The sequence below is a fragment of the Lissotriton helveticus genome, chromosome 10, assembly GCF_964261635.1.
Source record: "Lissotriton helveticus chromosome 10, aLisHel1.1, whole genome shotgun sequence".
Taxonomy (NCBI): domain Eukaryota; kingdom Metazoa; phylum Chordata; class Amphibia; order Caudata; family Salamandridae; genus Lissotriton; species Lissotriton helveticus.
Window position 1 is genome coordinate 446,960,193 of NC_136071.1, and position 72,089 is coordinate 447,032,281.

Sequence of the window (72,089 nt, forward strand, 5' to 3'; positions counted from 1 at the left end):
TCCCCGAAGCAATGAGGCTAGTTCGTAGGCGAGAGAGTCCCATTCGCCTATGATGTCCCCATTGATTGAGCTGGCTTGCCAGCCTACCCACGTTTGTTTCCAAGAATCAAATTTATTTATTGACATCGGCCCCCATTTCATTCTTTTAAGAAGTTTATGCTGTTCTTCCCCTTTGGATGCCCCAATGCAACGCAGAGAGTGGCGAATGTCTGCTGTGATGGTTAACTGGACAGTTAAGACGGCATGGTTGCTTTCCGTCCGTGGGTGCACACTATAGTTTGACATGAGTTTTTTTATTTTCTCACTTAAAAAAATAGAATCTATTGTGGCTTGATTATTATAAGTGGGTGCAAAAAAGGCCCCAGGGTTATGTTTCGTGAATAGAGAGTGCGCTGTTGCCAGCTGGCATGGTGGTCTGGTGGGCCACCTGCCAAACTCTAAATGAGTACCATACTCTACTACAACGATCTTGGGTGTACCAACATGTATAGAGAACTTTGCATCATGAAAACGTTAATACTGATGTAAGAATGCATCTCATGTCAAAGCCAGTAGGCCTTCCGTACTGATAATGATACCCCCTTGTACTATAATATTGTGTCAATGCCTATGTGTAGGAGTACTTGGATTTATTGTTATGGCTTCCTTGGGTGCCAACTGTTCAGCATGCGTCACCAAAGGTATTTCCATCTACCTGACTGTATATATTTGTAAATGATGCATAGTATGTAATAGTGTGTTTGCAATAAAGTAATATTTATGAGATAAAGCACTGATTGGACAATGACTTATTGAGTGTGGTTGTCACGTACTAGCAAACTGGGGGTACTAGTCCACACCACCTCCCGAATAGGCCTTGCACTCCTCTGCTTCATTAGCCGGACAGAGTCAAGTGCTACAATCGGGTACTTGGTTCCCAGAGAATGTTGCAGACTTATTTCTTGTGAAGGACTAACATCCTTTTCAAGTCGTAACTCTCTTCCTTAGAAGGATGAAGTTAGAAAGCAGGTGTAACAATCGCAGATAAAGATTTTAAAAGTCCGGACTGGACAGACATCATCTGAGAGACTGCCTTTCAGACGGTAAGCAAGGAAGATATCTCCTCTTCCTTAATCCTTGGGAGAACTAGGATACGAGGGATGAAGGCTTGTAATGATTCTGAATGGGACAGGATGAAATAAGATGGAAAATACAGTCATGAATGACCTCGATCTCTTAGATAAAGGAGGCCAAAGTTTCACAAGGATCTTAGGAGGGGGAATAGTCATTTTGATACAAGGCAAACTGGTGAGATTCGAGACTGCCCTTGTGGAGTTGGAGGCTTAAAATTGAAATTAAAATGGTAGCAAGAAGATGCAATATCCAATGCCTGAGTTGTTGACATTTATTTTGCACTTTCATAGGCAGGCGTATGTATGTGTGTGCGCGCACACGGATGTATATACATGTTTGGGTTTTGCTGAAGGAAGAATTGTTTATTTTGTACATGTAGTGATGGAGGGGTTGCAGCCCTGTTTCTCTTCCTCTGACCTCAATCAGATATGCCTAAACTACCTCCATCCTGTCCTAGAATCCCTTCCTGCTTATCCGATCCTTTTTGATATTTTCTTTAGCACTATATACACACACACCACGTGCTGTAGTACGAGGAGCAAAGACAAAGTAGAAAACTAAACAAATCACTTAGAGTTTGACGGAGTGGGAGAATCATCATAACCCTGCTGCACTTTCACCTTTCCAAACTTGCCATTCCTCTGCCCTGTTCAGAGTTGGCTTAAGGGCCATGTTTACACCAGTGGAGCCAATGCTGCCCCTGGTTGTGTAAACCTCTGATCTGGTGGCCCATCTGCCAAGGGGCTGCCATGTCACAATGAATGTTGTCCTCCCCTATTGAGGGTAGGACTCCCATCATTAATTTACAGAGAAATGATGGCTCCATGTCTGAGCATACCCTGCCAACTCAGGGCGAACAAAGCGATACAAAAGGGGATGATGGACGGAACGCTTGAGCAAATCAAACACTCACCCCCAGTTTGTTGTTTTGCAATCTTATAAGTACTAAATAGATAATGGAAACTGTATTTGGGAAAAGGCACCTCCAGTTTCTCAAGAAGACTTTGTTGGTATGAAGATTTGCCGTTCAGGAAAAAACAACAAGGGTTTGGCTAAAGCGCAGTGAGGCCGCACCGCAATATAAATAAACAAAATAAGTTGCCAACACTTCACAGTTATTTACACATTAGTTCAAGGCACAATGAACAAAACAATTGCCCTTGTACAACTACTTTTTCAGTTCGATTTTAATCATCATCTTTATAGAATTTGTTGGTCCAATACCTTGCAGGACCGACTCAAGTGGTGGCAGATCTGGGCGCATGCAGTGGAACTTCTCATGAGCATTCACTGTGAAGCTCAACATGGTCAAGAGCACAAAGGTCGGTCCCTTGAGTGGTCACTGAAGCGGCATTGGTGAGGCCTGCTCTTTGACCCAGGGCACCCTGATACCTTACACAGTACTGACCTGTGCAGTTACTAGGGCACACTTAACATGACAAACAACCACAGAATAGCAGAATTGCCTTCTTTCTTTAGAGGATTACCTGGTGTCGGAAGTGGCAGATCCGACTCTGACCAGGAAGATGGGGGTAATCCATAAAAAAGGGGATATGCTGTCCTCAACACTGACACCCCTGGTAACCAGTCTGACGACGACAAAGAAGTGCTGGAAGCTGGAAAGAACTCGGCTCCCCCGAGACCTACGCTGGCTAATATCATGCAGACGATCATGGCCTCGAGGGAAGTACTGGAGGTGAAAATTGATGCAATAGGTACAGACTTAACTCTCTTAAAAGAGGATCACCGGAAACTTAAGGAACAGGTCGCAACCAATGAGAAAGTACTGGATGAGCTACCAGAGGCGGTGACTACACTGCAGAAAACGGAAATGGAGACTAAAGTAATGGTGCTTGAAGTGCGAGCTAAAGATAGTGAGGGAAGCTTCCGCAGAAATAATATAAGAATTATCGGAGTGCCGGTGAAGACAGAGGGCACGAATATGGTGAGCTTCTTGGAGGATTGGCTCAGAATAAAAGTGGCCCCTGAGGGACTGTCACCCTTCTATGCTCTGGAAAGCGCCCATAGGGTCCCAGCAAGACCGCCTAGACCTGGAGCCCCCCCCAGACCGATAGTGGCCCGCCTTCTGCATTTCAGGGACAGAGACTATATACTGCAACAAGCCCTCCAAAAACACCATCTGCAGATTGATAATAGTATAATACTGATCTTTCTGGACTCTACAAGAGAAGTCCAACGCAACAGAGCATCCTTCTTAGCTGTTCAAAAGAAGCTTCGCCAACTTCAACTGCCATTTGCCACATGCTATTCCCAGCACGACTTTGAGTGGTCGATCAAGGGGGGGACCCGATTTTCTCCACTCCTTAGGAGGCATGGGAATGGTTGGACACTCGACGACCACAAGAGCATTGCCACTTGTTTCCAGCGCCACTCAACAGAGTCCTCATAGCAGCAAAGCTGGGTCCAGAGCTCCGTCAGTCAAGATTGACAAAAACAACTGCAGGCAGTTGCGAAACATAGCCAGAAGGCAACCAGCCCCATCTCGAGTAAAAGTGGAACGGGCGCTGAAAGGTCAGTGCACGAAACAAATTACAGACCCGGAAGGGAGGTATATTGTAGTAGTTGGGAGACTAGATGGCAGGGATATAGTGCTAGGGAGCCTATATACCCCTAACTCGGACCAGCCAGCCTTTTTTTCACTGCTCTCTGGGAAACTGCCTCCACTGTTAACGGAGTCTGTACTATTAGGAGGAGACTTCAATTGTATATGAGATGTTGATTTGGATTTTTTTTGTTTTATATTGCGCTAAGTAGACCCGGAGGTATCAGAGCGCTTTACATGAGCACCAGTTACATTACATACGGGTGCACATTCATTTTTATTAGGCACAGGGAGATTAAGTGATTTGCCCAGAATCACAGAATGCTGAGCGTCCCTGCAGAGACTTGAACCTGGTTCCCCAGCTTCGAGGTCGACCGCCCTAGCTGTGTGGTCACATTCTCTCCTGGATAGTTATCATCCTCCACTGCCTATAGCATCCATACATAAAGTGGCGGAGTCCAGGCGCAATTGGCAACGGCAATGGGGGTAGTGGACTCCTGGAGAGCCCAACATCCTAGAGTAAAGGATTACCCCTTTTTCTCTGCATTGCATGACCTTCATGTATGACTAGATGCCATACTAAGTTCCCCTGAAGTGCACGAGGGGGTGCAAAGCAGTGAATATCTTACCAGAGTAATTTCCAGTACTGGTAAGGATGCAGGGGTCTCGCGCGAGGCCTAAAATACCCACCTGGCGTCTACGGCCTGACGCCCTAGATGACCAGGGTTTGCGTGAAATGGTAGGCACTGCAATTGACCAATTCCTCCAAGATAATACTGACAGCAACAAATTCACTCATAGAATGGGAGACTTTTAAACAATCGTCAGGTAGCGTTGTATTTCAGAGATGGTAGGAACGCTCCTGGTGCTGCAGCGGGATATACAGGTGGAGGATCAACGCCTACGAGAACCAGAACAGGAACGCCCCGAGAGTGCTGGCAAGCAGGGGGATTTCTTAGAAGCTAGGGAAGCAGTGGCAGTTCAGGTGGAACGCCTTTGTTGCTTTGAATACAAAAAATACATAACCTGAGCACACTCCGAGAGAGATAAATCTGGAGCCCTTCTGACTTGGTTGGCTAACCCAGCCAGGAGAGGTACGGTATTTTTAGAGCATCAAGGACAATATGGAGATATTCGTTATGATCAGCAAGGTATCAATGATTTCCTTGAATATTATACCGAACTCCACAAGAGTAGACTGATTGCAGACAAAGAATTGTTAGATAGGTTCATAGGGGTTGTGGAGCTGCCAGTGCTGGAGGAGGGATTAGCGGATACCCTAAGATGGGATATAGAAATTGGAGAAGTAAGAGGGGCTATTAAAAACATGGCAAGGAACAAGACACCAGGAACGGATGGTTTACCAATTGAATTTTATTTAGTTTATATTGAATTATTAGCCCCCAGGCTCGTAAAGCCATACAACGATGCAAAGCGAGTGGGTCACCTGCCAGTGTCAACCCGACAAGCGATCACTATCCCATTGCTCAAACCGGGTAAACCGCCCTGGGATAGGATGGCGTACCGCCCATTATCCATGCCTAACCTCTACTACAAGATCCTAAGTCGCATCCTAGCCACTCGTCTTCTCCCTTACATGACAAAACTAATACACGAAGACCAATCGAGGTTCATTCCCACCAGAAACACAGCCTCCAACATTTGGAGCCTTTTGCAGGTATTAGAAGCAGTTTCCTATAGGAAAGATGTAGCAGCAGTCTTTGTGGTGGACATAGAAAAGGCATTTAATAGCCTCGAGTGGCCTTATTTGTTCCACGTGATGCAGAGTTTTGGATTGGGAGACAAATTTGTAGGCTGGACAGCGCTCCTATATAAAAATTCAACTGCTAGAGTTAGAACAGGGGGGCCTAATATATGACACCTGCAGTGTAGGTCGAGGGACAAGACAGAGGTGTCCGCTCCCTCTCTCTTGTTCACCTTGGCCGACGAATCGCTTGCGGCTAGAGCCAGAACGGGGCAAGACTATAGGGGCCTCAATGTCTATGGGCATATACACCACATTGTGCTCAATGCGGACGACTTACTGATGTTCCTGGCAGACTCAGGGGAAGCACTTAGCAGGGCTAAAGAACTACTATACGATTTGGGCAGAGTAGCAGGGCTCAAGGTAATTTGGATGAAGTCTTGCCTTTTCCCAATGAAGAAGAATAGAATTGGTCCACAAAAGACAGAAGGAGTGATATGGGAAGACAGGTGCCTGACAAAAATACCACACTCAAGGGGACCTGTTGGACGGTAATGTAGGAAGAGCCATTAGAGGAGCCAAAAGCAACTTTGATTGCTGGAGTTCGTTACCATTGTCAGTAGCTGGTCAGGTAGCCTTACTTAAAATGGTGACTCTCCCGAGATAGTTTAAATTTTTTTTTTTATTGTTTTGCAGCAAGAAAAAAACACATAACAAGCATGTCAGTATCAAGCAGCATTGGGTGGAAGAGAGCAGCCGATCAACACGGGAGAAGAAAACAGGGAGTTAGAGAAGGAGGCGGTGGAAGGGAACAGCAGATCAGCACGGGAGAAGAGACGGGGAGGCAGAGAAGGAAGTGGGGTGGAAGAGAACAGCAGATCAGCACGAGAGAAGAGAACAGGTAGTTAAAGAAGGAGGTGGGTGGATGAGAGCAGCAGATCAGCAAAGGAGAAGAGAACAGGGAGTTAAAGAAGGAGGCGGAGTGAAGAGAGGAACAGATCAGCACAGCAGAAGAGAACAGGGAGTTAAAAAGGAGGCGAGTCTTTAACTCTCCTCTAGATCGTCCGGAGGGGGGAGGTCTACATAGCCTCGCATCTTTGCATTCTTACAGCTCACAGTGCTGTAAATCTATATACATGTATACTAATTCAAAACAGAATGTCTGTGGTAGCAGTCAATGGTAACCCCACCACAGGGTGATTAAAACAAAATAGTAGCATAGCTGCCGCTGCGTGTTACTCATCTGAATGGCGTAGTCTTATCATACACCCAACACAGCATAAGTGTTCATATTGGATATAGGCGCAATAAAAGAACCATGACTGATGCATCTACAGCTAGTCATCCTCAATACATCGATTGCCAAGTAGCAATTACGTCTGGTAGGGCGCCAGTACCCTGTTCGACAGGATCATTGTCTATGTGGCTTCGATGTGTGTAGCTCAGTCTACATCTGACATAACCTCTCTACCAGGCAATCTGTCTCTCGGAGACCTTCTGCGCGCTCCTTGGGGGCTTCCGTAGTTGCAGGTATTTCATGACATCTTTGGGGTCATTGAAGACCCATGGAGACCCCTCATCAGTGATCTTAAGCCGGGCAGGGTACAGCATAGCTCCACCGAGCCACTGCGACCTCTGTGCACCGCACTCAGTACTGCCTCGCGACGACGCCTTGGTATCCCCGACGACGCCACTACACGCCGAAATCGACGCTGCTGCTTGCACCGTGGTTCGAGGGCACCGCTCATAAGGTAACACGACGCACTGCCCTCATCCCGCACTGCAGCCTTGGGCTACCGACGCCGGTGCAATCGACTCTGGTTTGTCAGCTGACAACAGCGATTCAGCAAGGACGACACCGCTGCTTGCACCGTGACCTGCCAGCACCGTGATGAGCACCGCCTTCAGCTCGCACTGTGACCCTGGTCTCACCAATGACGCCATCTTACGCCGCCACAGAGCCGCTGCTCGCACCGCGACACGGGGTCACCTCACGTCACACCACTGCACTTCGCACCGCAGCACACGATGCCCGGCGACGCCAGTGATCCTGACTCCAGCAGAGACGAGATCGATCTGTAATGCATGTGACTTCGAGGGCCCAGACGGCTCCTGCAACGACATCCGGAATCGACGCCTGCGGATGCCTTGTTTTCGGAAGCTCAACGAGAGGTGGCCGGCGCCCTGCATCTCTAATAGGTACTGTTTGCGGGTCTTCCTGACACAGTACCTGGCCCTCTACGTCGCGGCCAGCCAGAACTGTTTGGATTTGTTCGCTCACGATGCCATGATAGCCCGGAGCGACGGCATCACGCTCCGACCTCGTTGCCAGATTCTTCTCCTGATGCGATGCAGTCCGACAGCTCCAGCGGCGACACCCTCGTTCTGCGGAGTTGCGACGGCAGCAGCAGCGACGGCAACACGCTTCCTCTTCGTTGCGGCACGCTTCTCTCCAATGCGGTGCAGTGCGACAGTTCCAGCAGCGACACCCTCCTCCGGAGTTGCGATGGCAGGCACAGCGACGGCAACACGCTTCTTCTCGTTGAGTTGCTCTTCCAGCTCCTTGCGACACGCAGTTCCTCAGAAGGCCTAAAACGGCAGCTGTCACAATGTCAATGGCTGCACTTAATGTAACCACTAACCTCAAAAAGATGTCATCAGGAACGATGGAATGCCGTAAATCCCCCCTTCTTCTCCAGGATGCACTCACACACAGAGTGAAGGTAACACTACTATGCGTCCATGCACCCCAGGGAAAAGGGAAGTGGATAAAATAATAAACTGCTGCCAAAAGAGATGTCTCCTTCTTTCCTGTTTCTGATGTAGCTAGTAGGCCCTCACAGAAGCTCTAGGAGTCGTCTACCACAGGGTAACTGCAGGTAAGGGGGAGAAAAGAAGCCGTAGGTTAGGAAGGTATGGGAACACGTTTATCATCATCAAGTGTTAATAGTCTCGCACTACTTACAAACATTACATAGCAGTAATCCTAATAAGTCATGAGTGAGGGCCAGGTCAGGAGTGAGAGTCAGGATTGAGTGAGGGTCAGGAGTGAGTGAGGGTCAGGAATGAGTGAGGGTCAGGAATGAGTGAGGGTCAGGAGTGAGTGAGGGTCAGGATTGAGTGAGGGTCGGGATTGAGTGAGGGTCGGGATTGAGTGAGGGTCAGGAGTGAGTGAGGGTCAGGAGTGAGTGAGAGTCAGGATTGAGTGAGGGTCAGGAGTGAGTGAGGGCCAGGTAAGGAGTGAGAGTCAGGATTGAGTGAGGGTCATGAGTGTGTGAGAGTCAGGATTGAGTGAGGATCAGGAGTGAGTGAGGGTCAGGAATGAGTGAGGGTCAGGAGTGAGTGAGGGTCAGGAGTGAGTGAGAGTCAGGATTGAGTGAGGGTCAGGAGTGAGTGAGGGTCAGGAGTGAGTGAGGGTCAGGAGTGAGTGAGAGTCAGGATTGAGTGAGGGTCAGGATTGAGTGAGGGTCGGGATTGAGTGAGGGTCAGGAGTGAGTGAGGGCCAGGTCAGGAGTGAGAGTCAGGATTGAGTGAGGGTCAGGAGTGAGTGAGGGCCAGGAGTGAGTGAGGGCCAGGTCAGGAGTGAGAGTCAGGATTGAGTGAGGGTCTGGATTGAGTGAGGGCCAGGTCTGTAGTGAGAGTCAGGATTGAGTGAGGGTCAGGATTGAGTGAGGGTCAGGAGTGAGTGAGGGCCAGGAGTGAGTGAGGGCCAGGTCAGGAGTGAGAGTCAGGATTGAGTGAGGGTCAGGATTGAGTGAGGGTCAGGAGTGAGTGAGGGCCAGGAGTGAGTGAGGGCCAGGTCAGGAGTGAGAGTCAGGATTGGGTGAGGGTCTGGAGTGAGTGAGGGCCAGGTCAGGAGTGAGAGTCAGGTTTGAGTGAGGGTCAGGAGTGAGTGAGGGTCAGGATTGAGTGAGGGTCAGCAGTGAGTGAGGGTCAGGAGTGAGTGAGAGTCAGGATTGAGTGAGGGTCAGGATTGAGTGAGGGTCAGGATTGAGTGAGGGTCAGGAGTGAGTGAGGGCCAGGAGTGAGTGAGGGCAAGGTCTGTAGTGAGAGTCAGGATTGAGTGAGGGTCAGGAGTGAGTGATGGCCAGGAGTGAGTGAGGGCCAGGTCAGGAGTGAGAGTCAGGATTGGGTGAGGGTCAGGATTGAGTGAGGGCCAGGTTTGTAGTGAGAGTCAGGATTGAGTGAGGGTCAGGATCGAGTGAGGGTCAGGAGTGAGTGAGGGCCAGGAGTGAGTGAGGGCCAGGTCAGGAGTGAGAGTCAGGATTGAGTGAGGGTCAGGATTGAGTGAGGGTCAGTCGAGAGTGAGGGCCAGGTCAGGAGTGAGTGAGGTCCAGGTCAGGAGTGAGTGAGGGCCAGGTCAGGAGTGAGAGTCAGGGTTGAGTGAGGGTCAGGATTGAGTGAGGGTCAGGACTTAGTGAGCTATGTTTAGATACATGAGCAGATGCCACCCTGCGTCACTGACCGAGCACTTCAGTATGTGTAGACAACAGCGGTCGAGCCATCGGTTTCCGGTGCAGTATTATGCCTTTGCTTGTACTTTGTTCGCTTTTGTAACCTGCACACGTCACTTTTTCTCCTGTAATGCACCGTTTGCTCTTCATGTATTTTGTTTGCTCACGATTGTCACTTTTGTCTCATGTAATGTAGTGTTTGCTTTTGTAACATGCTGGCGTGTAATCTTCTCCTCATGCTTCAGTTCTGTTCCTAGTGTGAAGTGTTGGTTAAGTGAGCCCTGCACACCAGGTCTGCAGGAGTGAGTGAGGGGGTCTCGGGGGTCTCAGGACGCAGGACTGTGGCTCTCAGGGGGTCTCGGGGATCTCAGGGCGCAGGACTGTGGCTCTCAGGGGGTCTCAGGGGTCTCAGGACGGAGGACTGTGGCTCTCAGGGGGTCTCGGGGGTCTCAGGACGCAGGACTGTGGCTCTCAGGGGGTCTCGGGGGTCTCAGGACGCAGGACTGTGGCTCTCAGGGGGTCTCGGGGGTCTCAGGACGCAGGACTGTGGCTCTCAGGGGGTCTCGGGGATCTCAGGGCGCAGGACTGTGGCTCTCAGGGGGTCTCAGGGGTCTCAGGACGGAGGACTGTGGCTCTCAGGGGTCTCGGGGGTCTCAGGACGCAGTACTGTGGCGCTCAGGGGGTCTCGGGGGTCTCAGGACGCAGGACTGTGGCTCTCAGGGGGTCTCGGGGATCTCAGGACGCAGGACTGTGGCTCTCAGGGGGTCTCGGGGGTCTCAGGACGCAGGACTGTGGCTCTCAGGGGGTCTCGGGGGTCTCAGGACGCAGGACTGAGCTCTCAGGGGGTCTCGGGGATCTCAGGATGCAGGACTGTGGCTCTCAGGGGGTCTCGGGGGTCTCAGAACGCAGGACTGTGGCTCTCAGGGGGTCTCGGGGGTCTCAGGACGCAGGACTGTGGCTCTCAGGGGGTCTCGGGGGTCTCAGGACGCAGGACTGTGGTTCTCAGGGGGTCTCGGGGGTCTCAGGACGCAGGACTGTGGCTCTCAGGGGGTCTCGGGGATCTCAGGACGCAGGACTGTGGCTCTCAGGGGGTCTCGGGGGTCTCAGGACGCAGGACTGTGGCTCTCAGGGGGTCTCGGGGGTCTCAGGACGCAGGACTGAGCTCTCAGGGGGTCTCGGGGATCTCAGGACGCAGGACTGTGGCTCTCAGGGGGTCTCGGGGGTCTCAGGACGCAGGACTGTGGCTCTCAGGGGGTCTCGGGGGTCTCAGGACGCAGGACTGAGCTCTCAGGGGGTCTCGGGGATCTCAGGACGCAGGACTGAGCTCTCAGGGGGTCTCGGGGGTCTCAGGACGCAGGACTGAGCTCTCAGGGGGTCTCGGGGATCTCAGGACGCAGGACTGTGGCTCTCAGGGGGTCTCGGGGGTCTCAGGACGCAGGACTGTGGCTCTCAGGGGGTCTCGGGGGTCTCAGGACGCAGGACTGTGGCTCTCAGGGGGTCTCGGGGGTCTCAGGACGGAGGACTGTGGCTCTCAGGGGGTCTCGGGGGTCTCAGGAAGCAGTAATGTGGCTCTCAGGGGTCTCAGGGGTCTCAGGACGCAGTACTGTGGCTCTCAGGGGGTCTCGGGGATCTCAGGGCGCAGGACTGTGGCTCTCAGGGGGTCTCGGGGATCTCAGGACGCAGTACTGTGGCTCTCAGGGGTCTCGGGGGTCTCAGGACGCAGTACTGTGGCTCTCAGGGGGTCTCGGGGATCTCAGGGTGCAGGACTGTGGCTCTCAGGGGGTCTCAGGACGCAGTACTGTGGCTCTCAGGGGGTCTCGGGGGTCTCAGGACGCAGGACTGTGGCTCTCAGGGGGTCTCGGGTGGTCTCAGGACGGAGGACAGTGGCTCTCAGGGGGTCTCGGGGGTCTCAGGACACAGGACTGTGGCTCTCAGGTGGTCTCGGGGGTCTCAGGACGGAGGACTGTGGCTCTCAGGGGGTCTCAGGACGCAGTACTGTGGCTCTCAGGGGGTCTCGGGGGTCTCAGGACGCAGGACTGTGGCTCTCAGGAGGTCTCGGGGGTCTCAGGATGGAGGACTGTGGCTCTCAGGGGGTCTCGGGGGTCTCAGAATGCAGTACTGTGGCTCTGAGGGGGTCTCGGGGGTCTCAGGACGCAGTACTGTGGCTCTCAGGGGGTCTCGGGGATCTCAGGGTGCAGGACAGTGGCTCTCAGGGGGTCTCGGGGGTCTCAGCACGCAGTACTGTGGCTCTCAGGGGGTCTCGGGGGTCTCAGGACGCAGGACTGTGGCTCTCAGGGGGTCTCGGGGGTCTCAGGACGGAGGACTGTGGCTCTCAGGGCGTCCCGGGGGTCTCAGGGCGCAGTACTGTGGCTCTCAGGGGGTCTCAGGGGTCACAGGACGCAGTACTGTGGCTCTCAGGGGGTCTCGGGGGTCTCAGGACGCAGTACTGTGGCTCTCAGGGGGTCTCGGGGATCTCAGGGCGCAGGACTGTGGCTCTCAGGGGGTCTCGGGGGTCTCAGGACGCAGGACTGTGGCTCTCAGGACGCAGGACTGTGGCTCTCAGGGGGTCTCTGGGGTCTCAGGGCGCAGGGCTGTGGCTCTCAGGGGGTCTCGGGGATCTCAGGGCGCAGGACTGTGGCTCTCAGGGGGTCTCGGGGATCTCAGGGCGCATGACTGTGGCTCTCAGGGGGTCTCGGGGGTCTCAGGACGCAGGACTGTGGCTCTCAGGGGGTCTCGGGGGTCTCAGGACGCAGGACTGTGGCTCTCAGGGGGTCTCGGGGGTCTCAGGATGCAGTACTGTGGCTCTCAGGGGGTCTCGGGGGTCTCAGGACGCAGTAGTGTGGCTCTCAGGGGGTCTCGGGGATCTCAGGGCGCAGGACTGTGGCTCTCAGGGGGTCTCGGGGGTCTCAGGACGCAGTACTGTGGCTCTCAGGGGGTCTCGGGGGTCTCAGGACACAGGACTGTGGCTCTCAGGGGGTCTCGGGGGTCTCAGGACGGAGGACTGTGGCTCTCAGGGGGTCTCGGGGGTCTCAGGGCGCAGTACTGTGGCTCTCAGGGGGTCTCGGGGGTCTCAGGATGCAGTACTGTGGCTCTCAGGGGGTCTCGGGGGTCTCAGGACGCAGGACTGTGGCTCTCAGGGGGTCTTGGGGGTCTCAGGACGGAGGACTGTGGCTCTCAGGGGGTCTCGGGGGTCTCAGGACGCAGTACTGTGGCTCTCAGGGGGTCTCAGGACGGAGGACTGTGGCTCTCAGGGGGTCTCAGGATGCAGGACTGTGGCTCTCAGGGGGTCTCGGGGGTCTCAGGACGCAGGACTGTGGCTCTCAGGGGGTTTGGGGGGTCTCAGGACGCAGGACTGTGGCTCTCAGGGGGTCTCGGGGGTCTCAGGGCGCAGGACTGTGGCTCTCAGGGGGTCTCAGGGATCTCAGGACGCAGGACTGTGGCTCTCAGGGGGTCTCGGGGGTCTCAGGACGCAGGACTGTGGCTCTCAGGGGGTCTCGGGGGTCTCAGGACGCAGGACTGTGGCTCTCAGGGGGTCTCGGGGGTCTCAGGACGCAGTACTGTGGCTCTCAGGGGGTCTCGGGGATCTCAGGGCGCAGGACTGTGGCTCTCAGGGGGTCTCGGGGGTCTCAGGACGCAGTACTGTGGCTCTCAGGGGGTCTCGGGGGTCTCAGGACGCAGGACTGTGGCTCTCAGGGGGTCTCGGGGGTCTCAGGACGGAGGACTGTGGCTCTCAGGGGTCTCGGGGGTCTCAGGGCGCAGTACTGTGGCTCTCAGGGGGTCTCGGGGGTCTCAGGACGCAGTACTGTGGCTCTCAGGGGGTCTCGGGGGTCTCAGGATGCAGTACTGTGGCTCTCAGGGCGTCTCGGGGGTCTCAGGATGCAGGACTGTGGCTCTCAGGGGGTCTCGGGGGTCTCAGGATGGAGGACTGTGGCTCTCAGGGGGTCTCGGTGGTCTCAGGACGCAGTACTGTGGCTCTCAGGGGGTCTCAGGACGGAGGACTGTGGCACTCAGGGGGTCTCAGGACGGAGGACTGTGGCTCTCAGGGGGTCTCAGGGGTCTCAGGGCGCAGTACTGTGGCTCTCAGGGGGTCTCGGGGGTCTCAGGACGCAGTACTGAGCTCTCAGGGGGTCTCGGGGATCTCAGGACGCAGGACTGTGGCTCTCAGGGGGTCTCGGGGGTCTCAAGACGCAGGACTGTGGCTCTCAGGGGGTCTCGGGGGTCTCAGGACGCAGGACTGTGACTCTCAGGGGATCTCAGGGGTCTCAGGACGGAGGACTGAGCTCTCAGGGGGTCTCGGGGGTCTCAGGACGCAGGACTGTGGCTCTCAGGGGGTCTCGGGGGTCTCAGGACGCAGGACTGTGGCTCTCAGGGGGTCTCGGGGGTCTCAGGACGGAGGACTGTGGCTCTCAGGGGGTCTCTGGGGTCTCAGGGTGCAGTACTGTGGCTCTCAGGGGGTCTCGGGGGTCTCAGGACGCAATACTGTGGCTCTCAGGGGGTCTCGGGGGTCTCAGGACGCAGGACTGTGGCTCTCAGGGGGTCTCGGGGGTCTCAGGATGGAGGACTGTGGCTCTCAGGGGGTCTCGGGGGTCTCAGGACGCAGTACTGTGGCTCTCAGGGGGTCTCGGGGGTCTCAGGACGCAGGACCGTGGCTCTCAGGGGGTCTCGGGGGTCTCAGGACGGAGGACTGTGGCTCTCAGGGGGTCTCGGGGGTCTCAGGACGCAGTACTGTGGCTCTCAGGGGGTCCCGGGGGTCTCAGGACGCAGGACTGTGGCTCTCAGGGGGTCTCGGGGGTCTCAGGACGCAGGACTGTGGCTCTCAGGGGGTCTCGGGGGTCCCAGGACGCAGTACTGTGGCTCTCAGGGGGTCTCGGGGGTCTCAGGACGCAGTACTGTGGCTCTCAGGGGGTCTCGGGGATCTCAGGGCGCAGGACTGTGGCTCTCAGGGGTTCTCGGGGGTCTCAGGACGCAGTACTGTGGCTCTCAGGGGGTCTCGGGGGTCTCAGGATGCAGGACTGTGGCTCTCAGGGGGTCTCGGGGGTCTCAGGACGGAGGACTGTGGCTCTCAGGGGGTCTCGGGGGTCTCAGGGCGCATTACTGTGGCTCTCAGGGGGTCTCGGGGTCTCAGGACGCAGTACTGTGGCTCTCAGGGGGTCTCGGGGGTCTCAGGACGCAGGACTGTGGCTCTCAGGGGGTCTCGGGGGTCTCAGGACGCAGGACTGTGGCTCTCAGGGGGTCTCGGGGGTCTCAGGACGGAGGACTGTGGCTCTCAGGGGGTCTCGGGGGTCTCAGGACGCAGTACTGTGGCTCTCAGGGGGTCTCAGGACGGAGGACTGTGGCTCTCAGGGGGTCTCAGGACGCAGGACTGTGGCTCTCAGGGGGTCTCGGGGGTCTCAGGACGCAGGACTGTGGATCTCAGGGGGTTTGGGGGTCTCAGGACGCAGGACTGTGGCTCTCAGGGGGTCTCGGGGGTCTCAGGGCGCAGGACTGTGGCTCTCAGGGGGTCTCGGGGATCTCAGGGCGCAGGACTGTGGCTCTCAGGGGGTCTCACGGATCTCAGGACGCAGGACTGTGGCTCTCAGGGGGTCTCGGGGGTCTCAGGACGCAGGACTGTGGCTCTCAGGGGGTCTCGGGGGTCTCAGGACGGAGGACTGTGGCTCTCAGGGGGTCTCGGGGGTCTCAGGAAGCAGTAATGTGGCTCTCAGGGGTCTCAGGGGTCTCAGGACGCAGTACTGTGGCTCTCAGGGGGTCTCGGGGATCTCAGGGCGCAGGACTGTGGCTCTCAGGGGGTCTCGGGGATCTCAGGACGCAGTACTGTGGCTCTCAGGGGTCTCGGGGGTCTCAGGACGCAGTACTGTGGCTCTCAGGGGGTCTCGGGGATCTCAGGGTGCAGGACTGTGGCTCTCAGGGGGTCTCAGGACGCAGTACTGTGGCTCTCAGGGGGTCTCGGGGGTCTCAGGGCGCAGGACTGTGGCTCTCAGGGGGTCTCGGGGATCTCAGGACGCAGGACTGTGGCTCTCAGGGGGTCTCGGGGGTCTCAGGACGCAGTACTGTGGCTCTCAGGGGGTCTCGGGCATCTCAGGGTGCAGGACTGTGGCTCTAGGGGGTCTCGGGGGTCTCAGGACGCAGTACTGTGGCTCTCAGGGGGTCTCTGGGGTCTCAGGACGCAGGACTGTGGCTCTCAGGGGGTCTCGGGGGTCTCAGGACGGAGGACTGTGGCTCTCAGGGGGTCTCGGGGGTCTCAGGGCGCAGTACTGTGGCTCTCAGGGGGTCTCGGGGGTCTCAGGACGCAGTACTGTGGCTCTCAGGGGGTCTTGGGGGTCTCAGGACGCAGTACTGTGGCTCTCAGGGGGTCTCGGGGGTCTCAGGACGCAGGACTGTGGCTCTCAGGGGGTCTCGGGGGTCTCAGGACGGAGGACTGTGGCTCTCAGGGGGTCTCGGGGGTCTCAGGACGCTGTACTGTGGCTCTCAGGGGGTCTCAGGACGGAGGACTGTGGCACTCAGGGGGTCTCAGGACTGAGGACTGTGGCTCTCAGGGGGTCTCGGGGGTCTCAGGGCGCAGTACTGTGGCTCTCAGGGGGTCTCGGGGGTCTCAGGACGCAGTACTGGGCTCTCAGGGGGTCTCGGGGATCTCAGGACGCAGGACTGTGGCTCTCAGGGGGTCTCGGGGGTCTCAAGACGCAGGACTGTGGCTCTCAGGGGGTCTCGGGGGTCTCAGGACGCAGGACTGTGACTCTCAGGGGATCTCGGGGGTCTCAGGACGGAGGACTGAGCTCTCAGGGGGTCTCGGGAGTCTCAGGACGCAGGACTGTGGCTCTCAGGGGGTCTCAGGACGCAGGACTGTGGCTCTCAGGGGGTCTCGGGGGTCTCAGGACGGAGGACTGTGGCTCTCAGGGGGTCTCGGGGGTCTCAGGGCGCAGTACTGTGGCTCTCAGGGGGTCTTGGGGGTCTCAGGACGCAGTACTGTGGCTCTCAGGGGGTCTCGGGGGTCTCAGGACGCAGGACTGTGGCTCTCAGGGGGTCTCGGGGGTCTCAGGATGGAGGACTGTGGCTCTCAGGGGGTCTCGGGGGTCTCAGGACGCAGTACTGTGGCTCTCAGGGGGTCTCGGGGGTCTCAGGACGCAGGACCGTGGCTCTCAGGGGGTCTCGGGGGTCTCAGGACGGAGGACTGTGGCTCTCAGGGGGTCTCGGGGGTCTCAGGACGCAGTACTGTGGCTCTCAGGGTGTCCCGGGGGTCTCAAGGCGCAGTACTGTGGCTCTCAGGGTGTCTCGGGGATCTCAGGGCGCAGGACTGTGGCTCTCAGGGGGTCTCGGGGGTCTCAGGGCGCAGGACTGTGGCTCTCAGGGGGTCTCGGGGATCTCAGGGCGCAGGACTGTGGCTCTCAGGGGGTCTCGGGGATCTCAGGGTGCAGGACTGTGGCTCTCAGGGGGTCTCGGGGGTCTCAGGACGCAGGACTGTGGCTCTCAGGGGGTCTCGGGGGTCTCAGGACGCAGTACTGTGGCTCTCAGGGGGTCTCGGGGGTCTCAGGACGCAGGACTGTGGCTCTCAGGGGGCTCGGGGGTCTCAGGACGGAGGACTGTGGCTCTCAGGGGGTCTCGGGGGTCTCAGGACGCAGTACTGTGGCTCTCAGGGGGTCTCAGGAAGCAGGACTGTGGCTCTCAGGGGGTCTCGGGGGTCTCAGGACGCAGTACTGTGGCTCTCAGGGGGTCTCGGGGATCTCAGGGCGCAGGACTGTGGCTCTCAGCTGCATTCACCGCCTGACACCTCTGCACACCTGCTCTCTGGGTGAACATACTTCAGGCCTCATCTTGTTGCATCAGTTTTGTAAACACTCAGTGACTGAGACTCATTGGGTTGTAGTGAACACCTGGTGCAGGGGACTTCTGCCTGTTATTCCCCAGACGTGACTGCATTACTGACTGTGTTACCCTCTGTGGCCCCATCAAACATGAAGACGTTACAAGGAGCCCTGCCTCACCACACCGCTGTTACAACAACCACCCCCCCCCCAGGCGGCGTAGCTAGGGGAGGGCGGGGGCGGTCCACCCCAGGCGGCACCATTGAGGGGCGGCCGCGCTGCACTCGAGCTCCCTTGCGGCGGCATTTATCATTGATTTGGTGACACTCAGTGACATGCCGCTGCAACCAGTGTTGCCAGATTGGGTTATTTCCCCCCCGCACAAATGGGAATAATGTCACCAGAGAAACAAGCATTTACAATGCAATGGTTTCGCCTTTGGAAAAGTTAGAGCTATTGGCATTGTAAATGACAAAATGTGTATTTATGTGTTGGTTTTGAAAACCGATAAATAAATGGCATTGTCATTTACATTGCCATTAGCTTAATCTCTGCAGTCACTCTGCACTCCCTAGCACTCTGCACTCCCTAGCACTCTGCACTCCCTAGCACTCCCTAGTCACTCTGCACTCCCTAGCACTCCCTAGTCACTCTGCACTCCCTCGCACTCCCTCGCACTCTGCACTCCCTTGCACTCCCTAGTCACTCTGCACTCCCTAGTCACTCTGCACTCCCTAGCACTCCCTAGTCACTCTGCACTCCCTAGCACTCTGCACTCCCTAGTCACTCTGCACTCCCTAGTCACTCCCTAGTCACTCTGCACTCCCTAGCACTCTGCAGTCACTCTGCACTCTCTAGCACTCCCTAGTCACTCTGCACTCCCTAGCACTCCCTAGCACTCTGCAATCACTCTGCAATCATTTACAATGGCAATAGCAGAGCATTGATATGCGCGTGCTCACACTGTTCACTTCTCACTAGTGGAGAAGTTACGGCATGAGGACATGCCAGGTGAGCGGTGTTGGGGAAGGGGAATCCTTTAAAGAGAGTAATTTTCTCTCTGGATTTCCCTTCTCTTTTTGAAACGAAGGAGCAGCAACATTGTCTTGGTCATGGTCTTGTGTCACCAGGGCTTTAAGTCAAAGCTTTTCCAATATTATATGCAACCCATAGTTGCTGCTTATTTATCTTATGCAACTAACGACTATTGACAAAGTCAATAGTCTCGACTTGTTGTAGATATGTTACTTTTATATATATCTGGATGTAATGACAGAAACAGCAAAATACAGGCCGAGCGGCACACTATACTATTAAGCACAGACTTTTAGTTTACATGTTTTTAAGCCACGTCCTTAATTATATTGGTCATGCCCTTTGGAGAGACCCCCAGTTTTTTTCATCCCACTAAAGGCCCAGCCTACACGATTTACTTCTTGCCCCCACCCCCAGAGAAGGCTATTTCTCTGCTCTGATTACTTCATCCAACAGTCACACGCTGCTGCACTCACGCCCATACCTGCACACTCCTCCGGGTTCTTCTTCTCAGTGTGACCACTCGCTGGTATGATCTGTGATCGGGCGGAGCGGCCTCTGATGGGAGGGTCCTGCTTCTTACACAACCCGAAAGTGAAGTCCAGCAAAACCCTCCACAACGGCCACAAACCTGTCTGTAGGTGGCATTCTGATCACCACAGCAACGGGGCTGCTGGCGTCTGAGGTCACGGAGCTAGAGAACACAGCAGGGCAGAGATGTCACGACCACTGAGGTCACGGCCAGCCCGTTGAAGATCAAACCGCGCAGTCGAGTTGGCCAGCTGTGACGGGAATGGGGCAAGGGAGAAAGCCTGGACAGAGAGAGGCAAAGAGAGGGAAGGCACAGCGAGGGAGAGGCGCAGAGAGGCACGGAGAGAGGGAGAGGCACAGAGAGGCACGGAGAGAGGGAGAGGCACAGAGAGGCACGGAGAGGGAGAGAAACAGTGAAGAGGGCCGGGGAGGAAGAAACAGACGAGGGGGCAGAGGAAGAAAGGACAGCAAGGAGGGGAGAGAACGGGAAAGGCAGAGAAAGTAGGCATTTATGGGTCATTAAATTCAAAGGGGAGACTGGAGGAAACTCAGACAACACTGGATTTAAAGAAAGAGAGGGACGTGAGGTGGAGTGGAAAGAGAGAAAGAGGCAGAGGGTGCACAGGGGACAGTTTGGAGAGGCAGAGAAAAGATTCTGGGAGAGGCAGAGAGCAGGGCGAGACCGAGAAAGCGAGAGGCAGTAAACAGGCAGTGAGAGAGGAAAACGAGGGGTGCCTGCGGGGGGGGGCACAGAGAGTAGAGGGGGAGAGGGCAGTGAAGAGGGTAAGAGTGAGGCATGAGGAGGGAGAGGCACGTTACGGAGGGTGACAGGCAGGGAGACGGGGAGCAGAGAAACGAGGGCGAGGCACAGAAAAGAGAAGCGTGCAAAGCAGGGAGAGAGAGAAAGGGGCAAAGTGAGACAGCAACATCGGGAGGGCAATGGAATGGATGAGGGAAGGAAAGAACCGGCGAGAAAAACACACTGGTGAGAGAAATGTGGAGGGGGTCGAATGATGGAGGAAGAGAGAAGCAAAGAGAAGAATAAGAGACACACACCACACACACCAGCAGTCTATTGAGACTGCGGACACACAGCCTGCTGCAGAGGGCCCCGGGGCCCCACTCAGAATGCGCGGGAGGTGTCTGCAGTCTCAGCTGAGATGACACCATAAGGGACACACACACACCAGCAGTCTATTGAGACTGGGGACACACCGCCTGAATGATATGCTTAGTAAGTCAATGCAGGCACCCTACGCACCCCTCGGCACCCCGTAGGCAGCGACCTCCTTAGATACCTTTTCAAAGTAGCAGAAAGTAAAGTGGATTTTGTTTGTGCAGCAGTTTCCATGCCATAGCAAAGTCATACAATTGACATACAGGCTTAACTTTAATTGAGTGTTGGACAAAGGACGCAAGTGCTTAAAAACTGATAGATGGGCTTTATGGACAACTGTCAAAAAGAGTTCCTATTTTGTGATGCTAAATCAAAGGATTACGTGGAGATTTTTTGGGGGAACGAATCTCAGACTCGGGAGCTTAATGTTGGCTCAATTCAAAAAGCACATTTGGGCATACACTTAAAAGCTTGACAGAAACAAACTTACCAAACATGGCACTCACAGATCCTGCCATCAGTAGCTCTTGGGTGGTGTTGTACATTTCGACATCAATCAACCCTTTGCGGATGGTCTCGCTGACTTTGGCTCCCAAAAGGACTGAGCCCACCGTCTCAAAGATGGATGCCGGAACACAACTCCGCTCCTGCCGTCTCTTCCCCCGGGGCTCCCTCAGCACACGGGAGCCCCGCACCATCCAGCACTTCTCCTCCGGGGCTCCATGCGTCTCCGGGCGGGGGCGGGACTTCCGGCCTTCTCTCCCACGCACCATGCCAACGGTGCTTCACCCTAACCCCCGTTTCCCCTCCCTTGCCCCACAGGACTCTGCTGACTTGCCTGACGCCGCGGCACCTGAGCCCTTCGAAGCATTCTTGAAGGGAGAGGACACGGATGGCGGGAGGGGGCGGGAGGGGACACGGACGGCGGGAGGGGGCGGGAGGGGACACGGACGGCGTGAGGGGGCGGGAGGGGGCGGGAGGGGACACGGACGGCGGGAGGGGGCGGGAGGGGGCGGGAAACGTGCACAGGACAGCGAGGGGGGGGCGGAAAGGCACACGGAGGGGGCGGGAATGGACAGCGCATCTGAAATCACTTTTAGTGAAAGGGGAGGGAACGGGAAAAAACGTAACTCCGCCCAGGGAAAAAATCTCAGGAACGCCCCCGAATCTGGTCCGGCCTTGACGGACAGATCCGGCACTCAATGGCTAGCCTCCATTTATGGAGCTAGCCAATGAGAGCCGGGGGACGTTCCAGAAGTCCTTATAGTCAACAAAGGATTTCACCTGCGCTGAAAATCTGCGCAGAGCGCAGCCTTTCGGCAGGCGAAACCCAAAAAGCATAAATAAAATCAATAAACCGAAGCACGCATGCGCAGAGTGAGTGACACTCGTAGGGTGTGCAACCAGACGAGGAAGCACGAAGACACAGGTAGAACCTGCATGAATCGGCATCCCCTCTGACGTAGGGGGTGTACAAAACGACGGGGGTGGAAATATAGTTAGAACACCGGCAATGAGGCTTTATCGTTTTATACAACCAGTTGTGCACATGGGTTTATGGCGTCAGGTTAAGGGCTGGTGAAATTTGGGGTCACCAATAATTTGTTGGAAACTGCCTAAGGGTAGGACCAGAAAATGTCGCACTGTTTACTGGATGAACTGTGCGCGAGTGTCATGTACTGTCAGACATCTGCCATTATAAAACAAGGATTGGCATCTCACGAGATTGTACCCCTCCCCATTGTTTTTCTCTCTGTGTTTTAATAGCAATAGTTGTCACCTATGCACAAACTATTGGCTTTGTCAATATGTTTTAGGCATGTATACACCAGCATGGCTGCTATTCAGCATGGCTAAACGTTAGTGGGGTAAAAGAGAGTGGAGGCGCGTAGAGTGCATTTGAGTGGTCTGCAGTGAAGTGTTATGGAGTGGCACAGAGTAGAGACAGTGTTGTGGAGGAAGTAGAGGGGACAGAAGTAGAATGTCATAGGCAGGGTGTTTCGTGGAGCGGAGTATATTGGTGTAGAGTGGAGTGGAGTAGCATGGTGTAAAATAGTATGGAGTAAAGTGGCATGGAGTGGCATTTTAGGGGTTTCTTAGAGCGTTGTCGAGTGGAGTAGTGTCGTACAGTGTTGTAGAGTGGACTGGCATAGAGTGGAGTAGAGTTAGCTGAAGTAGAATGCCATAGAGTGGAGTATCGTGGAGTTTCATAGAGTAGCCTTGACTGAAGTGGCGTAAGATAGAGAGGTGCAGAGTAGATTGCCGATGAGTGCAGTGATGTAGAGAGCATTGGTTTTGTGTAAAGTGGTGTAGAGTGTATTGGCATACTGCAGTGAAGTAGAGTGGTACAGAGTAGTTTTGAGAGGAGTGGCAGCGTAGATTACAGTGGCATATAGTTGAGGTGCGCAGGGTGGAGTGGCATCAAGTGCAGTGGCATAGAGTTCAGTAGAATAGAGTAGATTGTTTCACAGTAGTGTGAAGTGGCATGGAGTGGTGCAGGGTAGAGTGGAGTAGTATAGAGCAGAGTGCAGTGGTGCTGAGTAGATAGAAGTGGAGTGCAGTGATGCAGTCAAGTGCATTCGCCTAGAGTGCAGTATCGTTGAGTAGTGCAGAGGCATAGAGTGCAGTGGTACAGATAAGAGTTCTGTGGCAGAGAGTGCAGTCATGCAGAGTAGAGTGTCATAGAGTGCAGTGTCATAGACCACAGTGGCATAGAGTGCAGTGCCATAGACTGCATTGCATTTAGTGCATTGACCGAGTGCAGTGGCATAGAGTGGTCTAGAGAGCAGTGCGTAGAGCACAGTGTAGAATAGAGTGCAGTGATGTAGAGCGCAATGGTATACAGTGGCGTAGCGTGCAAGGGTGTGGGTGTGGAGTGTTGTAGAGTATATCGATGAAGAGTGCAGTGGTGCAGAGTAGTTGCTGTAGAGTGCGTTGCGTAGATGTGAGAAGTTGGCCTGGTATATGCTGACCACTAATTATAGTGGGCACCTTGTACCAGTCCAAACAACCCTTATTGATGATTAGGTTAAAGACAACCTTTATTGAAAGCTATCCTAGTGGTAGCTATGGAGAGCAGCCTTCAAGCTAAGTCTCAAAGGAATGTAAAGCAGCTTGTTTTACCAGATCAAAACCTCCTGAATGACCAAATGAAAGGAGAACCACACAAGGAATATATAAAATCAATGTATTTATTACTAAACACTCTCTACTAACCTCTTTATGAGGTTAGAGAACAAAGCACACAATATTAAATCACTAGGACAACAGTAAATAGCACAATACACAGTGGGCTCCAGAGAGAGACCAAACCATATACTAAGAAAGTGGTATAACAACCACAACTTGACTAGACACAGTGCCAAGAGCACATAGAATCGTCGGGACCCCAAGGAACCACCCCAGGTGATGACACAGGGAGCCCATGTTGGACGGGTGCAGTGAGGGAACACGGCCATGTGCTCCGTACAAATCTATGGGAAAGTTGCGGTTGCAAAGTTAACATTTAAGGACCCTTCTAGGAGGACTTCGAACAAATAATTTGGAACTTAAGAGTTTAGAGAGCCACCCCACCTGTGGATACCGTAGTACCAGAGATACCTATCTCAGGGGAGCCGGGTGCATAGGTCGTAAGTGGCTTGGAAACCCTTGTCATTCTCAATGGGAGAAAGTGAAGAAGCACTGCTGCCGTGAAGATGAAAAGGGTCTGGTGGAATCCAAGCCTGGATTCTGGAAGGAAGGATCCTGAAAGCAGAGGGGACAGGGTCTGGGTCACTTCAGAGTGACACGGGGCTCGTACGACGAATGCCCACCGATGTCGGGTGCTTGAGGTGCGAAGAAGAGATGCTTGACTCAACAGCTACGAGGACTAGGAGACATTGAGGATGACCATGAGCCAGAGCTGAGCTGTCCCACGAAGGATGTCGAGTGCTGAGGGGTCGGTGTCCGGCAGAACCACCAACAAGCCTTGGCAACAGCTACCCATGCAGGAAGGGCAAACAGGTTTCGGTGTGGACCAGCAAGGTCCATGGGACTCACCAAGCAATGAGGAGTCAGGGCATGTCTGGAGCAACCAGGAAAGCCCAAGACCAATGAAAATTTTTCTAGCTAACGCAACAAAGAATTTTCAATTCTATTAAGGACACGGAGGCGAGAATTATGCTTCTCAATCTTTACTGAACACACAGCAGCAAAGGGTTAAACTTTAAACAGCATACCCCGGAAGGACAACCCCCTCCAGGTCTGCACCAATCATAACACACTAGTATGAATAAATGTCCACAATGACGTTATCACTTCCTCTTTCTTTGCAAATGTCTATAAACTGAAACAGGACTGAACCCAAACTTGACGTCGAACCGCGTCAGCGACCAATCCTCTTCAAACGTAGAAGGCCGGTCCAAAGCTTCGTCAGAACAGCTCACACTTCAGGATTGTTTTCCTTGGTTGCCTGAAACAAGAAACATAGCCATAATACCCATGTCAGACTGAAAATAACAGTCATAAGTTAACAACTCGGGTGGGAAAAATAAGAAGTCAAACAGTAGCATTGAAATATGCAATCAAATATCAGTATAACCATTATGAAGATATGTAACATAGAAAATAATCCATCCTGGGTGGGATAATTCTTGCCTCCGTGTCCTTAATAGAATTGAAAATTCTTTGTCGCGTTAGCTAGAACATTTTTCATTCTATGTCAGTCCACGGAGGCTCAAATTATGCTAGTTTAAAGTTGCTCCACTACAGCAGACGCAATATCCACAATAGGTTTTTGGTAAAAGGTCTTAAAAGTGGACTCAGAGGACCAGTCCGCCGCAGTCATAATATCTTGTAACCTGGACCCTGAGACAAGGGCTTTTGAGGCCATGGACCCTCTCACAGAATGAGCACCAAAAATGGAGGAATCAATTCCCGCTTGGGTTAACAACCAGGTAATCCACCTGGCTAGAGTAGCGGAAGAGACTGGGCGGAAAGGTCTCTGAAGGGATATCAACAATTGACTTGCCACATCATTTCTAAACAACTCTCTGGTACAATCCTCATAGACCTTTAAACATTGCACAACACACAGTTTGCTATGGTGAGGAAAGGCAGGATAAGTAATGCATTTAGAATTAGTCTTAGTACGACGGGAAAGTGTGAAAGAAACTCCAGACGGAGTAAACACTCTACCTGCTAAATCCAGAGCACGTACGTCCGACACACGTCTGCATGAAATAAGGCATAATAAAAGCGTCAGTTTGGCAGACAATTGTTTGCGCGACAGCCCTTCATTAGCTGGCCATGTTTTCAAGTATCTCAGAACTATGGAAACATCCCATAACGTCTGACATCTAATGTGGAGGTGGATTTACCAACCTGATACCGCGTACTACCTTACAGACCAAAGGATGTTCCCCTACAGGTCTACCATCCACGTAAGGATGTCCCGCCGAAATGGCTGATCTAAAATTGTTTACTGTCCTATAGGCCATGCCTGATTTTGCCAAATCGGGTAAAAAATTCACAATCACAGAGTTACCTGATCCCAAGGGATCACTCTGTCGCTCACCACACCAACGCACCCATCGTCGCCAAGCGGATTCGTATCGTTTGTGCGTGGAAGGTGCCCAAGACTGGGAGAGAAAAAAGAGAATGTCTTGCGAAACTTGCCAACGTGGCCGGAAAGTCTCCACGCCATGAGAGGTAACTGACCTTGCAGGACTAAGGGATGCTGAAGGCCCACTGGATCCGTCAACAACTCTGGGAAAGAACCCAGATCCGAACCTTTGGGGCACACGATAAGCTCATTGCCACCGGAAACCATGCCTGGGCTTTCCAACAAGGGAAAACTAGGATTAATTCCGCCCCCTGCCTGCGTGTCTGAGCTAACAACCTCGGAATCATGACGAAGGGTGGAAAGGCATATAGAATGAACGTCGTACACGATTGAAGGAATGCGTCCGAGCTGATCGCTAACGGATCCGGACGCCAACTGTGAAATAGGGGCAGTTGTCTGTTGAGTCGGGACGCAAACAGATCTCGAGCACACGGTCCCCATTTGGAGGTCAATGCTATAAACACACTGGGATGAAGTCTCCAATGGCTGGAGTACCCTAAGAAATCAGGAATTCTAATCTGCCACCACATTCGACGAACCTGGAATGTATTCCGCCGTCACTGAAATGTGGTGATCCAGGCAGTAGTGCCAAAAATCCTTGGCAATTTCCGCTAGAAGTCGGGATCAGGTACCGCCCAGGCGATTGATATAACGTACTGCGGACACATTGTCCAAACGCAGAAGAATACAACAACTCGCTCGCTGAGGAGACAGAGTTTGAATCACAAAGGACCCTGCCAATAGTTCCAGGCAGTTGATATGGAGTCATAACTCCTCTTGGGACCACCGACCCCCGGTCTCCAGTGTCCCACAACGAGCACCCCAGCCCCACCGGCTGGCATCGGACTCTATGATGGCATCCGGAGTCGCAGCAAAGATGGCCTTGCCATTCCAAGCGTCCATGTTCTCTAACCACCAATTCATTTCCAGGCGAGCTTCCCGTGAGATCGCAATCTGCTCTGCATAATGTAAGCCTCTGCGGAGATGCAGAATCTTTAACCTCTGTAAGGCCCTGTAATGTAAGGGACCGGGAAAAATCGCCTGAATGGACGCCGCCAACAAACCCAAGAGGCGGGCTAACGTCCTCAATGATATTGTCTGAGAGGCATGCGCTCTCCTCAACTCTTTCTTGATTGCTGTTCTCTTCTTGAGAGGCAAAAGGAGCTGAGAAGTCAAGGAATTCACTTGAAAACCTAAAAATTCGATTACCTGCGAAGGAACCAGAAGAGATTTGGGAACATTGAGGAGGAATCCCAACTCCTGGAGGAGTTGGATAGTCCAAGACAGTTGGAGTTGCACCACCTCGACCGACTGACCCATGATCAGAATATCGTCCAGATAGATTATGAGTCTGACTCCTCTCTCCCGTAACCACTGAACAACCGGTCTCATGAGTTTCGTGAAACACCATGGAGCGGACGAGAGACCGAAGGGCATAGCTGAAAATTCGAACCACTGACTGCGCCATTGAAATTGAAGGAAGCGCCGGTGAGGCGGAAAAATGGCGACCGCCAGATAGGCATCTTTTAGATCCAACCGAACCATCCAATCCTGCCTTAACATGTCTCTTAAAAGATGAATACCCTCCATTTTGAAATAACGGTATACTACTCCTACATTGAACTCCTTCAAGTTCAGAACCAGACGAAACCCAAGATCTTTCTTGGGCACCAAGATGATTGTACTCACAAAACTGTGCGGATGAGGATCCGTCTGCATTATAGCCCCTTTGGTCAGTAACGACTGAACTTCCTCGTCGATGAAACTAATCTCTACAGGGGAAAAATTTAGGGGTCTGGGAGTCACCACTTGCGTGGGGGTCGCATAAAACTCGATATGAAAACCCCGAATTGTCTGACGTATCCATGGGTTGGGAGACAGGACATCCCACCTGGGAAGGAACTGTGCAAGACGACCTCCCACCATATGATCCCTGCAATTTAAAATGGGTACCTGCATAGGAGGAATCTCCAGACTGGAACTGCTGGCCACTGTAGCCTCCACGTTGTCCACGACCCCTGTTACCTCTGTTTCGGGTCCGATAGAACTTTGATCTTTGGGAACCTCCTCTGCCCCGTTGTTCTGCACCTCTAGAGGTCTGATTACCACCTCTGCCGGACCCTCGACCTCTGTAACAGCCGGCCCTATTAAAAACACCTGAGTGAAAAACACGTTTGATGTTGGCCTGCGCCTTATCCAAGGCAGAGAAAGTTGCCACATATTTTCCCATCTTTTTGACGAAGTCATCGCCAAATAACATGTCATTGGCCAAGGTACCCGGTTCCGTAGTAGCCATCTCAGCCAGTTGGGGGTCTATTCACATGAGAAAGGACCTTCTTCTCTCCGTGGATAACGCCACGTTGGCATTTCCTAGAACACATGGCGTGTTGCGCCCATTCCAAAATTTCAGAAGAATCCAGGGGAACACCCTTATCCTTTGCAGTGACTGCGGCATCTAATATCTTAGTCAGCGGACCCGAGACATCTAACATTTTGTCTTGGCACCCTTTCCAGGCCCGATCCAGTCCTTTCTTAGGATCTTTGGAAAATTTACGCATGAAAGTGGCCATGTTAGGATCTAATTCAGGCGTATCCGACACCTTACCCAACAACGACGGTCGGGGACTTTCGGAGCGCAAGGTGGCCCTGACCTGACTCGCAAAGCCCTGTTGTAAGTTAGTTTGAACGTATTGCGCCACTTCAACACAGGGAACCCACTCAGTTGACCTAGGATGGATCAAGTTCTGAGGAGGTCTTTTTGACCTTCTTCTTGGGCTGCACTGAGTCATCGGCAGAATCTGTGGAATCCAGGGTATCCGGAGAAGACTCTCCTTGCCTATCCATGCTTCTCAAGCAACCATGGTCCATTAAAACATTTTTTGCCACTTTAAGCAGAGCTTCAGCCGAAGCCTGTGTGGCAGAAGTATGCTTACTAGAGGACTTAGACTTTCTTTTGCCAGAGGATTTCTGGAGTTTCGCCAGGGGCGTCAAGGCCTTGATAAGCGCCTTACTCAACAAACCCTGGGCGAGGGAATCCTGGGTCTCCACAGGATGCTCCTCCAAATTATGTTCATAAGGCTCCTCCTATTCCTATTAGTGGGAGAGGTGTGGCGCCGCGGCCAGGGCGACTGACGCTGGAATCTGGGGACCACGGTTCGATCCCCGGCTCCGGCGGCAGGTTAGCCCAGCACCATGTGACTCTGGGCAATAGCTCGCTTAATCTTCCCGACGGCCCCCCAGTGCCTAGAGACCCTTACGGGTGATTGTGCGCTTTACAAATGTGGACTTTATTCCTCATATTCGTTATATTCAACCCACTTGTCTTCCTCTTCGGCGTAATACGCCATAATACACTACAAGAGGTTTGAAGGAGATTCAGAGGGGGGGGGGAGTAACCCAAGGGCAAATAAGACCTCCTAAAGGTTTTCCTTAAGAGAAAGAACCTGGGCCTTAAAATGAAAAAAAGTAATGAAAACAAATATGATAGATATATGTGGCAGGAGCGTGCCCTAAACTCCCCTAGTGCCAAGAACTTACCGGAAAAACGCTCTGGTAAGCGTTAATTGAGCAGGGAATATATAACAGGCAACACTGTTGCAGATGCGCGAAGAGCCGATGACAGAAAGTGAAACAGGCTCTTCGCGCATGCGCAGAACGTCAAGAATGTGGGTCGGAATGAGCCTGCTTCCCTCGCGCACCGAAGTGCGCAGCTCTGCTCCCTCGCCACTGCCCACAAGTTTTAAACAGTACGGAAGGGCACCGAAGCCTCAAACTCCGAGAAATAAGTCGCGCATGCACAAGGAAAGTGTCAGATGCAGCGCGACTTCAGGCAATAAATAGAAAAAAAATAATAACAAACGCGCATGACGAAAAAGCATTCAAAGCCCCAACCTCTAAATATACGCCAGTAGAAACACAAGAAAAGCGACACAGTGCGCTATAGATAAGATATAAAAACAGTCAACAAATCACCACAAGAATAAACAAGAAATAAAGAGTCACTTATCTCGCTGCTGCAGCAGCAAAGAAAGAGGAAGTGATAACGTCATTGTGGACATTTATTCATACTAGTGTGTTATGATTGGTGCAGACCTGGAGGGGGTTGTCCTTCCGGGGTATGCTGTTTAAAGTGTAACCCTTTGCTGCTGTGTGTTCAGTAAAGATTGAAAAGCATAATTTGAGCCTCCGTGGACTGACATAGAATCAAGATGACACTCAGGAGGGCCCATAGGCCGAATGGCCAGGAGTCGTGAGGGGACCTCGAGCAAGATTGCAAAGCAACAGCCCATGGAGCACACGGTGCAAGGAGGCCGGAGTTCTTTGGTGCAAATACTGCTCAGGGTCAGGACTACACAGAGTCCAATGCACAAGCTCGAAAATTGCTAACAAGCATATGCACCTGCAAATAGACGCGGTGCACAGGGGTTCGGGTTACGCAGCCCCCAATAGGGATACTGGCCTCAAGCTCGATGAGAGGGCAGATCAACCTCAGAGACCTTCCACCTCCTGTGTTGCTGAAATCCTCGGAGTCCACAGGAGCAGCAGACCGGTCAGTTGTGCTTTAGGTGCCTGCAAAGCAGGGGAGTGACTCCTTCACTCCAAGGGAGGTATTCTGTTGTCTTAAGTGCACCACAGGTCCTGCACAGACCCTGTATGGAGCAAAGGGACAAACTAAGCTTCGGACGGAAAGGGGGATGAAGTCGAGCCCGGTCGAGGTCCAGCGAAGTCCAAGTGTCCAGACAGTCGAAGGTTAGTGGTTTCTTCTTTGAAGAATCTTGTCCACGTAAATATCGTGTTCTGTAGCCAGGTAACCCATTTTAAACCCACGGGAGAGGATTGGACAGATTCAGGGGACCCTCTTCGGTGAGGGGCAGGGTAGAGGGATGGCTACACCCATGTTGTTGGACTTGGCCCTTCTGGCAGGTTCACCCCTAAACTTTTTGCTTTTTAATTGTGACCTGGGGTTAGTGATTTTTGGTTTATGCGCACTTTACCACTGTGTCCCAGGGTAAAGTGCGTGCGTGTAGTGAGGTTGGCCTGCCCTCCCATAGGAATGCATGGGGAATGTATGTGTCCATGTTAGTTCCTGATGCGTGGGGAGTGCAGGTGCGAGTTTGGTATGTGCGGGCTTGTGTGATTAAATGCTGCGCAATGATGTGTGCGGCATAAATGTGTCTAGTGCGGAAGTGCCACTTCTAGAAGTTGGCCTGTCTGTGTAAGTTATGTGAATTGGCTGTCTGGCTTGGGTTTGGCTGGAGCTGGCTGGTGAGCCTGGCTCCAGGAAGCAGGATGGGTCTGCCCCGGTGGTGAGTGGAGAGATCTGCATGAGTAATGTGAGGGAGGAGTGCACCTGGAACCTGAATAGGGCTGGCTTTCCCCACACAATGCTGGCTCCGCCCCCTGTGGTGTGACTGATGACCCTAGCCTGGCCAGTGAATAGTGAGAGGGGCTGAACACATCAGAGTGCTCCAAAACCAGCTGCGACTGGTTTTCCCCCCACCCTACAGACACAGACAAAGGGTTTCTGTGTATAAAAAGGGGCTGTGACCCCTTACAATAGGTTCTCTTGCTGATCCTAATTTGGAGGGGGCCTGCTGCTGCTGGGCCCCAGGAGGACCGCCACTGGGGACTGCGTCCCTGCCTGGAGGGCCCAGTGAGCTGGCCCCTGGGCCCAGCCTTTGCCCCACACCCCTGCCTTCATTTCGTTCTGAACTTTGTCCCTGGACTTGGGGAACTTGGGTGGCTTGCCAGTGCCTGGGGAGTGCTGGCCTCCCCCCGAAAATAGCGCGTGGCGCCGCTGGTACGGCGATCCCGATCTCGAGGGATTCCCCGGCTTGGGGATCCCCCTTTTTTTGCCATTCCTGAGCAGGTGCCCACCCTGCAGAATTGCCGCATATTTGCCCTTTATATTTGACCCCCCTGACCCTGCCAGGGACTCGTGTATTTTAACATGGGCCCTCCCTGCTTTAATATTTATTTTGAGGGAGCCTACCCCCTCGAAATCACCACCGACCGGCCCGGGGGATCCCGAGCAGAGTGCTGTGCCCGCCTCCTAAGACCGTGCTGGGATTCATCCCCGGCTTCGAGGATTTCCGCCGCATCATCCCTGGGCCGCGCAGGGATTGGTCGAGCCTCAATGGCTTCCCCGCGTGCACCTAGGAAGCAGGACAAGCCCGGAGTAGAAGCAGGAAGCGGCGGGAGCCTACCCCGCGCTCCTGCGTGCAACCAGGACATCCAGGACGACGGGCGGCTTGCTAAGCAGGGCTCCCGTGTGTGGAGAGAGCCCTGCCTGAAGACCAGATCCCCGCGCGCGGCCCAGGACACCCGGAGACCGGAGCCCGGTAAGGTGGGGGCTCGGGGTTGTCTCTGGGTGTTCTCCCGGGCAGCCCCACGTTCCAGCGGGCCGCCCCTGCGTTCCTGGGCATTTGTTTTTCATTGTTTCTTAGTCCCCCGAGCGGGACTCCAACGTTATTGGGGGCATTTTTTAATTTAGAGCCCACGAGAGGCTCCGGGGCACATTGTTGTTGAGAGCCCACGAGAGGCTCCAGGGCATTGGCTGATTCCGAGTCCCCCGAGCGGGACTCCAACGATTCTGGGGGCCATTGTTCTTTGAGTCCCCCGAGCGGGACTCCCACATAATTTAGGGGGCAGTTTTGGTGGTAGAGCGGCCCCGGCTGGCAGCGGGCCGCTCCCCCAACGCGAAGGCATTTGTTTATTTAGAGCCACAGGCTCCTGCGGCCCCAGTTGTTTCTTCAGAGCCCACGAGGCTCCAGGGCACACAGTTCTCTCAAGCCCGCGAGGCTCCCACGTTGGTTTTGGCCCCATTGATTATTCAGTACCCAGAAGGAGAGCCAGGAGGCACGCTGGTGCCAGGCTCAGTTCTCCAGCTGCCCAGCACTTAGTGGGCAGCTGCTTCGTTTAGGCCCTTGCATCCTTCTTTGGCTGCCCGCGCAGTCTGCCCTGACATTTTGGACACAGGGCGTTTCAGCCCCAGGTTGGCCTGGAGACAGGTTATATGTTTTTGCCCCATGTGATCTTAGCGCAATGTGATTACCTGCCTAATGTGATTTCTGCATCATGTGTAATGCCTTTTGCTCTATACCTCTGAATGTCTGTTTATGCTTAGGAGGTTGTTTTACCTAGTATAGGTTATACTAGTGAGTTAATGGTTCCCTGCGTGATATTTTCCGAAGGTGGTTAGGGTTGCGTAGGCGGTACTTACCTTTTGCCAATGATTACTGGTTGTGTGATACATTTTGCTATTTGGTGCTACAGTTATTATATGTGCTATGGCTAAGCTTTATTTCCTACAAAGTGCTAATTCTATCAAGTGCTAGTTCTAAAAGTGCTTATTCCTGACAGTGGTCCATGTGGCCCTGTCTCATGTATATAATCCCCTGTAAATTCTGCCCATGCCTATAGCACATTGTAAAGTGTGAGTTTATTATCTAATGTGTTTGGTATAATACAAAGGCTATTTTTATATATAACCTTGTGTGGAGTTCCTTTTGTGGGGGACCTTGGATGTTGTTGCTGGTGGGTGCGTGCACAAATACTTAACTCACATTGCCTCCGGGATAAGCCTTACTGCTCGTGTCACGTTACCTAGAGGGTGAGCAGGGGTTATCTTTGGCATGAAACTTCCTTGCCCTGACTAGAGTGGTGGTTTCTGCCTGGCTTTGGCGCAAGCCTTAGCCAACCGGAAATCGCCATTTCTAACATTGGTGGCAGCGGAAGGGATCCGGATTTGTGTTTGCTCTGTACCACAGCGGCAGCTGGCTGCACCACAAAACTCTGCATTTTAGATAATCACATTTTGGGGATTATTGTTTTTTTGAAAGTTCCATTATCTCTTCTCCTAAAGGTGTCCTTTGTGAATTGTGTACTCCTGTTTAGCTCAGACACCTAGGTTCCCTGTGTTAAACTTTTCTCAAGAACGTCCGCCAAAATGGAGCCTGCTTTTGATGTCTGTGGTCTGTTTGGATACAGTATGTTGGAGTTGGTAAGGTTCTGTGAAGAGAGAGACATAGAGGTGGGTGAGTCAGACGCCCAGTCCGAACTTAGGAACAGCCTGATCCTATGGCAAAAGGGTCAATGGGATCTTGAGCGCAGTAAGGAGAGGGCCCGGGCCTCACGCCATGAGGGTGGTGGGTCTGTGGGGAGCCCTGAAGAATCTGAAGAGGAGGAGTAAGATGACTCTGCATGGGCGCCAGCAGATAGTGAAGACCCCATAGATAGGGAGTCCCTTGCTGGGTCCAGTGTAGGAGGCAGTGCCTCATCCCTTTCCCTGTTCCCAGAGGAGTGGGTAGATAGGAGGTAAGAAAGGGAGCATCAGTTGGCTTTAGAGAAACTCCAGATGGAGAGCTATGAGCATATGGAGAATAGGAAGTTAGCCTTAGAGGAGAAAATGGCATTATGGGCTCATGAGTTGCGTCTTAAGGCATTGGGCCTTGAACAGCAGAAGCTAGAGACTAAGAGGGTCTTAGCGCAGGAGAGGATAGAGGAGGCTGAGAGAGCCTTCACGAGAGAGAAATTAGCTCTGGAGGGTAGAGTATCCCCTGAGCGCAGTTATAATTTTCTGGATTCCCCAGGGAGGGTTGAGTCCAGTGGTGGCAGCTATATAGACTTCAGTGCAGGAAGTCCAATTCCAGTCCCCAGAGTATGGTACCTGTTTCCCAAGAGGAGGAGTATAGGTTGAAATTCAGGGGCAGTAGGAAACTGTCTCACCAGTCTTGGGGGGAGTTTGTGGATGAATGTCAAGGTGCACTGTCTGATTGGTTAGAGGTTCACACGGAACCTATTTTTGCCAACCTGTTTGATCTGGTTCTCAGAGAGCAGGTGCTCAGTTGTTGTTTGCCAGGGTTGCGCCAACACCTGTTGGAATGTGGGTTGACTGATCCAGACATCCTTGCAGAGAAAGCAGACCGCTGGGAAAGTGCTAGAGGTTCTGAAGAGTCATTGGTGAGTGAGTCCAAAAGTAGTGGTTCAGGTATCTTCCAGCCCAGCGTGGTGGAAGAGGTTCCGAGTAGCCCAGCTAGGCCCCAGTATAGTGAGGGGGGTGTAGGGGTTTACGACCTGTCTCAGTGGAGCGGGAGTAAGTCTATGACCGAGAGTCCCCAGATGCCCGAAGCCCTGTCTCAGAACCTGGGTGGTTTCTTTAGGGAACACCAGCTTGGGGACCTAAGCTGTCCTGTTAGTCCATTTGAGGAGGATCTCCTAGTGTATAGAGGACCTGTAGCATCTGTAAATAGAACTCCAGTGGTTCTAGTGTCCGGCAGTGCTACTCCAGTTGGGAGGGCACAGGAGTCCGAAGTGAGGAGTGATTGGGGGATGAGTTCCCCAGTGGAAGTACCAGTGGACCAGGGACTAGCCAGTTGGACTAGATTCCCTTGGGAGGACCCGGGTGACACCACTTCTGTTCTGGGAGTCTTCAGGCACTGTCAGATGGACAGGGGACGGAAGATCTGCGCCACACAGACAGTCACACGACATATGAGTCATGTGTTAACCTCAGGGGGATGGTGTGTAAATCTCCAGAAGTCCTGGAGTGCCAGGCAATTATTCCACCAAAGGTTCTAGACCAGAGGTTGGGAGGCCAGGTTCAGGATCCGCCTGACCTGAAGGGTAGGACGTCTGTAACCAGTGTCCTGACCGGTTCATCTTCCAGGGGTACCATTCCAGTTGGGAGGGTGCAGAACTCTGGAAGGGGGTGCAGAGGGTGGGAGAGCCCGCCTCTGACCCTGGTGCAACCTGAGGGGTTAAACCCTAGGTTGGGAGAATGGTGTTCTAAGGGTACCCCTCACAGGAGCAGGAGGAACCCTAGAAGGAGAGGTAGGGGGAGGAGAGCCTCCCCTGTGACTCCTGGCCGCCTGAGGGTGTAGACCCTAGGCTGGAGAACCAGTGGCAGTCTAGCCCTGTCCTACAGACAGGAAGAGTGGAGAATGGCTACTATGTACCAGGGGTTACTACCCCCCACTTTGTGAATAGGCAAGGATCAGTGGCACCTGGGTGGCCCAGGGCCTGGTCCTGGCCGCGGACAGCTTGGGAGTACCAGTGGTGTAGCCCAGGTGTTCCAGTCCATTTTTTTAGGAGCCCCAAGGGTTCACCGTGGCGTAGAACCGGAGGGTGTCCCTGCAGTTGCGGGCCCGCGTCCGTGTTCTATCGCCCCAAGCAGGGAAGCCCATCACGGTGGTGATTGGTCTACCCTGCGTTTTGGCTGGAAGGGGGTTGTGTTGGACTTGGCCCTTCTGGCAGGTTCACCCCTAAACTTTTTGCTTTTTAATTGTGACCTGATGTTAGTGATTTTTGGTTTCTGCGCACTTTACCACTGTGTCCCAGGGTAAAGTGCGTGCGTGTAGTGAGGTTGGCCTGCCCTCCCATAGGAATGTATGTGTCCATGTTAGTTCCTGATGCGTGGGGAGTGCAGGTGCGAGTTTGGTATGTGCGGACTCGTGTGATTAAATGCTGCGCGATGATGTGTGCAGCATAAATGTGTCTAGCATGGAAGTGCCAATTCTAGAAGTTGGCCTGTCTGTGTAAGTTATGTGAATTGGCTGTCTGGCTTGTGATTGGCTGGAGCTGGCTGGTGAGCCTGGCTCCAGGAGGCAGGATGGGTCTGCCCCGGTGGTGAGTGGAGAGATCTGCATGAGTGATGTGAGGGAGGAGTGCACCTGGGACCTGAATAGGGCTGGGCTTTCCCCACACAATGCTGGCTCCGCCCCCTGTGGTGTGACTGATGACCCTAGCCTGGCCAGTGAATAGTGAGAGGGGCTGAACACATCAGAGTGCTCCAAAACCAGCTGCGACTGGTTTTCCCCCCACCCTGTAGACACAGACAAAGGGTTTCTGTGTATAAAAAGGGGCTGTGACCTCTTACAAAAGGTTCTCTTGCTGATCCTAATTTGGAGGGGGCCTGCTGCTGCTGGGCACCAGGAGGACCACCACTGGGGACTGCCTCCCTGCCTGGAGGGCCCTGTGAGCTGGCCCCTGAGCCCAGCCTTTGCCCCACCCCCCTGCCTTCATTTCGTTTTGAACTTTGTCCCTGGACCTGGGGAACTTGCGTGGCCTGCCAGTGCCTGGGGAGCGCTGGCCTCCCCCCCAAATAGCGTGTGGTGCCGCTGGTACGGCGATCCTGATCTCGAGGGATTCCCCGGCGTGGGGATCCCCCCTTTTTTGCCATTCCAGAGCAGGTGCCCCCCTGCAGAATTGCCGCATATTTGCCCTTTATATTTGACCCCTCTGACCCCACCAGGGACTCGTGTATTTTAACAGAGGCCCTCCCCACTTTATTATTTATTTCGAGGGAGCCTACCCCCTCGAAATCACCACCGACCGGCCCGAGGGATCCCGAGCAGAGTGCTGTGCCCGCCTCCTAAGACCGCGCTGGGATTCGTCCCCGGCTTCGAGGATTCCCGCCGCGTCATCCCTGGGCTGCGCAGGGATTGGTCGAGCCTCAAGGGCTTCCCCGCGCGCACCCAGGAAGCAGGACGAGCCCGGAGTAGAAGCAGGAAGCAGAGGGAGCCTACCCCGCGCTCCTGCGTGCAACCAGAACATCCGGGACGACGGGCGGCTTGCTAAGCAGGGCTCTCGTGTGTGGAGAGAGCCCTGCCTGAAGACCGGATCCCCGTGAGCGGCCCAGGACACCCGGAGACTGGAGCCCGGTAAGGTGGGGGCTCGGGGTTGTCTCTGGGCGTTCTCCCGGGCGGCCCCACGTTGCAGCGGGCCGCCCCTGCATTCCTGGGCATTTGTTTTTCATTGTTTCTGAGTCGCCCGAGCGGGACTCCAACGTTATTGGGGGCATTTTTGAATTTAGAGCCCACGAGAGGCTCCGGGGCACATTGTTGTTGAGAGCCCACGAGAGGCTCCGGGGCAGTGGCTGATTCCGAGTCCCCCGAGCAGGACTCCAACAATTCTGGGGGCCATTGTTCTTTGAGTCCCCCGAGCGGGACTCCCACATAATTTAGGGGGCAGTTTTGGTGGTAGAGCGGCCCCGAATGGCAGCGGGCCGCTCCCCCAATGCGAGGGCATTTGTTTATTTAGATCCACGAGGCTCCTGCGGCCCCAGTTGTTTCTTCAGAGCCCACAAGGCTCCAGGGCACACAGTTCTCTCGAGCCCGCGAGGCTCCCACGTTGGTTTTGGCCCCATTGTTTATTCAGTACCCAGAGGGAGAGCCAGGAGGCACGCTGGTGCCAGGCTCAGTTCTCCAGCTGCCCAGCACTTAGTGGGCAGCTGCTTCATTTAGGCCCTTGCATCCTTCTTTGGCTGCCCACGCAGCCTGCCCTGACACTTTGGACACAGGGCGTTTCAGCCCCAGAGAGGCCAGGTTGGCCTGGGGACAGGTTATATGTTTTTGCCCCATGTGATCTTTGCGCAATGTGATTACCTGCCTAAAGTGATTTCTGCATTATGTGTAAGCCTTTTGCTCTATACCTCTGAATGTCTGTTTATGCTTAGGAGGTTGTTTTACCTAGTATAGGTTATACTAGTGAGTTCATGGTTCCCTGCGTGATATTTTCCTAAGGTGGTTAGGGTTGCGTAGGTGGTACTTACCTTTTGCCAGTGATTACTGGTTGTGTGCTACATTTTGCTACTTGGTGCTACAGTTATTATATGTGCTAAGCTTTATTTCCTACAAAGTGCTAATTCTACCAAGTGCTACTTCTAAAAGTGCTTATTCCTGACAGTCAGTGCCGGACCGGCTGTTGCGGGCACCGGGCAATCCCCCGGTGCGCCGCAAGGGTGGGGGCCGGTTTTGGGCCCCTGGGGGCCGATTTGGTTACAGGGCCGTTTTTGCAGCAAAATCAGCCCTGTAACAAAATCGGCCGAAAACCGGCCCCGGCAAAGAGCTCGGTCGCACCCCCATCCTCCCCCCTGGGGGGGGGGGGGCGAGCACTTTGCCAGGGCCGGTTTTGGTTCCCTGTCCGGCCCTGCTGACAGTGGTCCATGAGACCCTGTCTCATGTATATAATCCCCAGTAAATTCTGCCCGTGCCTATGGCAAATTGTGAAGTGTGAGTTTATTATCAAATGTGTTTGGTATAATACAAAGGCTATTTTTATATATAACCTTGTGTGGAGTTCCTTTTGTCGGGGGCCTGGGATGTTGTTGCTGCTTGGTGCGTGCGCAAATACCTAACTTACATTGCCTCAGGGATAAGCCTTACTGCTTGTGTCACGTTACCTAGAGGGTGAGCAGGGGATATCTTTGGCGTGTAACTCCCTTGCCCTGACTAGAGTGGTGGTTTCTGCCTGGCTTTGGCGCAAGCCTTAGCCAACCGGAAATCGCCATTTCTAACACATGTCCTTTTTCCAGTTTCGCACCAGAGCAGGAACCAATGGTTCCCAGAACTAGTTTGAGCTGGACTATGCACAGAGACTCCAAATGTGCCCCCAGTGCAGACTTTCAGGCACTCTCGAAGTGCATCCACCCAGCCCCAATACACTAAATCCTGACTGGGAGGTGGTCACATCTCTCTGTGACAAGATGCCTATTGTGCTGGCTTCCTCTGCTCAAGCTTGGCTCAGCAGCAGGAGGCCAGAAAAGTATCTCTGGTCGGCAGCATCCATTTTGTGCTGTCCCGGTCGATAAGTCTGGCACTGGTAAGACAAGTGACCCCACGAAGCTCGCTTCAGTAGGGTGGAATCATACCTCCCACACCAGTTACGGGTGTAGAGGTATGATTCCAAGGTGTTTGATACCAAACTCGATATGTTTCTATGCAGCCGTTTTTGAGTTAGCATTTACCGCGAGGTTATAATGCACCTCTACCTATATGTCCGGCTGAGTCACAGTCAACCCAAGAGAATGGTCTCTGAAGGCTGTAGAGAGGCTCTGCTCATGCAGGGGCACCCTCTCACATAAAACCCAGCACCCTGCCTTCAGGATTGTTTAGGCTTGCTATAGGGGTGACATAAGTTTTAAGTGTAGTGACTATTAGATATAGTGAACCTATATCTAATGTAAGTGATGCAAGCACCAGCTTACACAGGCTGCAGTAGCAGACCTCGAGTTCCATTTTGCATGGCCTGTTATCGGTGGCATAATATATGCTTCAGCCCATGGGAGGGCTCTGGGATACCTATGCCCTGGGTATATGTGTACCATAAACTAGGGACTGATAAGGGTACCCCAGTACCCAATCTGGAGTGTACCAAAGTACATGTATGTCAATTTAAGGGAGAAAGCAGATAGACTGGGGCCCTGATTAGCAGGATCCCAGTCAGACTAGTCAAAAACAGTGAGACCTCAAGCAAAAAAGTAGGGGTACCCATAAGAAGCAGATATCACTTTCCTATACAAACCCTCAAACGAAAGGACATGAGACTAACCGAGACCATTCAAGTCTTCATTTTATAAGTGGAACTATCTGGAGAGTCCATCTGCAATGGCATGGTTACTCCCAGGTCTATGTTCCACTGCACAGTCCATCCCCTGTAGGAAAATGGACGACCTCAAAAGTTTGGGATTTCCACCCTTCATCTGTTAAAGCCATTAGAGAGGCTTATGGTCTCTCTAAACAATGAAGTGAGTGCCAAACAAGTATGGCCTCAACTTCTTCAGAGCCCAAACCACAGCAAAGGCTTCCTTCTTAATCGCTGACCAACATTTCTCCCTTCTGCTTATAAAAGCTACTGGCTGATCCTGACCCTCTTCATTCAGTTGTGATAACACAGCCCCTACCCCCAACTCAGATGCATCAGTCTGAACAATGAATTGTTTGGAATAGTCAGGGCTTTGCAGACTGGGAGCAGTGCACATGGCCTGCTTCAGGTCATCAAATGCCTTTTGACAGCTAAGTGTCCACTGAATTTTCATGTGGTTTAAATCATTTTATTGATTTCCAAACAAACGTAAAAGACAAGACCTTCAGCTCCTCAACCATAGTGCTAAAGAGACAACAAGGTCGCAGTACACATCATTACCACAGGCAATAAGCATGGAGCAGGTCAACAGAATTAACAAAGCAAGGAAACAAATGAAGAAAACCCCCCAACTAACCCCCACCCCTGCCCCCTACCCACCCCATCCACCCCTCGTCCACTGTAAACAAAAAAGGGGAAAGAGGGAATAAAATGAGAAGCAGCACACAGTTTAGCAACGCAGTTTACAACTTTTCGTGGAATCGTTGCTTGGAATCTGCGTGTCTGGGAGACGAAGCAGTCGGAGGTATCGAGGGCATGTCAATTCTCGGAACTCGAACAACAGAAGAGTCAAGAAGGGCCGCCATAACTCAGGGAACTCCGACCCCCTACCGGCCAGTGTGAGAGTAAGTTTATCCATGCCCAACACCAGCCAGAGTCTCTGGAGCCAGCCAGAATGCGTGGGAAGGTGGGTAGAGCGCCAGTGTATCAGGATGTTCTGTATGGCCGCTCCTAGAGCAATCGTCATCAACCGACCCTTCCGGGATTTAAGTGGGTATGTCAATGGGTTAGGTAAACCCAGAAGAATATAGGAGGGGAAGCGAGGGAGCTGGGTCTCAAAGTGTAGATCTATTTCGTCAAGGACTTGGGACCAGAATGGTTTTATGCAGGTACAACTCCAGAGGACATGTTCTAATGAACCCACCTCCCCACATTCCCTCCAGCATAAGTCGCTCCGCCGGGGATCGAAGCGGTGTAAGCGCTCCGGTGTATAATACCAATAGGTGGCAATCTTGGTCAACATCTCTGTGAGGCCCATATGGTAGGCTGAGTGTCTTGCTCTATGGTATATGCCTTCCCACTCTTTGTGGCTCAGGGATCTTCCTAGATCTCTCTCCCAGCGGGCGCGACCCGTGTTATATGTGTGGGTGGTATTGGCTAGGAGCATTTTGTAGAGGTCAGAGATGATTTTTTTGTCAGAGGTGCGTGTTATCAGCCATTTTTCATAGGGAGATAGAAGACGCTGTGCCTGCGGTTTGATTTGTTGGTGTAATGCCCAGTGTATAATCTGGAGGTATGGCAAGCTTTCTGTTTCTGTGAGACCATAGTGTTCCTTGAGCTGTGAAAAGGGGATGATACCGTCTAAGTCGAAAAGGTGGCCCAGGGACCTGCAGGGGGAAGATCGCCAAGCTTGAAGGCACGGGCATCTGTACCAGGGTGAAACTCCGGGTTGTCAAAGAGAGGTGTGAGGGGTGATGGGAAGGTGGTCAGTTGTGTGGAAACGTTGGTGCGGTCCCAGGAGTCCATGATGGTGCTTGTGATATATGAAGCATGAAGATTAGGCGTTCGGTGGTGTTTGTGGAGAAAGGGAATACCTTGCAGCGGTCTGCCCGCTACCGCCTGATCCTGAAACAGCCAGTGTTTCTCCAATTCCAGGCATTGCCACTCCACCAGGTATTTAAGCTGAGCGGCATGAAAGTATAGCTGAAGGTCTGGTACCCCCACCCCTCCCCTCTCTGGTGGTAGGACTAGAACCTGGTGTCGGAATAGCGGCTTACGGCCATGCCAAATGAAGCGCGATAGATCCGCTTGAGTCAGTTGGATCTAGCCCTGTGGGGGCCTGAGGGGGAGGGTCTGGAAGAGATAAAAAATTTGAGGAAGTATAGTCATTTTGGTAGCTGCGATCCTGCCTAGCCAAGACATTGTGCAATGTTTCCACCTGTTTAGTTCCTTACGAATGGGAGTACGGAGATTAGAGTAATTAATGTCAGAGGTGGTCTGGATAGTGGGGGCAAGCTGGATGCCTAAGTAAGGGATCGCGGCCACCGCCCACTGCATTGGGTGTTTTTCCTGGAGGAGAGTGAGGGTGTGCTGAGAGAGGGAGATATTAAGGGCCATAGATGTGTCCATGTTAATTTTAAAGCCCGACCCCTGAGCAAAGCGGTACAATTCAATAAAGAGGGAGCGCAGGGCCGTGATCGGTTCCGATAGGGATAGCAGGATGTCGTCTGCGTAGAGGCTTATGGTGTAGGTATCCCCCCACCGAATTTAATCCCTGTTATAAGAGGGTGCAGTCGAACTCTAAGTGCCAAAGGCTCCATGTAGAGCGCAAAGAGGAAGGGTGATAGGGTGCATCCCTGCCTAGTGCCCCTCCCAAAGGGGAAACGAGAAGATGTGTGACCATTGACGCGGACCGTCACCATGGGAGATCGGTAGCAGTTCAGGATCCGACTGCGGAGTTTCTCCCCAAAGCCAGAGGCCATCAAGACCATCTCTAGATAAGACCAATGCACCCTATCGAAGGCCTTTTCTGCGTCGATGGCCAGGAGCATATACTCGCCTCGGGTGCAGGACACTTTTTCTATCCGGTGTAAAATGCATTTAGTGTTGTCACTGGTCTCCTTCTGTGGGATAAAACTGGCCTGATCAGGCTCAACCAGTTGGGCCATGTAAGGCGCCAATCGGGCTGCTAAGATGCTAGTGTATAATTTGATATCTACGTTGAGCAAAGATATAGGCCTATATGCGTCACATGCCGTCCTGTCCTTTCCTGGCTTCGGAATAACGACTATTGCCACCTCCAGCATCTCTCCCGGGATCGCTCCGGTGTGCTCAAAAGTATTAAACTGTCCTGTCGAAATGGGGGCTAATTGGCTACAAAATGTCTAATAAAAGGCGGCCGTGTAGCCGTCTGGGCCGGGTGATTTGCCTAATTTAAGACAGGAGATCGCAGAAATAACTTCCTCTGTCTGTATAGCTCTAGCTAGGTAGTCAGCCAGCGCTGAGATAAGGAAGGTATGCCAGCAGTAGCTATATATTCAGCACTACGTTGGGCATCTAGAGGGTCTCCCGTATAGAGGTCCACATAGAAGTCACAAAAGACTTCAGCTATAGCTGCATCATCGGCCACAAGCTCTCCCTCCAGCGTTCAAATGGTCTGGACCCTCTGCCTCTGTCTGGCCTCGCGTAACTTATTGGCGAGGAGACGACCGCACCTGTCCCCCCCATATAGTAGGATTGACGGAGCCCGAGAGCTGCATACTCGGCCCTGTCCTGGTCCAGGGCTGCGAGTGATGGATCGCTACTCCGGAAATGTTTTCTAAAACCATATCACCTTTCCCTGAAGTACCAAATCATACATTACTCATCAGTGGGGCCCATGACACTGCGAGTCACTCATACACACTTTCATTCTACTTCATGAATTGGTGAGACTCAAAGGAGAGCTGTTGAATCATAGCGAATGTCTAAATCAAAACTAAATATTTATACTATTTACACCTGCAGTTTAATGAATTTTACCATGGTTTATCATTGAGATATTTATTCAGACACACCACCATTATGGTCAATGGATCTGCTAGTAAAAATTAAGTTAAGGAAAATACAAGACCAGCTTAATTCTGCATTTATCCAATTTTTATTCAAAGCAGAGTTTAGCATGTCTAACAGTTAATTCGCTTTATTTATTTCTTTATTCCAAAATAACCTTCCAAGAGTAAACGTTTTATCCCAAACATTTATATTCATTTATTTCAAAGATTCAGAAATAGACATTATCATTTTTAGGTTATAGGATACGAGTATTAGAAAAGGACAGATAGTTCCCAAAGTTCATTTCTCCTAACTTCCCTATCTAATAACCTCAACTAAAACTCAGTTCTCATTCAAAGAAAAATAGAACATTTATTCCAAGTCTTACATCTCCGGAAAATCAGCATTCCGACAGCGGTGTACAGTCTTAATATCGAGTCATTTATTTCGACTGGACATAATATCGACTAGAGAATATCGAGATGGCATTAATATCGAGGTAAGTAATATCGATTTTTTTTTATCGATTGTTATGTATGTAAAAAATATCGACATAAAAAATATCGAGTAAGTAATATCGTCAGTAAAAAATATCGATATGTTTATTAGTTTAAAAATATCGAAAGTTGTGTTATCGACTGTCACAATATCGACTCTCATGATATCGAATTTTAATATGTATATATATAATATGTAATAGTTCAATGTACATTGTTTTAATGTTTTATAATAGCATTTTGTGTTAAAATGTATTAATTTTATTTATTTATTTATATAGAATTAATGTTAAAAATAATTAATAAATTAAAAAAAATTTATATTACTATAATAATTTCTAGGAGCGGGTAGTGGGTTTTTAGGGGAATAGGGTGGGAAGTATTTTAAATATAATTAATTAATTATGTAAATATATTAATTGGTATTAATTAATTAATTATGTAAATATATTAATTGGTATTAATTAATTAAATATGTAAATATATTAATTGGTATTAATTAATTAATTATGTAAATATATTAATTGGTATTAATTAATTAAATATGTAAATATATTAATTGGTATTAATTAATTAAATATGTAAATATAATTATTAGTATTAATATGTAATTAATTGTTAAATTACTATTTAATTAAATATATAATATGTAATTGGTAAATATGTTATTTTAATAGCTTATTTGAGAATTATGCTTATTTAAATTATTTTTTTCATGTAGCCGGTTGTGGGATTATAGGGGATTAGGGTGGGAAGTAATTTTATAGTAAGTAATTAAATCTGTTAATTAATTAATTGGTAAGAATAAGTAAATACTTGTTATTTATCTAAAATATGTTAATTATATATAATTTAATTGTTAATTTATTTAAATAAATGGAATTATTGTTGAATATGTAAATTCAAACTTTTTTAGGATATGTAGTGGGTTGTGGGATTATAGGGGAATAGGGTGGGAAGTAATTTAATTGTAAGTAATTAATTATGTTAATTAGTTAATTGTTATGAATAATTAAATATTTGTAAAATAAATTAAATATGTAAATTATATTTTATGTAATTGTAAATTTATTAACATTAATGCTATTATAGTAAATTATGTTACATATCACATTTTTATGTTATGTAGTGGGTTGTGTGTTAATAGGGGTATAGGGTGGGAAGTTAATTAATTATAAGTAATGACATATGTTAATTAATTAATTGGTATTCATAATGAAATAATTGTTAAAGACTTAAAATATGTTAATTATATAGATATAAATAGATATAACTAATATTATAATAATTAAATATAAAATATATATATATGAAATATAATTGTCTAATTACATTTAATTACATATATATAATATATGTATAATTAGATATATAAAGATATATATAACATATATATATATATAATTATAGATATTCTCATATATATATTATTTTGTATTTGGGGAAAGAGGTTGGTTTAGTCTTCTGGGTTACTTTTCTGTTTGGTTATTAAGGGGTATATGTTGTGTGCAGAGTCAGTTGTAAAGGGGTATTTTTAGGGGTCAGGGTCAGTTTTCAGTTAGTGGGTAAAGGGGTATTTGTAGGGTTCAGGGTCAGTTTTCAGTATTTGGGTAAAGGGTAATTTTTTTCTTTCAGAGTCAATTTTCAGTTTGTGGATAAAGGTGTTTTTAGGGGTCAGGGTCAGTTTTCAGTTTTTGGGTAAAGGGGTATTTGTAGGGGTGAGGGTCAGTTTTCAGTTTTTGGGTAAAGGGGTATTTGTAGGGGTGAGGGTCAGTTTTCAGTTAGTGGGTAAAGGGGTATTTTTAGGGGTCAGGGTCAGTTTTCAGTTAGTGGGTAAAGGGGTATTTTTAGGGTTAAGGGTCAGTTTTCAGTATTTGGGTAAAGGGTATTTTTTTGGTTGCAGGGTCAGTTTTCAGTTTGTGGGTAAAGGGGTATTTTTAGAGGTCAGGGTCAGTTTTCAGTTTTTGGGTAAAGGGGTATTTTTAGGGGTTAGGGTCAGTTTTAAGTTAGTGGGTAAAGGGGTATTAGTAGGGGTCAGTGTCAGTTTTCAGTTAGTGGGTAAAGGGGTATTTTTAGGGGTTAGGGTCAGTTTTCAGTTAGTGGGTAAAGGGTTATTTTTAGGGTTAAGGGTCAGTTTTCAGTATTTGGGTAAAGGGTATTTTTTTGGTTGCAGGGTTAGTTTTCAGTTTGTGGGAAAAGGGGTATTTTTAGAGGTCAGGGTCAGTTTTCAGTTTTTGGGTAAAGGGGTATTTTTAGGGGTCAGGGTCAGTTTTCAGTTAGTGGGTAAAGGGGTATTTGTAGGGGTGAAGGTCAGTTTTCAGTTTTTGGGTAAAGGGGTATTTGTAGGGGTGAGGGTCAGTTTTCAGTTAGTGGGTAAAGGGGTATTTTTAGGGGTCAGGGTCAGTTTTCAGTTAGTGGGTAAAGGGGTATTTTTAGGGTTAAGGGTCAGTTTTCAGTATTTGGGTAAAGGGTATTTTTTTGGTTGCAGGGTCAGTTTTCAGTTTGTGGGTAAAGGGGTATTTTTAGAGGTCAGGGTCAGTTTTCAGTTTTTGGGTAAAGGGGTATTTTTAGGGGTTAGGGTCAGTTTTAAGTTAGTGGGTAAAGGGGTATTAGTAGGGGTCAGTGTCAGTTTTCAGTTAGTGGGTAAAGGGGTATTTTTAGGGGTTAGGGTCAGTTTTCAGTTAGTGGGTAAAGGGTTATTTTTAGGGTTAAGGGTCAGTTTTCAGTATTTGGGTAAAGGGTATTTTTTTGGTTGCAGGGTTAGTTTTCAGTTTGTGGGAAAAGGGGTATTTTTAGAGGTCAGGGTCAGTTTTCAGTTTTTGGGTAAAGGGGTATTTTTAGGGGTCAGGGTCAGTTTTCAGTTAGTGGGTAAAGGGGTATTTTTAGGGGTCAGGGTCAGTTTTCAGTTAGTGGGTAAAGGGCTATTTTTAGGGTTAAGGGTCAGTTTTCAGTATTTGGGTAAAGGGTATTTTTTTGGTTGCAGGGTTAGTTTTCAGTTTGTGGGAAAAGGGGTATTTTTAGAGGTCAGGGTCAGTTTTCAGTTTTTGGGTAAAGGGGTATTTTTAGGGGTCAGGGTCAGTTTTCAGTTAGTGGGTAAAGGGGTATTTTTAGGGGTCAGGGTCAGTTTTCAGTTAGTGGGTAAAGGGTTATTGTTAGGGGTCAGGGTCAGTTTTCAGTTAGTGGGTAAAGGGGTATTTTGTGGGTTCTGGGTCAGTTTTTAGTTTGTGGGTAAAGGGGTGTTTTTAGGGCTTTGGGTCAGTTTAGGGTTTTAGGTTAGAGGGATACAGGGTAAAAATATGGTCAATTTAAATTTCTATTAAATTAGTTACTTTTTCATATATTTTATATAAAATATTTGAATTAATATACATTAAAACAATTATTGGTATTGTAGGACTTTAAATATTAATAAATTTTTAAACATATTTAAATGTATAAGGTATTTTTTAATAGATTATTTAATATGCAAATAATATTTATATACAATAATAAAGAAGGAAACATAGTCAGGGTTAAATGCCATAAATGATAAATTGTTTATTCACATATAAAAATTTATTTGTAAGTAGAGAATCATTTTTTATTTATAATCAAAAAATTTCATTCAATGTTTTTATTAACATAACAAAAATATGAAGTACATGTATATGTTTTTAACACATAAATTATATTAACATAATTTTTTTATCTTTTACATATATTAACATTTAAATAGTTTCTGAAACAAATTGGTAATATGTACTTTTTATTTAATAACCAAATATTTATTCAGATACACATTGAATTTATTGTGATTGCAAATTATGTACATTTTTTTGTAATTGTAACATTTTTGTTTATTACCAAGTCATGTTATATTTTTGGAAATAATTATTATGAATATTGAACATATTTATAATATTCATTTTTAAATACATAAACACCAAAAACATTTATTATATACATACATAATGTTTTACATAATATTTGCAAATTAAAAAAAACCATTTCTTGTAACAAACTTATATATGCAATTTATTTTTACATTAACATTATTTACTAAATGTATTTATAAATCAAAAATTAATTTTTTAACTATAACATAACAGTTGAATAATTATTTCAAACTTATGAATATTTATGAAATAATTTTATATACTTTAAAAAAATATTTACACTTAATATAATACTCTGTGTATTTTTTAAAGTGTTGGAATATAGAAATTAAATAGCATTTAGCTGTATACAGGGACTACTTTTTAACCGCGTAATGTTACTTAGGCGTATTTGGTGCTTCAACAGATCGCGGTTGGGTGCTGCTTCGCGTTAGAGAGGGTAAGTTTGTTTTAATTGTGTTTTATAAGTTTCTGAACTTATTGCTAGTGTATGTGTGCTGTGTTTATGTTTATGTAGGTAGAGTTAATTAGAGAAGATTGTGTGTTCGGTGTTAGGTAGAGTGTACGATATTGGATTTTTACCGCGTTTTTGTTGTAGGTGTGTGAGGTGAGGTAATATGTTTAAATGTTACTAAGATAATATGTTTGATGTATAAATATGTGTTTTTATATATGTATGGGTGTTTTTATGTGGGTGGTTATGTTATTTATTTTTTCTAGGTTATCGTCGCGTTTTTCTGTTTTGGAGGACTCCCTTCTTTTTTGATCACAGCTGTGTAACGAGTATTATATACTCTTATTTTTGCACACTATTTTTTGGGTTTTTACATTTTCTTGGAGCGTTTATTTTTCGCCATTACGGATTTTTGGGTTTTCTATGGTATCTGGTGTCTACTGAAGTGGAAAGGAGTCGCTATGCATTTGCTTGTATTTTTGCATTTTTTTTGGGCTTTCATGGATTGTATGGGTTTTTGGAATGGTGTCCTATGGATTGCTTGGAATTGGATTACGTTTGAAGCTGCATCAGAAATATAAGTATTTTCTGGATTTTTAATGGGTGGGAAAACTGTTTTTAATTTTGCTTTACTTACGTTGTATGTAACATTTTGTAAATACATTATCTAAATACATTTTATATATGTTAATATTATGTATTTGATAATTTAATTGCAATTTGTTACATATTATAATGAAGAATTTTAGGAAAAATATGTTTAGTTTTACGTGTATAGTTATGTAATGTTTTAAAGAATAGTTTTGGCAATCATTGATAGATATTCTAGTCCTTTGCTAGTTGGATAGAGGGTAACTTGACTTTGGAGTGTGTTATACATTTTTTTAGTTTCTTTGGTGAGTTTAGGTCCAATCAAAGTTACTGATTGCTCCATTCGGAGCTCCTGGTAACTTTGTTATTTTTGTAAGGATTGTATTAATTTGTGAAGGGTAGGCGTTCCTCGGCCTGTAGTTGCTTGGAAGGCATTGTGCCATCCTTCAACTGCATTGTTTGTTTTTGCTTCCTTATTTAGTGGGCTAAGGTAGACATTCCACCAAGCTATTTGGTATTTGGGTTGTCTTCTGTGGCCTGATCTGTGTAGCCTTCCTACCCATGTGTCTTCGAAGTAGTCAAGCATAGGGCTTAGTTTATCTTCGTTTCTTTTATAGTAGGGGCTGTCTATTAATAAGTTATAGTGCTCAGTTACATCTGTTAGTGGAACATAGGCTAGGGCGATGAGTTTTTTGATTTGATAAGCAAATGTGCTATCAGTGGCGTATTGGATACTCAAGGTTGATTTTTGTAGATGTCGCCAGATACATTGATTAAAGTGGTAATAGCAACCTTGTATTGCTGTGTGTGGGTATGTTTTAAGGATGCTGTTTATCATAGCTTTTTCAAAGTCAATGATAATTGTTTGTGGAAAATAGTTGTTAGTATGTTGCTTGACTTCAGTTAGTATTTCTTGATAGGTAGTTTGCTGTTTGTTTGGTAGAAGGGCATAAAGGAATGGAATATTTGCATTTTGGAAATGACCATGGATGGTGTATAATTGATAAAAAGGTTTGGGGCATACAGAAAAAGTACCGTCCATCATCCAAGTTTGGCATTGGGTAAGTTTTGTCATGTTGTTTGCTGTGGCAAACAGTATAATTCTTTTATCTTTAGATTTGTTGTCATAGAGTATAAAATTTTCTTTATTGTGAGTTACAGAGAGTTCAGGTGGAATTTGGACTTCTTCTAAAGTTTTTGGTGTGGGAGGAGTAGTGCATGTTGCTCTTTTTTGTCTAGCTACTGTTCTTTTAAGGGATTCTATAGATGGTAATTGGCTAGAAGCATGTTGGGGAAGTACACTTAAATGGTGTTTCAGAATAGCAGTTGTTGGTTGATCAGTGCTAGTACTAGCTTCTTTAAGGGAATCTAGCATTTGTCTAATCTCTATTTCTGTTACATTGGGTGGGTGATTATGTTCTTTAGTATAAGTAACAGTAGTTTCCTGAGTTATAGCTCTACCATAACATTTGTTGGCATAATATTTCGTACACTTCCAAAACACTTTCAAATCTTTTTGTTTCTCTTGAGTGTAGACATATCCCATGTAACAAAGAAGCATTTTCCCTTTTTGTGAATAAATGAATTTAGCTCCTTCAGTCATGATAGTATTGTAGTGCTAGGAGGTAATTAAAAGAGAATGTAAATATTTTTTAAGGAAAAAAAATGTTCTAATCACATTATACAGTTTCACACATTTGTATTTTACCTGTAAATGTTTTGATGCTTTCAAGTCGTTATTTTCAGCTGTTGATGTTCTTCAAACTGTTATTTTCTGTGTATATCTTTTTGTACCTGTGGAAGTTGAGAAAATGTGTAGATATATTTTATTACTATTTATGATAATTTGTTCGACGTTTTTTGCTAGTTTAGATTTAGTTACCTATCTATTAATTCTCGATTTTACATTTCTAATATATACTTACTTTTTTATATGTAACTTTTGATGTCCAGGTGTTGTGTAGGTCTTCTGTTATTTTTTTTCATCTGTAGGATGAGTGCTAAAAAAAAAAAGATATATTTGATGTATTTTGCTTTAAAATATAGGTGTGAGCTTTGAGAGTTACATTTTCGCTGACTAATAATGTAGTAGTACTTACTTTAGATATGTGTAGGTCTCTTTCTGTTGAAGTCCATCAGTTTTCTTCCAGAAATCCAGCAGAGTTTCGTCTTCCTTTACTTAGGAGATGTATACTGCGTTTTTAGTTACTTATTATTTCATTTATATAGTATTAGGTTAATTGTTTCAGAAATAGGATTGGTTGTTTAAATGGATAGTCTGTTTTTATTTGTTGATTTGAATTTTTTTTTCTGTTATGCTAATTGTTTTCCTTATATGGGTGACGCCAATTAACGTTTATAGAATGTGTAAGGATTTATTTTGTATAGGTAATGTTGTAGGTAATGTTATTTTGATATTTGTAAAGTGGAGGAATATATATAATTAGTTGTAAAAAATGTGTAGAAGGTCGAAACATTGTTTATGTATTATAAAATGTATGTTAGTATTTATTGTGTATTGTAAATGTTATGAAAATAAATAATATATGTCATCTATTTATATTAACTAAATCTGGTTTTTTATGATCAGTATGACTTAATTATTAAATAATAAAGTCATTTATTTTAGGATCTATTAATGTCGATTTTTTTACAATCGATAAATTTGCTATCTATGTTTGTGTAATCGATATTTTGACTGTTGTTATATAAATATTTAATAATCGGTGTTTTAGAAATCGATAATGTTGTGAGTCGATATTGTTGTAGTCGTTGTTTTTAGTAGTCGATATTGTGTAGTCGATATTTTTGATGTTTGTTGTGTAAGTATAGTAAATCGATAATTTTGTTGTCGATAATTAGTCATCGATATTTTGTCCAGTCGATATTCGGTCTGTCGAGGTTATGTCAGTGATCCCCGACAGCATCTCAGGAGGAAATTGAAAGGGAGTTTTTTCTTAAGAAAAGTCATGTCTTTTTATACCCTGTTTCACTAACTTTATCTATCTACAAAAGTAACTGTCAGTACAAACTCAAGTCCTGATTGGACAATTTGAGGGTGGATGAGCATCACCTCATCATTCTAATATTCATTTTCTGTAGCATCCGCTGAAATTAAAGAGTTCTTTGTTTTAAGAATGTCCGGCCTAGTCACGTCCTCAACTGGCAATACTGAGTTCCTTTCCCACGATTTACAATAGAGACGTCCATATTTGTTGGCAGTCATCTGTACTTTCGGGGCATGTTGTCCTTGAACCTCTCTGTTCAGGCACAGGCAGCTCACATTCACTCTTGGTTCCGGCTGCACATGCGCAATACATCTTTCTTTCGGAGTTTACAGAAAACTTCCATTTTAATTTAGGCCTCACAAGCCAGAACGGGAACTATCATAGAAACAAACACAAATAAATGTTAAATATTGAAATATAACCCTTCTGTTCACCTCCCCCATACTAAGGTTTTCCCTGTTAGGTGTTACCTAGCAAATAAGCAACACATATGCATGGTATGCTTACCTATCTTCATGTTTTACCACGAAATACATAAACAGAAAGCACATTTGTGCCGCTTTCAATTAATTTTAAAAGCTTTTGCATTAGTAAACACCATGACAATATTACTAAATTAGTCAGTTATATTTTCCCATGCAAGCAGATTAATATTCCAACGTGTATTTATGTGTGCATTCTATACTACGTTGATTAGTATACCAAACCACACAATTAATAAAGGTTACAGTTATGAGGAAATGACTTCACGAGGGGTATACAAAAAAAATGGCTTTACCTCGCTCCATCACGAGTTTCTTCCTTTCCATGCAGAGCTGGTGCCAAGCTCGAGAGGCGCCTGTACTCTGGTGTAGTTGCTCGAGTTCCGAAACCCTCTGAGTGAGTTCCGCTCTCTTGCGGTCCCTCTCTTGATTATGAACTGAGGATATCGCTATAAATTCCCCCCTGAGGACTGCCTTCAGTGCTGCCCATTGTGTCGCCGGGGAGGTGTCGGAGTTAGCATTAAGGGTGATATAGTCTGTGATGGCTTTCTGAATTTGTCCAATCACTGGTGGGAGATGTAGCATTGTGTCCCGTAAGCGCCAATTGTCTGAGAGGGTGCGGTGAGAGCGGGAGCCGAAAGGTAGCTAGGACTGGGGAGTGGTCCGAAAGAGAGGCCGTCAGAATTTCAGTGTCTATTGCGTGGGCCTGGAGGGATGAGGAGCTAAAGAAATAGTCAAGGCACGCATAAGTCTTGTGGGCCCCTGACTAGAAAGTATAGCTGTAAGAGCGTGGGTGGAAGTGGTGCCTGAGATCTAATAGCCCTAGGTCATGGAGGAGTGCCCGCCCCGTGGGCGTGAGTACGCCCGCCTGGTTCATCCTTTGACAGGAATGATCCAACTCATTATCAAAAACAATGTTAAGGTCCCCCCCAAGCAATAAGTGTCTATCCGAGGCTGCGGCCACCTCCCAAAGAGTTTTGAGGAGGAACTTAGTCTGCCCTTCATTGGGTGCATCTATAGATCCTACAACAAGGGTCATCCCCCCTAGCGTGAACTGGTATGTGAGTAAGCGACCCCTAATCTCCGCTTTCTTCTGCAAGACCCTCCCAGCACACCATTACAGAATTAAATAAATAAAACTTAGACTTTCCAGTATCATTTCTTGTGAAGGAAGCTGAAGTAGGATAGGCGCAGGTCGTCTCTGAAAAAGAAGGAAGAAGATTACTGAACTGCACTTCTCTTTATAAATGTAGAAGAAAGCAAAAAAGAAGCAAGAAGAGAAGAAGGTCCCAATCATATCCTGGTAAGGCAAGCAACCTTAAATGTTAAAGAAAGTAAGTCAATATTAGATAGATGGAAAAGTAAAGTTACATTACATATGTGTGTTTTAGCACTACAAGAACACTAAGAAGAAGAAGAATCAAAGATTGGCAGAACAAGCAGAGTGTAGGGAGCTGTCTCTTCTTTGTCCCATTCCCCTTTCCCCCCTTGGTACATACCTGCAATGGTTTATTGAAATACTAAGCAGGGAGGTTCTGAGAGGGGCATTGGAAACAGCATTGTTCTGCTTCCGTGCCATTAGAACTATAGTTGCTAGCCTTGACACAGCAAGGTCCAGGGGACTCACTAAGCAATGGGGAGTCAGGGCATGTCTGGATCAACCAGGAAAGCCCAAGAACAATCAAGATGACCCTCAGGAGGACTCACAGGCCGAATGACCAGGAGACACAAGGGGACCTCAAGCAAGATCGCAAAGCTCCAGCCCACGGAGCACACAGTGCGAGGAGGCCGGAGTTCTTTGGTGCAAATACTGCTCAGGATCAGGACTATACGGAGTCCAATGTACGAGCTCAGGAATTGCGGACAAGCATATGCACTTGCAAATGTACGTAGTGCACAGGGGTTCAGGTTACGCAGCCCCCACGAGGGATACTGGCCTCAAACTAAGTGAGAGGGCAGATCGACCTCAGGGACCTTCAGGAACCCACCTCCTGTGTTGCTGTAATCTTCAGAGTCTGCAGGAGCACAGGAGCAGCAGACCGGTCAGTTGCACTTCAGGTGCCTGCAAAGCAGGGGAGTGATTCCTTCACTCCAAGGGAGATTCTTCTGTTGTTTTAAGTGCACCATAGGTCCTGCAAGGAGCCTGTATGGAGCAAAGGCACAAACTAAGCTTCGGAGGGAAAGGGGGATGAAGTCGAGCCCAGTCGAGGTTCAGCGAAGTCCAAGTGTCCAGATGGTCAAAGGTCAGTGGTTTCTTATTTGTAGAATCTTGTCCACGTAAAAATCTAATGTCCTGTATCGAGGTAACTCATTTTATACCCACGGGAGAGGGTTGGACAGATTCAGGGGGCCCTCCTAGGGGAGGGACAGGTCAGAGGGGTGGCTACACCCATGTCCTTTGTCCAGGTTCGTACCAGAGCAGGAGCCAATGGCTCCCAGAACTGGTTTGAGCTTGACCATGCACAGAGACTCCAAATGTGCCCCCAGTGCAGACTTTCAGGCACTCTCGGAGTGCACCCACCCAGCCCCAATACACTAAGTCCTGTCTGGGAGGTGGTCACACCTCTCTGTGACAGGATGCCTATTGTGCTGCCTTCCTCTACTCAAGATTGGCTCAGCAGCAGGAGGGCAGAAAAGTGTCTCTGGTCAGCAGCATCCATTTTGCGCTGTCCTGGTCGAGAAGGCTGGCACCGGTAAGACCAGGGACGCCACGAAGCTCGCTTCAGAAGGGTGGAATCATACTTCCCACACCAGTTACTGTTGTGGAGGTATGATTCCAAGGTGTTTGAAACAAAACTCGATATGTTTCTATGCAGCTGTTTTCGAGATAGCATTTACCGGAGGTTATAGTGCACCTCTACCTATATGTCTGGCTGAGTCACAGACAACCAGGGAGAATGGTCTCCGAAGGCTGCAGAGAGGTTCTGCTCATGTCGGGGCACCCTCTCACATAAAACCCAGCACCCTGCCTTTAGGATTGTTAAGGCCTGCTATAGGGCTGACTTATACGTTTTAAGTGTAGTGACTATTAGATATAGTGAACCTATATCTAATGTAAGGGATGCAAGCATCATCTTACACAGGCTGCAGTAAGCAGACCTTGCGTTCCATTTTGCATGGCCTCTTTGTGTGGCATAATATATGCGTCAGCCCATGGGAAGCCTCTGGGATATGTATGACCTGGGTACATGTGTACCACATGCTAGGGACTGATAAGGGTACACCAGTGTCCACTCTGGAGTGTACCAAAGTACATGGATGTCAATTTAAGGGCGAAAGCAGATAGACTGTGGTCCTGATTAGCAGGATCCAAGTCAGACTAGTCAAAAACAGTGAGACATCAAGCAAAAAAGTGGGGGTAACCATAAGAAGCAGATACTACTTTCCTACAGAGTGCCTTGTGATCTCCAACACGAATCTTGTGTTGAGGGCTTAGAGGATGCCCACCTGATTGCCCCCGCTTCTCTGTGCTCTGGCTGGCAGCACACACTTGCTGCCACCAAGCCAGGATTCTGACCTCCTGCCAGGCAGTGCGACCACTCCCAGGAGTCAGTAACAAAGGCCTAAGCATGAAGGAGGTCATACCTCCTCCCTTTCAGGATAGCTAGTGAAGTGGCACATCAAGGTGGTGAGCTTCAAAAGCTACACCACCTTTGATATGCAAGAGGGATGTCTCCCAAAGGAGGAAACAGCCCTCTTCTTGCCCCAGGCACATTTGTTCCTAGACAGGTGGGAAATAGGTACACAGGAGATGTACACCCCCAGAAGATTAGCCACACCTCTAGCGTGGGCTGCCTGGTCTGTACAGTCAAGAAAGAAGTCTGCCATTTTTAAAAGTGGAAAGTGGGTTCTTGGTAGAAAAGGTGACCTACACCCCAAAATGTGATCACCTTAGGGCGGACTAGCTGCAGGGACCAGCATCCCATTGGCTACTTGCTCCTGATGGAACGAAAATTTCATGGTAGTTTCTCAATTCAAAACATCATTACCTCTTGTTTTGAGTAGGCTAAATCAATAATTAATAATATCAAAAAATCTCCCTTAAAGAGAAATAAAATGCATGGGTCAAATAAGTCTTTACAAACAAGTTAGCATACACTCAGAATTTTAGCATCTAAACCTGTCCTGATCTCTCAGCTGATCTCTGCGCTCCTCTACCTCAGCCTCTCTGTGTCACACAACAGATGCTGCCCATGGCCCCTCCTTTTTCTCTCTCTCTCTCACTCTCCGCAGAACTCTGAAAAAAGTGTCTTTCTGCAAGAGTAAGAATAAGGAAATAAGCCCCCCACCTCTCAGCTAGCAACCAATATTTCTAACAAAAAAACACATGACTTTATCTTTGTTGCTTGTCCAATTGGAGCTTCAGAACACATCGACCCCCCATGGGCTGACTGGACACGTCATCAATCAGGCGAGTTCTTGTAACACATTTGAGTCTTGTGCTAAATGATTTCATCTCCTAACATTTTAAAAACAATGACATTTTCTGCAACAAAACGTATTAATGATGCGGAAACAGAGAACACATATTATAAGAAAAATGTGTGCTTTGTAGTTTTCACTCTACAACATATAGTGAAGTTAGCATTGTCTAAACAAACTGCATGAAGATAAAAGTATGCTACAAGCGAAGGTCTTTTCATGAAGAGACAGAAACAGGGGGGCAGATTTACAAGCCCCTTGTGACACATTTGCGCCACCTTTGCATCACCTCAGTGACGCAACGGCTGCATAAACCATGTACCAGGTTGCGACTTATTTACTATGTGACACATCTAGGCAGATGCGTCACGTTGTAAAGCACTGCGCCACATGAAACCTGCGCCAGGTTTCATGTGGAAGTTCCATCGCAGGAAAGCCTCGTAAAAGTGACGCAGGGAAATCTACAAGATTTCACTGAGTCAGTTTTACGATGCTGCTGCGTCAAACCCTTAAGCCTGCTTGAAGCTGGCGTAAGGAGTGACGCACCACGTTAAGTATGCGCAGCCCCTGAGCATTGCTGGAGTTGCATCGCGCTTACGACACGACTCCCGCAATGCACCGCCCTTACGCCACAAGATGTGACACGATCTGCCTATCTCTGCGCCTCGGTGCGCCGCATTGTAAATGCGCCACATCCGTGGTGGCACAAGGGGAGAATTGCGTGTTGCATCTATTCTGGTGCATCCCTGCTGATTTGCAGAGATGCGCCGGACCTTGTAAATATGCCCCAGGAGGCGTAAATTATAAGAAAGATCTTTTCATGAGACTGGAGGAACAGAGAGCAAAGCATTCCTTTCTTATCTCAAGGCCGAAGGCGGAAGTAAGCCTGCCAAAGCAAATTCAGCCTTTCTACACTGTAAAATGCGTGTTAATTCAACACAAATATCTGCAACTTTGAAAATCCAAAACATATTTTATAAACTAAATGCACATTCTATAGTGAGATCCAATCTAAACTTAAACATGATTGAACAACCATGAATTAATTAATTGAGCATGGTTTTACATGATTCATTAGACTGAAAGCTCATGCACCAAAACTCTGCGTGCCATTTATAAAAAGCAGTTTGTCTGAAACTTAAAGCAACTTTTTATCATATAATACCACATAAATCTTATAGGTGAAATCTGAGCTCCATTACTCCCACACCCCTAACTCCCTTAAATATAGGATTTAGGGGACCCCCTGACACCAGAACCTGAGTTCTGAATCAACCTGCATCGAAGAGGACAAAGAAGAGACCCAGGTCTACGACAACAGGACTTGCACAAACCAAAAGAGGGATAGTCTGCGCTTGTGGCAATGCTCCTGGAACTGCCTGATCGAGACTCGTCCTAGGCTAACTGTCTGCTCCCCCAGAGAGAGGGACCGCTCTGAGAATCTGAAGCACCCTCAGACTTTCATGGACTAGTGGCACTAGTCCCCTGCAAACTACAGATAAAACAATGCGATGGATCCGAAGAATTGCTGGCCATCAGGCTCTCTGAGGAATTGCCTAAATCCAGATGTTCTAGGACATTGTGGGAACTGTTGGTCCGCCTTGCACAAAGTTACAGGCAGCTACCATGCTCCCCAGGACCACTGTTCGTCAAAGTACCTTTTTACAAAGTTTACCACTACCAAGGCTTGTTGGTCACCAGTCCGTCAACCCACCCCTGCACTCGATGCTGCACCTAGAGGGAACTCCATCCAACCTTCGACTCACATCAGCAATGACCCTGTTGAGTTTTTGCATTTAACTGACTGTAGTGGCTTGGAACTGACCCGCATCACCATAACCCTCCATGGGTTCCGCGCAATTCGACCCGCAAGTGACTGATTGTCAATTTCACTTTTTCCTATTGACTGCGAAGCAAAAGTTCTGCAGTGTTGAATTGCTGTGATTTATGTTTTCTTCTAAAATCCATAACTCTGGTTATATTTATATGATCACTTTCATTTAGGTGTCTAAATTAAGATAAAAATATACTTTATTTTTATAAATTGGTGTCGGATTTCTATTGAGTCATGTCAATTACTTATCGTCCATGTTGGTACTCTGAAATGCTTAACACATGTTCCTCTTGTAAAGCCTGACTGTTCTTTGCCACTCTGCCAGGACTGAGCTAAGGATTTATTATTGTGAATCCAAGAACCATCTTTGTCGTCTTTGAGAGTATTGCATGGTGAAGCCTAACCAGCATCACCACATAATACTCCACCTTCCTACAGATGAGTAGAGTGGCGTGGAGTTCTGTGAGGAAGAGTGTGGTGTTGCAGAGTAGAATGTCTGCATTGGTGTTGAGTAAAATATAGTGGTGTAAAGTTCGGTGACGTAGAGTGCAATGGTGCAGTGTAGATTACAGTGGACTGGCGTAGAGTGCAGTGATGCAGAATAGAGTTGCATCGAGTGTAGTGCCATTCAGTGCATTGGCATTGAGTGACATAGAGTGGTGCAGAGTAACGTGCAGTGGGGCAAAGTAGATGGCATAGAGAACAGTGGCAGAGAGTGCACCGTAGAGTGATGTAGAGTAAAGTGGTGCAGGGTAGAGTGCAGTGGTGTAGATTGGAGTGATACAGAGTAGAGTGATGTGCAGTGGAGCGGTGCAGAGTGGAGTGCAGTGGCATAGAGTACAGTGGCATAGAGTAAAGTGGGAGAGAGTGCAGTGTTCCAGAGCAGACTATCCTAGAGGCAGTGGTGTATTGTAGAGTGCAGTGGCATAGAGGGCAGTGATGTAGAGAGCAGTGGTGTGGAGTACAGTGGTGCAGATAAGAAGAGTAGCTCAGAGTGCAGTGACAGTACAATGGTGTAGAGTGAAGTGGCGTAGAGTGCATTGGTTCAGAGTAGTTTGGCGTAGGATGCAGTGGCGTAGAGTGCATTGGTTTTAAGTAAAGTGGTGTAGAGTGCATTGGCACAGAGTGCAGTGGTAAGAGTAGAGTGCCGCAGAGTGGAGTGGTGCTTTGTAAATTGCAGTGTTGTATAGTGGAGTATAGTTGTACAGTAGATTATTTCAGAGTAGAGTGAAGTGGCATAGAGTGATGTGGTGCACAGTACAGTGCAATGGCATAGAGTGCAGTGGCGTAGAGTGCAGTGGCGTAGAGTGCAGTGATACAGAGTAGATTAGAGTGGCGTAGAGTGCACTGTTGTAGAATGGAGTGGTACAGAGTAGAGTGAAGTGGCATAGAGTGCAGTGTTGCAGAGTAGAGTGGCATAGAGTGGAGTGATGCAGAGTAGAGTGGAGTGGCCTTAACTGGAGTGGTATAGAGTGCAGTGGCAAAGAGTGCAGTGGTGCCAAGTAGAGTAAAATGGGATTGAGTGCATTGGCATAGACTAGAAGGGTGCAGAGTAGAGAGGCATAGAATGGAGAGGCGTAGTGTGGAGTGGCGCAGAGTAGAATGCAGTGGCATAGTGTGGAGTGATACAGAGTGGAATGGGGTAAAGTAGAGTATGCATGTTGTGGTAGCGAACTGTCATTACAGACAATACATCTTCAATCGAATTGCCAATAATATTTGAACAGACGTACAGTTTTACTGATAAAACTATACAGTAAACAAACAATATTTTGTGGAAATGTGATCACCTAGTACAGCCGTTCTTAACCTTAAGAGTTCTGTGGACCCTCACTGAATCACTTGTGAAATCTGGGGATTCCTGCCTAAAATAATTTCTAGGATATGAACCTAAACAAAATACAGAAAAGTACAAAAACAAGTATACATCAAACAAATACACACATTTTTAAATATTTTATTTATTCACAAACATGAATTGAAATAATAATTTTGATGGAAAGGTTGAAGCTTTTCAGAATTTGGGTTTATTCCTAAAAGACAAAGCTATATACTATGCTCCACTGTATTGTTTTGTATTGTTTGCCTTTAATGCACCTTCTCTTTTTGTCAGCACATGCTAGTGCTTCAATTGAGGCCAGTAATAATGAAAACAACTGTTTGATGTACTTGTGTTGTTCCCGCAAGTCAAGCTAAGGATTTCTGCTTTTCTAATTTGATGTATTCTGAAGCATCTGCACAGTTCAACAGTTCATTTACAGATATTTAAAGTTTGTTGTGTGCTAGAAACAAAATACATTGTACAGCCTTCCTCCAGCACACCTCAAGTAGCCAGCATGTTTGTCACATAAACCCGCTCACTTTGAAGTCAGAGAAAGTAAAGGAAACACCAAGCTCCCTTAGAAGACAGAGCCTGACATGTGATTGCACAGCAAATGTGACAAAATAAGATCAAGATTTAAAGGCCTGTTTACAGAAAGAGAGCTGTGGAAGAATACAGTAAATAAGGTATGGGCCACAGAAGGGACGAACTTAAGCTGAACAGCCTAAAACAAATAAATCCAGTATTTAGAAAGCAAGCACATGTGAGTTACAAACCACAACACCAATGTAAAGCAATGGACGTAATGCATTCCCAGCAAAGCTTTCTGAATGCCTCCTAGATGTTGTTAGCAATCCAGAGAGCTGCGCTAACTGGTAGGCTTCAACCTAAACAAGGTGTGAAAGACGATTATCATTTCGAAAGAGAACTGAGATGGGGGGTGTTACAGCTATAGGGACGCAATTCAAAGCCATCTCTTATTTATCATATCTATAGCACTCAAGCGCTATAACAGGCATAGCAGAACATCTATTAGTTTTTGGAAAATTAAACCATTCATTAGGTTAACTAACTTCTCTACTTGTAGAAAATATGGCACTAATTTATGATAGTAAATACGTTCTTTTCACATTTCCACTTGATGTATTATCTAATTTATATATTTGTTTGTGGTCAGTCAGGAGGCCTATTCAGGGCACCAAAAAATACATGACATATACATCTTGCACCCATGCATGTTATTTATATATGAAAATACGTATTGTACATAATAAATGTATGTGCATGTATAATACAAGCTTCTAGGTTTATATCTCACATATAGCTATGGATGTAAAGGAGGGCATGATAAAACTGTGACAACCCTTCTTATATTGATGTGACATGGCTGCACATTGCCAATGCTAATTTTTCAGCCATATAGTTATCTGCATGGCTAAAAAATGAATTCGATATTAACAGAGCGATCATGAAGGACTGTTTGGGGCGAGACTATTCTCATCGAATCCATAGGTTATAATTAGGGCTCCCGGTTTTTGGGTATTTATAACATTTCCGTCTGTAATTATCAATGTTTAATTTTTGCCAATTTTATCTGTACATATCTATATTTATTTTTGTGTTTTGCTTATAAATGAAGTTGTATAACTGTACATTTCCATATTTATTTAACTGATAGAAACACACCCGTATTTTGATGTTTGTTGTGTTTCAGCTATTTAAGCTGCCAAATATTACATACCAATACATCCACTGGAAATTACTAGCATTATACCACAAATGTGTTTTGACACATTCCGTTATTTAAAGAAATGTCGTACTGTTTTTTAATTTCCCTGTCCATCTGCTCGGCGGTTCGGCTATAGTTCATGAAAGACCGAGTCACTTAAAAGCAGCAACATTTTCTGTAACTATCCTGCTTTAAAACTTAATGCAGACATAAGACACATTGTTTTCTGTCTGCATTTATCTGTAAAAATCCGTAAACAGAAAACAGGGAGCCTTAGTTACAATATGTCAAAGGTGTTTTGTATGACTTGGGTAAACCGGAATTGTTCACCAGCCCTGAATTAATTTGTAAGAGGTTGTCACATGGGCCAAGGAAGCATAGCGTATCTGTGCAAAAAAGAGAGGACCATTTCAAACTGAAAAGCTAGAGCAGGCACTATGTTATGGTTAAAACCCTAGGTCAGAACCTGCTATTTGCACATGTGATGTGGTTGCTGCATTTGACACTTTACATGTTTTTATCTGTCCTAAATTTGCCAACTTGAAACATAGGTATGTTCGTCAACTACTTTTGCCACTGAATTTTAACCAAGTCAGGCCTCCTCTGTTGTACCTCCAATTTTTATACAATTGTACTGTTAGGTTTTATGTATCTAGGCTTTTAGCAGGGATGTTTCATGTTTTTATGTATCTAGGCTTTTAGCGAGGTTGTTTCATTCTACTGTTGAAATAATGGTTGTCTCATGATTTACTGTGATAAATCGAATAAAGTGAGTTTGATTTGATTTGAAGGACAAAACAGTAAACTTTGATGTAAAGGAGTGAGAGAGAGACAGAGCGGTACCCATCTGGTGGCAGAATCTTACATGGAATCAGTAATCGCTCTCATGTTTGTCCAAATTGTATGATCCTAGGCAAATATTTTATTTCAAAAAGCCACCTTTTTCTTTATTACCACCAGCACCTCTTTTGTTTGATGAAATATTTTAAAATGTTGGTCCATCTGGGATAAGAATCTGAGCCACGTTTAGGGTTTACACGACAACTGACTTCCCTCTTTGGTAACTAAGGGTATTCTCATTGGGTGAGGGAAGCCATGAATGTTTTTAAAAACAATCACTGTTAATAAATGTCTGCCTATGTATTGATATAATCTGATGTATTAAGGTGAAGCGCTTCCACATGTTAAAGAAATATACTTTTTTGAATTTTGAAGAGAATGTATCATATGTTTAAAATATGTTAATTGCACGATATGCATGCCCAACATTTTCATGGCTCAGTTCGTGCACTGACTCTTCAAGCCATGCCAGAGTTATGGCTCTGCTCTGGCTCGTCCCAAACCATCATCATCTCACCCCGCCACCTTGCAATCCTCTCCTTTTTAAGTTGGTAAATTTGACATTCACACCCCCTGAATCTCACTAGCTAATGTATATGACCCTGCTTGGGCATCCAGCACTGGTTGTTTGAAATTAAAGAACTTAACATAACTCAAAACTAATAATAAGCAACTAATGTATTAAATTTGGGCACCAGAGTCTTTTCCATGGAGTTGTGCTACTTTTGCATTGCAATCAGTAGATTTTTAATACGTTCATCAGAGTTTTTACTTCTCAGGTCAGCATTTTTAGTACCTTTACTTTGTGGTACTTTATAGCTGATAAGTCATTAACATTTTAAATGGCTTTAAGTATTTAAATTGCATAATGTTAGGTGTGTGTGTATGTATATGTTAACATCACTCAGACGGTTAATTTTGATTTTGATTTGATTCAATTTAATCTATTACTCCTGTTTGTATCTATACAGAGACAACTCTGCATATAGCATTTACAAGACATTTAAAAGGGGGTTCAATCGCAATGTTATAGAGTAGCAGTAATGTGTTCTATGTCTATGGCAATCTTTGTACCCGTGATGAAAATTAAGAACACTTTTCACTTTAAAAAACGCCACTGACACGTACCCCATGTCATGTGATCAAGGCCTGTGGTGGACTGAAACGCGTAATGGGGAGACTTTGAACCCTGGAGAAATAAAGAAATATTGAGGCACATTACCGTGGTCCGTTCCGTTTTTCCTTCAATGACGAGTGGCGGAGTTCAGAAATATATATATATATATATATATATATATATATATATATATCGACGATGAATACTCCAACCACTTCCACCAAAGCCTCGGCGGCGAAGAAGGAGAAGCGAACCACTTGTAGGCAAGATGTTTTTATTCAACCATATTCACAGCAATCGGCAGATGACGCGTTTCGGGCTCCAAAAAGCCCTTGATCACATATATATATATTACGCTCGAGCTTTTCAGGGCTCCAAGAAAAGAATGCAGCACTCAAGGAGGTACGAAAATCACGGAAGATTTATTTAAGTGGGAAAAATGCACAGACGCGTTTTGGCGTGAGCCTTCGTCAGTGTGTGAGTATATATATATATTCTCTGAAAAAAACATAGGTTTCACCCATGTTATAGCTGGACATTTCTCTCATACAAAACCATTGAAATTCCACCGTTATAGTTAGTTCAGCTAACTATAACTTGCACGCCCGCAATGCACAGCTGATGACGTCACATATTACATCACTTATCACATGGTCAGTGACATCACTGATGATATCACTGATGACATCATCCACTGAATGTGTGTCTTTCTGACAAATAAATATTTTTATATATGTATATCTAAAGGTCGATGGAAGAATAAATGGGTAAGTAAGTATCTAAATGGATGTTTTTTTGTAAATTTCATTGTATAACTGACTTATTAAGTGTATCTTAGTGAATACATGTATTAGCGAGTAATGTTTAAATACGTAAATATCTGTATCAGTGTGTCACTTTGTGTATAAGTGGTTGCATGGGTTGGTGAGTAGCTACACGAGTGTCTATATGGGTTATTAGTTGTTTTTTTAGTATAAGAATGACTGTCTGTATGGTTTGGTGGCGGGTATTACTTAGGGCACAGATGCATGAATGACTGACTCACTGTTTGTATGTGTTTTGAAGACAGCATGTGTGCAGGACTGTACGGGTGGATGAATGTGTATATGGGTGTGTTACTAACTGAATGACTGCCTCAATAGTGTCTTTATGAGAAAGTACATATGTTTTAAACTAGTATATGTGAGTATTGATGTATATAAGTAAGGATATATGACAGTGACAGATTGAAAAAGTTCCTGTATAAATAAGTATGTGTTTCTATAACTGATTGTTTAAGAGAGTAAGTATGTGTACGTTTCTGTTAAAGTAAGTGTAGTGGTGTGTGTATAGCTGTATATGCAAACAAATGGATGTTTGATAGTTTATTTGCATGTTTGAATATGTGTGTGAGTAACTGTATGGATGAGTATCGGTGTGTAACAGGATGTATAGGTGTATGAGTACATGTGATGAGTGAGTACATGTTTAAGTGACTATATAGAACTGTTGGTGGATGAGTGGATGTGTATGTAGATGTTGGAATTACTGAATAGGTTGTTGTAACTGGTATTGGTATCTCCATTTTTTGAAAATGTTAGTATCTATTTTTGAATGTGTGTATAATAGGTTATATTAGGGTGAGAGGAGGTCTGCCACTCTTTCACAAGGATGATGTCATTTGAGATGTCATCGGTGATGTCATCAGTGATGTCATTTGAGATGCCATCAGTGATGTCACTGACCATGTGATGAGTGATGTAATATGTGACGTCATCGATTTTGGAAAAGGGGGTGGTGATGGACAGAGTTTCTGAATGATGCAGAATACTCTTACCAAGTCAAGAGATCATGGTTTTAATCCATCACCGTTTTTTAGCTCAATGCACCATCCCAGCTCAGAACCTGGCTATATGCAAATTAGTCTGTTCCTGTCCCAGTGCATGATGGGAACAGGGCAAACCAAACTACCAAGCCAATTCTTATACTGGGAAGGAAACAAACTTCCAGGAACCGGTTTCTGGCATCACAGCCTTCTTCGGCCCGGCTTGCTTGAATCCTGATGGTGCAATGAGCAAGGGACTCACGTCTGAGCATACCCTCCCACACATAGTGTGGATAAAACCGATTTTGGAAAAGGGGGTGGTGATGGACAGAGTTTCTGAATGATGCAGAATACTCTTACCAAGTCAAGAGATCATGGTTTTAATCCATCACCGTTTTTTAGCTCAATGCACCATCCCAGCTCAGAACCTGGCTATATGCAAATTAGTCTGTTCCTGTCCCAGTGCATGATGGGAACAGGGGAAACCAAACTACCAAGCCAATTCTTATACTGGGAAGGAAACAAGCTTCCAGGAACCGGTTTCTGGCATCACAGCCTTCTTCGGCCCGGCTTGCTTGAATCCTGATGGTGCAATGAGCAAGGGACTCACGTCTGAGCATACCCTCCCACACATAGTGTGGATAAAACCGATTTTGGAAAAGGGGGTGGTGATGGACAGAGTTTCTGAATGATGCAGAATACTCTTACCAAGTCAAGAGATCATGGTTTTAATCCATCACCGTTTTTTAGCTCAATGCACCATCCCAGCTCAGAACCTGGCTATATGCAAATTAGTCTGTTCCTGTCCCAGTGCATGATGGGAACAGGGCAAACCAAACTACCAAGCCAATTCTTATACTGGGAAGGAAACAAGCTTCCAGGAACCGGTTTCTGGCATCACAGCCTTCTTCGGCCCGGCTTGCTTGAATCCTGATGGTGCAATGAGCAAGGGACTCACGTCTGAGCATACCCTCCCACACATAGTGTGGATAAAACCGATTTTGGAAAAGGGGGTGGTGATGGACAGAGTTTCTGAATGATGCAGAATACTCTTACCAAGTCAAGAGATCATGGTTTTAATCCATCACCGTTTTTTAGCTCAATGCACCATCCCAGCTCAGAACCTGGCTATATGCAAATTAGTCTGTTCCTGTCCCAGTGCATGATGGGAACAGGGCAAACCAAACTACCAAGCCAATTCTTATACTGGGAAGGAAACAAGCTTCATCAGCAGTTCATTGCGGGCTGGCGAGTTATAGTTAGCTGAACTAACTATAACGGTGGAATTTCAATGGTTTTGTATGAGAGAAATGTCCAGCTAACTATAACATGGGTGAAACCTATGGTTTTTTCAGTGAATTTCTAAGGTTTTTTAAATGCTGATTCCTAACTATAACGTGTGTGAAACCTATGTTTTTTTCAGTGAATTTCAAATGTTTTGTAAATGATAATTTTAAAATATACTAATTATTATATTTCTTTCTTTTTATAGTAATTTCCTACATTTTTATTATAAATACTTATATTTATTTTATTTTTAAAGTTACATTTCATATTTTTAATGTAAAATAATAACAAAAGTAAATTCAAAAAGAATGCACTGCTAGTGAAACTGCCTCTGTGAATTTGTAAGTGTTTGTTAGCGGCAGATTTACAACACCCTTGTGCCTCTTTTACACCTCCGTTGCATCACTTTTCTGATGAAGCAGTGGTGCAAAAGATGCACCACGATATGTGGTATTTAGAATGTGACGGATCTGGGAGGTACGTCACATTGTAAATCCCTGTACCAGAAGGACACATTCCTACATGGGGGGGCGTTCCTGCGCAGAAACACCTCCTAAAAGTGGCTGACTACAATCTACAAGATTTCACTTTGTCACTTTTGCGCTCATGCTGTGTCAAAACCCTGCACTACCTTGAAACAGGTGTAAGGATTGACACAGCAGTCTGAGCATAGGGCCCCCAGACCATTGCTGGAGATACGTTGCACTTCCAACATAACTCAAACAATGCACCACCTTTACAGCACAGATACATGACATAATTGAGCCATTTTTGTCACATGGTACACCGCATTGTAAATACGGTGCATCCATGGTGGTGGTGTCACGGAGCACAATAACTGACATATTCCTGGGGATATGCCAGTTATTGTATATGTGCCCATCAGTGTTTTAATGTAGTGATAGGATTACTACATACCGATGAATGAGTCACTACAAAACTAAAACAACAGTGACAGAGTGTTTGCTGCAAGTGTAACGATACAAACTAGTAAATTGAACGTATAAAACACAAATTTGCAAGTACATAGAAGACTGCATACATCGTCTATAAGGATTTTGAAGCAGTATATGCCCTAAGGCCTATTTTAATGCATGAGTACTTAGATAGTGAGTGGATGATTACAAGACTGCAAGGAAAGAACCTGTTTGAATTGATAACAGCCTCAGTTGTACCACAGTATACAGATGAACACATACTGCTGAATGGCTCACTACAATATTGAAACAGTAGTGTGAGAATGTATGCTGGAAGTATTAGGATACACATTGAGGAAATGAAAGTATAAAACATAAGTTTGCTGGTGCATAGAACAGTGCATCCACAGTCCATAGAGGTTTGAAACAGCCTATGCACTAAGTCCTCTTTTAATTCATGACTATCTAGATACTGACTGGATCATTACACTTCTGCAAAGAAAGTTCCTCACTAAATTTATTACAGCTTTAGTTTTACCACCGTACAATCAAAAAGAACATACTGTTGAGTGGCTCCCTACAATACTAAAACAGCAGTGTCAGGGTGTTTGGTGGAAGTCTAAGGATACAGACTGGGGAATTGAAGGCAGAAAACACAAGTTTGCACCTGCATACAAGACTGCATGTATACTCCATACGGATTTTAAGCAACCGATACCCTCAAACCCACTTTGCATATTTTAAATCAATTCAAATATTTAAAGAATATATAACTGAATCTATAACTTTTAGTACAATAAATACATTAGTAGATAGTGCTCGAACCTTTATTATTTTTCAACAATAAATGTATTCTTGTAACATCTCATAATTTAACAGACATTCCAATACAACTTCATCAGATATGTCATTCAGTTCAATTTCCTCGTCAGCAGGTTCTGATTTAATGTGTTCTAAAATTTCAACATAATTTAAAACTTCAACAAAATCTGCATCAAAGCTTTCGTCTTCAAAATTACAATTCATGCCTGCAGCACTTATTTCCCCTTCTTCACTCTCATTGCCTGTGACAGATGCGATTAGTTCTTCAATTATACTCAAAGTAATATCCAAAATCTCCTGAGTATGAGGCTGTTCTCTTTCCATAATTTTTCCTTTATGTTCTTGCTCCTTGTATAAAAATATAAACAGTTAATTTTATCACTTTTCGTAATATATAATACAAAACTACAGTTTTCACCTATTTTGGCCTACAAAAAATACTATATGAATACCATTATTTAATAACATTCCATTAGTAGAGTTTTAGTCCTTTGCAAAATTATACAACTAGAATTACTTATAAGGATATCCTGTTCTTAGCTTTTCTTAAATTTTGAAAGCAGTCACTCCTTATGACTATAGGAAAAGACTCAGGCTGTTATAGTAAAATACACTACTAAACAATTTAGAATATGTCTATTCACCTTACCCTTTCCAAAACAGTAAATGTGTTTTACTATAATGGAAAATATACTATTCATTGTCCTGAACAACACTGTGTATCTGTGTATATTTAGACATCATTATCACACTACTTTTTGAATAATTCATGTGTTTACTCTATCTCTATTCCGCATCTATAACTTAGTCTAACCCTACTAATTACCTACCCCTTCCAATTTCGAACTAGCTTCTCCTCTAGTATTTATCTGCAACCTTGTAGCTTACGGTTCTTTATTTTTCTCACTGCTTTTAACCTATAATTACGTAACATTCATTAACCTAGGCATCTCAGTTTATTGTCTAATTTTTATATTATTAATTTCCTTGTGTTCTTCTACTAACTTTTCTTTATGCAGTTGCTTGTTATCTATTCTGTCAATCCTTGAATATCTTATGTTTTTCACTAATGTTCCTTCTTAATTCAAAAGTCTTTCTAGTAGTATTCCTTACTCAATGTGTTCTTTTCCCTTAAGACCTTGCTGAACACGAATTTTATTGTTTCTTCTTTTAAGTTAGAGAAAATACATCGACTGAGTACATTCAATATTGTCTATAATGTCAGGTAAGTTTACTTACTCACTAACTTGTCAAACAACGTTTCTTAACTCTCACAGAAATATTTCCACTTTCTCTTCACGAATGTCTAAGGAGCGATTGAAAACGGGTCTGCAGTCCGGAACGTCTTCGGTGAAGTGCGCACTTGTTAGTGAGCGCGCGCCTCACCAAGGATTCCCCACAACTCTGTGGTAAATGACTAGATCGCAACCGCATCTTTCAGCCACGGCCTGTGCAGGGAGTTGCGATGGGGCAGGCAGGGGGGGCTGGGGAGGGGCAGGGTGAGGGGTGATAAACAACAGAATCTGGATGATTGCAGGTAAGTAAACAATTACATTAATAAAACGAATTTCGGGTCATATTATTAACAAAACACGATATCAACAAAAGGCGACACATTATCCCCGTGAAAGTGTCGATAAAGCGGCGATAATCCATCTTGTTTTGTTGATATTATGACCCGAAATGCATGCTAATGGCTTCGTGGTGACGATCACGCGTGGTTAGGGGGTCGTACATGCATGTTTAGGCTCTATTTTATTTCTTTTTAATGAAAAATCGCAGTGTACGCATACAGAAACGTGTACAATTATGAGCAGGAGCTGCATGCTGATAGGCTGTCAATACTCCAAACCAGGAAGTGTTGCAAGCCATCTTATTTGTCACGGCAGCCGAGTCACGAGGAAACAGTAAAACAAAGTTGAGAAATAAGAAAAGGGGGCAGGATAGAAACATTCTGAACCTATAGTGTTGCTCAGGGAGCGGTAGATTTATTGTACGCGTACCAACCACGTATGGACGACGTACAGCTGTAATATTGAAAGTCATCACGTAAGCGTACGTAAGCAAGAAAAATAAAAATTATTTTAGATATTTAAGAAGTGTATTTGTTTATGTGTTGTGTGTCTCTAAAAGAGCTGCTGTGTTTATTGCCAGATTTTAGTACCTACAAGTAAGTACCGATGCAGAGTTTTAAGTTTATGAGGAAGACTCTGTTCCCCTCATCTGTAAAATGTACACCATCTCTCCTATAGATGCCATGCATATTGAAACGCAGATTGTTGTTGTAAATGGACTCCATTCGATAGTCTCGGAGAAAGGCAGAAACAGATTTATTAACATGTTTTCTAGTTTTTTCAAACGGTGGACAATAGTGGTTGGACCGCTTCCATTTCTGCCTTTGGCATATATTAGAATATACAAAGACAGTTTTGGGGAACAGTGTCATCAATTGTGCAAAGGTGTCCTTCATGAGCATTTCCAGAGCTACCCCAGTCAAA

General features: G+C 47.2%; 1 long non-coding RNA gene across 1 annotated transcript; it reads right to left on the bottom strand.

Moving 5' to 3' along the window:
• Window positions 1-24,470: 24,470 nt before the first annotated feature.
• On the bottom strand, window positions 24,471-54,819 carry LOC144785331 (uncharacterized). Its single transcript, XR_013601829.1, has 2 exons — window positions 53,294-54,819; window positions 24,471-24,764 (listed from the first exon to the last, which is right to left on the bottom strand). It is a non-coding gene; the product is annotated as an uncharacterized LOC144785331 (long non-coding RNA).
• Window positions 54,820-72,089: the final 17,270 nt, after the last annotated feature.